Source organism: Pinus tabuliformis, chromosome 5_1 (genome assembly GCF_031772625.1).
Source record: "Pinus tabuliformis cultivar Carrire ecotype Pingquan chromosome 5_1, CPIR1, whole genome shotgun sequence".
NCBI classification, from domain to species: domain Eukaryota; kingdom Viridiplantae; phylum Streptophyta; class Pinopsida; order Pinales; family Pinaceae; genus Pinus; species Pinus tabuliformis.
The window spans coordinates 602269045-602341133 of NC_142305.1; the positions used below are offsets into that span (position 1 = coordinate 602269045).

The following is a 72089-nucleotide window of genomic DNA, read 5'->3' on the forward strand; positions in this document are numbered from 1 at the left end:
CCACCCAGAAGCTCACCGCCGACATTAATGGCATTTGTGCGGGCTAAGGAAACCTCATTCTGGTTCATAAGATGGAAAATTCGGACCGCCTTTCCCCTGTTCCACCTCCTCTGAATTGCATTTGTCTCCCTGTTGCTGCAGAGCTGAGCTCACGCACGTCAATGGGGAGACGATGCCAAATCCTTTGTTGTATTGAGATGGTAGATGATGCCCACTTCTCGCAGAGTCTACTTTGCTGCTTTCGAACTGTTGCTTCGGCCTTGAATCCTGGATCTGAACCACGGATTACCGGTCCTCCTACTTCCACTGGCCATTCAATCCTTGGCACTGCTCCTCCTCGTCCTCGTCAGCCCAATTTCGACCAGGCAAACATGCCTTGTCTGCGTCACAGGATGCGTTGCAAAAGAGGCAGCAGCAGAGGAAGAGAAATTTGCCCCCCCTCGCTGTCCCTCTCTGACTCAACCCCTTCGGACTCTTCCTCCCCCTCGACGACGGCTCATTTCTCAGGTCGTTATCCTGCCACCCGCAGCGGTAGGAGGCGTGCTCAGCCGGCTGGTTCTCGGAGTACTGAAGAGGCTCCCCAGCCTCCTGCTGCTTCTATCCTGACTCTGCAACCCAGTCACTCTGCCCAATTCCAGTTTCGTTGCACGCTGGAGCGCCCGTGCATTATTGCAACCATTTCAGTAGCTTTTAGAGAGGAGCCTCAAAGCTCTAAAGTCTCAGCTCGTAACATTCAGGAGAGGACCAACACCAGCAGAAGAAAAGCCCCTGGCAGCAGCTCAGGGACGCGCAGAAGCCATGAAGAAGCTCCGGACCGCTCAGGCGCAGCTCAGGGATGCAATATTCCAAGCGGCTTCAAGAATGTGGACGCAACGATGAGAGATCAACAAGACGAGGAAGATGACATGGAAGCGTATAGGTGTCTGATTGTGGAAGAACCTCCTCCACCTAATGACACCTAGCTGGCCAAAGTTTTCTTCAGGTGTTGAGTTCCCAGCTACCAACCTTAGGGGTCTTTTCTGCTGTTTCTTTTATGAAAATGTTTTCAATTTTGATGTTTTGTTCAACAAACTCTTCCACTCTGGCGTTACAAGTTGTTACCCCTACGTGGGCAGCAAACACTTCTAGTTTTGCATTGGTTTCCCTGGTGCGAGCAGTCATTTACAGTTATTGGTTGAAAAACATGGCATAATCTAAGACTTGATCTGCAGAGGCCGGTGCCTCCTTGTACCATTTTTTGTTACATTAATAGAATTAGTCATATTTAGAAAGAAAAAATGCTTGTTTAACCTGGTCAAACAATTTCCTAGCTTCGATGTTCCACCTTATTTCAGAATCTTGTTTTAGCACATTTGTGATATTTCTGAGAAGTTTTGCAAGGTTGGGGATAAATCTTCTCAGGAAGTTTATTCTCCCAATAAATAAATGAATTTCTTTAATATTTCTTGGATGATTTATTTTTAGAATAGCTTCAATCCTTTTAGGATCAATTTTGATACCTTCCTTAGATATAATATGACCAAGAAATTTTCCTTCCTTAAGGCCAAAAACCATTTTTTTAAGATTTAATGAGATCCCAAACTTTCTACACTTTTCAAAAACTCTTCTTAGTTGCATGAGATGCTTGCTCTTCATCAAATTTAGAATATATAGTTATGTCATTCAGATACATCACTATAAATCTGTCAATTTCATCTGCAAAAGCATTATCCGTTGCTCTCTAAAGTGTGGCTTCAGCATTCATTAATCCAAAAAGCATCTTCACATACATGAAGGTACCCCATGGAGTGGTAAAGATTGTTTTGTCCCAATCTTCTGGATGAACTAAGACCTGATTATAACCTGAGAATCCATCTAATAAGGAAATCCTAGAAGAGCCAACTACCTTTTTCATAATATGATCCATTTTAGGTAAGGGATAGTTGTTTTTTAGGGAAACTTTGTTTAGGTTTCTGAAATCTATACACAATCTGATTTCACCTGTTTTCTTCCTAGTTAGCACAATGTTGGAAACCCACTTAGAGTACCTAAGAGGAACTATGATTTTGGAATCATACATTCTTTTGATTTCTTTTTCAATTGAGGCCTCAGAATCGGATTTATTCTGCGAAGTTTTTGTTTAAAGGGTTTATGATCTTCCTTTATTGGAATTTTGTGTTGTATAATTTCGATGTCATATGTTTTAAGATCTTTGTAGCTCCAGGCAAAAACATCACTAAATTCCTTTAATAAAGCAATATACTTTTGTTTTTCAGCTGCTGGGATTGATTTAGACAGTTTTATGATTTTTGGGCTTTTTCAGTACCTAAATTACAATCTTCAACAATTGTTCATGAGGGCTCAATCTTAGGCTTTTTAGCCACTTCATTGAAATCAAATAATTCTTATAGTGGAGCTAAACCCCTAGGAAAAATATTATCTTTGAGCTGGAGTGTCTCAATTCTTCTTTTTCTGGTTCTATTTCAAGCAATTCTAGTTTATTTACAACTTTATCTAAGGGAGTATTTACATCTAAATTATCTAGTTGCCTTTCTGAATCAGAATGTTCAACAATTTGACTATCTGCTTCAGATTCCAAATCAATATTGTCATCTTGAAATTCATCTTTGGATTGTGGGAAACTTTCAATATGTTTATTATTTCCAAACACCTACCAATATCTCATGTTATCAGATACAGTTGGTCGATGTTTTGCCTCCAGTGGATATTCTTCATTAGGATAAGGCATTTTGCAAGAGCTGGCTGAAAAAGCCAGATTGTTTGGAATGATGTTTTGTTTTCTAGGAACTGCAAAAACGTCATATTGAAGGAAACTTTCTAGGAAGTCGAGCACAAAATTTTTGTATGCCCTCATCCTAGGATGTTTGACTAAATATTCCCCTTTAATTTGTTTAATAATTAATTTAGCATCCCCTTGTATAGAGATTCTTTTTGCACCTAACTTTTTTAACAAATGCAATCCTAGAATAAGGGCTTTATACTCTGATATGTTATTAGTGCATTGAAAATTAAGTCGGTATGAATGACCCTCGATTATTTCATGTATTAACTACCCAAATTCCTGCTCAAGCACCATCTTTGTTGCAAGAGCCATCAAAACTCATGTTCCAAAGAGGTTCAAGAGGAGTTTTCAGTTGTGTTATTTGTGTTTGGTTTGGGTCTGATTTAGAAATTTTCGTTTCATCATTGATTACTTGATTGTTGATATCCCTATCATTATAAAGAACAAATGAATCTAAGTCTGAATGAACAGAATAAAGTGGATAATTTTGAGGTCTGTCTTGAGTACTCACCATAAATTTCATTAAAGTTTCTCTATATAGACTCCTTTGATGCCCAAAAACTGGTATGGTAGCAAAGGTCATGTCCATTTGTAGGGTTCCTTGTAATTTTGCTCCCCACGAGCGTGACAACAGCATGCCATACTTTGGGGGAATGTTTGCAACCACTATGTCCATTACTAGGCTTTTAGCAGGGATTTGGGCTAAAGTAACACATAAGTCTTTGATAAGACCTAGGCATCTAACTTTGTTGGAATCAAAGGAATACAAGTCTTTGTAGAGTCTAGTAATATCAAGTCCTAATTTCTCCATCACAGCTTTAGACATTAAATTGTGGGATGCACCTAAATATGACATAACATTATGGAGAACCTTGTCATGAATATTCAGGCTAACATAGAATGGAGGAACCCTTCCTTCCTGTGGTTTACCTTCAACCTCTGGTCCAAATAAGAGTTTAGGCTGGTCATCATTCAGATTTACAGAGTAAGTGTTTTCCCCAATGTTTAAGGCTTTCATTACTTGGGGTTTGTACATATTTTTGCTCAATAACTCTGTGAGAGGAGTGGGGATTTTCAATTTTGCCAGTGCATTCTCAATGTTGAACGATGTTTGAATCTTTATTGAATTGGGAAGTTCAAGTTGTTCTGTGATTTGTTTTGTCATAGGATCTTTTTGTTGAATGGTGGTTGGGACATCTGTTTGAGTAGTTTTAGCAACACTGTCAACAACCTTTTTGACAGGGATTTCTACCTTTTTCTTACCCGAATTATCCACAACTTTCTTAGGAACACTGTCTATGGTTTTCCTAAGTTCATTTCCAGATGACTTTTTAGTAAGTTTTTCTACAATTTGGGCATTTAGAGTGTCTGGATTCTTTTTGCTTCAAAGTTTATGTTGTCTATGGACTTCCATTATGGCATTTTCAAACCCTTGTTTGTATTCATCTGACTCTTCAGAATCCAATTCAGTTTGGGCTATAAGAAAAAGTTCCTACTCCTCTTGAGTGAGGAAAATTGTTTCATCATCATTTATCACTAGCAAGTTTATTTGATTATCTCTCAAATCTTCCACACTATTCCCCTCATCAACTGTGTAATTTTCCTAAAAAGGAGGCCGAACTTGATGGTCTAGACCCTTTTGTTCTCTTTGTTTAATTTGGGGAACAGTGCTTCTAAAATTTTGGTTTCTAGTTTGAGGGTCATTTTGGTTTTCTCTTACTTGAGTTTGGTCATTAATGTTCACTCTTTGCATCATTTGATTCACTACTCTTATTAAGTTATCAATCTTATGATCAATGGCAGAAGTAGAAGGTTCTTCTTTTATGGTAACACTGCGTTCAGAGTTCATTTTGATTTTTTTAGCCAGGATGTTAGCTTCAACTTTAATTGCATTTGCTTGCATTTCTTCCAAAGTTGTTGGATCTCTCTTTCTCTAAGTTGATATTCCATGTCTACATTGAAACCATCTGGAAAATCAATCAAATCTAGGCCAGAGTAGTGTTTAATGTCTTGTGGAATGGTGTTGTAAACAATATTAAACCGTACACAATATTCTTCTACACTTTCAATTGGTTTTCTTTTCAATATTTTATATTCATTTAGGAGTTGAAGTGGATTTTTCTTGATCTCCCATCTAGCTAAGAAATTTTGATGGAAAGCATCAAGGTTGGCTGTACTTCCTAAAGGTAAACCCATAAAACCATTTTTTGACATCACCTCCTAAATTTTGGGCAAACAAACTCATTTTAACATCAACTTCATCCACTTCTTGAAGGTCAAACACATCATTCATCCTATCCACATGTTGTTGAGTAGTATAAGCACCAGTGTTATCAAAGGTCACAATTTTAGATTGTTAATCTCCGAGCATAGCATTTAGCTGGCATGGCAACACCAAAGGTGCATATCTGTCTACCATAACTATTCTGCAAGATTGACTTGAAGAGGGACCTAATGGAGGTGTAGTTTTGATAACTACAGGGATAATAGGAATAACAGATTGAGAAACCAAAAGTGAGGTGGTTGATAATATGGAATGAATAGGACTGGAAGGTTGTAGATGAACTACTAGGAGGATTGACTAGACAAAGAGGTTGTTGCAACTGTGAAAGAATAAAATTCAACAGATTGTTGAATAAATGCTTCTTCAATAGTTTGGTCCAACACTAAAACTAGACCTTGTAATTTGTCAAATTGTTGTAAAAATTCAAGATCGGGATCTGTTTCAAGGAGTTAAGGTTGGGGTATGTATGGTTAGAGTATGGCTTTATCTATGGCAGTTTGAACTACAAAAGCCTTAGACTTTGATCCAAACAAACTTTGCTGGAAAGGCAAATCAAACTCTATATCTTGTATAGTTTCAAATTTCTCTGGAAGAGAATTAGACCTTGACAAAAGAATATTCTCAAGAAAACAATTGCATCTAGACAATGGCTATTACTACCTTGACTTTCTGTAAAACTCTTCTTTCTCACTAGCGTCTCAAGGTTATCTACAAATTTAGAAGGGTTGGGATCAGGGTGAGATCTAGTTAAAACTCTTTTGGGAGCCAGGTCTATTAAAAATCATCACACAAATAAAATCAACTCAATGACACAGTAGAATATTTACAAAATAACAACCTCAGTTCATGTATTTCATAATAATGATGTTACAGTGGTTTAATGAAATATTGATTAAAAACCAGGGAATAATAATGTTTCAAAGTAAGAAATACTCTGCCCCAGTATGGTCACCACCATGTTGTCGTTTTGTATTTTTGAGGTTGAGGGAGTAAACACATTGAACAACATCAAAACCACTTTGGAAATTGGAATCTAGCCTTGCCAGCTTCAGAGAGGGATCTCTCTGTTTGATTTAGCTTTGTTTTATAGATAAATTTTAGGCTAGCTATGATTGTACTTGTTTGTTTTGTTTGATTGGTTTAGTTAATTTGAGTGTTATAATTCCATTGGGCTATGGAAATTATAAACTAAATTTGAGTTTTTTATCAATTTTTAGATGAGTTCTCACAGGGCAAGTTAGGTTGCAATAAATGGATCTTTCAGAATTTAAATGGATGGTGGAAAAGCAAAAGTGTAAGGTTTAGTAGAGACCAAAGAGAAATTAAGAATTCATTGTCATGACTTCAATGTAAAACATTAAAATTAACAGCAGCCAAAATAGAGTGCTCTAAATAATGAATCATGTTTATCATTGTTTCTGTTGATTAATTCAGTTATTTAGAGTAACAAAGGAAAGAAACAACAACGTTTAAACAAATCGACAAAAGAAACACATCACCATTTAACAAACCACATGAATCCTGTGAAACGTCCATATATTATTGATGCTCCAGTACTTCAAAATTACAATATGCAGCAAAAAGTACATTGCGAAATGAACACTAATACTTCAAATAGTGATGGTAAAAAAACTGCTCTGGAGGTGATTCAAAATTCTCCTCCCGCGCTTGCTTGGTTCTGCTATCCAGGCCGTGCCTGGCAGGGCTGCCGCCAGCCCGCTGCCTTCCTCTCTCCTGCGCGCTGCGCTATCACCCTCGGGCCTCCTGCCCGGCCCTGCGCTGGGGCCCATCCTCTGCCCTCGTCCCTTTTGAGCTGGCTTCTCAGTCTTGAATGGCTGGGAACGGCCCCCCCCCTCCAGATCCAGAGAACCACGAAGAACTTTTCGCTTCATTGATCCCTGACAATGCTTCTACAAGAACTCGTCCCTCTGTCTCTAAGTTTATCAAGAAACTGGATGAAATCCCCGAGGTTTCTCTCCCTCCATCCTTGCCAAGGAAATCAGCAATCACCCTCGCTGAAAGAGGTCTCGTAGGACAGTTCACTGGCCTTTGGCCTTCTCCAAGATCAGTTCAAAAATGGGTGGAGCGCAACTGGAACGCAATGACCCAAGGGAAAATAGCCATCAGATTTTGTGGAAGGGGCTATTACACATTCATCTTCGAAACAAAAGAGGACAGGAATCTCATATTCAGAAACGACCCCTACTTTATGGATTCAAGAGGCCTCTATCTGAACAGATGGACACCAGACTTCGATCCGGAAATGGACATCCCAAATGCAGTTCCGGTTTGGGTCCGCCTCCCACATCTGTCGCTCCATTGTTGGGGGGATGAATCAGTAAAGGCAATAGGGAACGCAGTCGGCAAATATATCGACAGATCTGAGCCAAGGGAGAACATGCATGCGTGCGCCAGGATTTGCGTAGAAGTAGATCTCGGGAAAGGCCTGCCGGAAGCCATCAAGATCAAGGTCGATCAATGGACGCACATCCAACAGCTGGACTACGAGCAACTACCCTTCAAATGCAAGGTATGTCACGAATATGGACATTTCGCAAATAGATGTAGCAAGTCAAAATTAAATGAATCCACTGAAAATGAAGAATCTCCGGATGGCCACTGGGAACAAGTAAAAAAGAAAAAATCTTCCTCTTATCAAGGGCCTAGCTCTAAGCCCTCCCCGGAAACCCTCCCCCCTCCCCCTCCTCCCCCCTCTAGCTCAGCTCCCTCCTTTCCCTCCACCTCCAACCCCTTTGAATCCCTGGAAGTTGAAGACCCCTCTTCCCCTCCCCCTTCCCCCCGCGACAACTCATTAGCTGTCATCTCCCCGCCCTCGATCCCTCTGTCCTCCCCTCCACCAACAATAGAGAGAATACTCACCAGAAATAAACTGAAAGAAACCAGTCTTCCCTCAGATCCCCCAAGAAAGGCAGGTAGAAAGTCAAATAAAGAACTTAGAGATGAGGCAGCAGCGAAAGAGATGGCTACTGGAGCACAGCAACCAATGGACTCCTATCTAGATAGGCAAAAAGGAAGCGGGGAAAAAACAAAGGAGAGGAGCGGGACTCATCCAAAATCTGGTAAATGATGAATCTGGTCTCTTGGAACTGTAGGGGGATGGGCTCCTCCTCAAAAATAAATGCAGTCCGTGACTTAATAAATCAGGAGCAGCCAGACTTCGTCCTCATCCAGGAGACCAAAATCTCAGACCAAGATTTTCAAAAACAAGTCAAAAGATTCAAAAATTTTGAAGGTTACTCAATAGGTTCAGAAGGTGCCTCAGGAGGCATAGGAACACTCTGGAACAAGAATAAATGGGCTCACATCAACCTCCAATCTTGCAATTGGTGGATAAGAACAGAACTCAGAAACAAAGTCTCTCAAGAAGTCTTCAACATATACAACATCTACGCTCCAAACCATTATCGGGATAAAGCAACCTGCTGGGACTCATTATCCTTAGACTTACAGTCCTCTCACGACAGGAGCATAATTCTGGGAGGAGACTTGAATCTCATAAGAAATGTGGATGAAAAGCTTGGAGGAAACTTTCATTCGGATCCTTCAAGAGAGGCGCTGGAGGCTATAATCCAGACTCATAATCTCATTGACATACCCCCCTTCAACGGGAAATATACATGGAGTAACAAAAGAACAGGCTGCCACAATATCAAAGAGAGGTTAGATAGATTTCTCGTGCAGGAAAGAATCGCAACAAGCTTCTCTTCCATTAAGAGCAAAATTATTCAAGCTTCGGCCTCTGATCACAAACCTGTGGTGATGAATATGGAAAAAGGGAGAAACTTGGGGCCTCTCCCCTTCAAATACAATAAAATCTGGGATTTTAAAGAAGATTTTCGTTCCCTCATACAAAAACAGTGGGCAAAGGAAGTATTGGGATCGCCTCATTACATCTGGGAAACCAAATTAAAATCCCTAAGAGCAGTCATTAAACAGTGGGCTAAGGAAAACGCAGCAACGGAGAAGAGGAAAAAAGCAGATCTGTATACGCAGATGGAGCAGTGGAACAAAGAAAAGGAGAACAGCCAACTCACAAATGAAGATATAATCCATGAAAATGAAATGTACAGGGAGCTATATAGACAAAATAGAGCTGAGGAAGAGGAACAAAGGCAGAAATCGAGGTGCCTATGGTTGAGGGCTGGAGACAAAAATACCTCTTTCTTCCATAACAACATAAAGCTCAGGCGCGCCGGAAATCAGATAGATAAAATAGAGGCAGAAGGGAAAGAGTTCAGTGACCAAGAAGAAATTAAAGAGGCAGCTTTCAATCACTTTAAATCTCTTCTTACAGCAGTCCCTCAGCAGTCGGACAACTCTGACTTTCTCAGCGCAGTAGAGAGTAAAATCTCAGACTCTCAAAACAGAGATCTGGATCAGGATGTCACAGAAGAGGAAATCAGATCGGCAACTTTTAGTATGCAACAGGATAAGGCCCCGGGCCCTGATGGATTTACGGTGGCCTTTTACCGAAATCATTGGGACACAATCAAAAAAGACTTTGTGCGGATGGTTAAAAATGTCTTTAAAAATCACAAGATGGGAGAAAACACAAAATCCTCACACCTTGCTCTCATCCCTAAGGACGTTAACCCTCGTTCCTTTGACCGCTTCCGGCCAATTTCCCTTTGTAATGTCTCCTACAAGATCGTCACCAAAATTCTTGCCAATAGGCTCAAAAAGCTCCTCCCTCATTTAATCTCAGAGAACCAAGGGGGATTTGTTCCCCACAGGAAAATCACAGATAATGTCATACTTATTCAAGAGGCAATCCACAACAGCATCAGCAGGAAGGAACGAGGCATGATAATCAAACTCGACATGGCAAACGCTTTCGATAGTGTTGACCACCACTTCCTAACAGCAATCCTCAAAAAATTCGAGATCTCAAAAAAATTTATAAGCATCATCTCTGGATGCATCTCCAATCCTTGGACTGCTCCCCTGATTAATGGCCGCCCAAGCAGGTGTTTTAGAAGCACCAGGAGATTGAGGCAAGGCTGCCCTCTCTCTCCCTTCTTATACATCATTATGACGGAAACTCTGAGCATTCACTTAGAAAAACTCCGCAAAAAAAAAGAGATCACTGGAATTGGTATAGAAAGAGGGACTAAAGAGATTAATCATTCGCTCTTTGCAGATGATACCCTTCTCATTGGGGGAGCCTCAAGCCTAATGGCAAAAAGATTCAAGAAAGTCTTGGATGCCTTCCTAGTTGCCTCAGGAGGGATGCTGAATAGTAAAAAATGCAAGATCTATACCTGGAATGTCTCTGACCAAATCAGGCAAAGAATCTCCTTGATACTGGACATTCCAGTGCAAAGGAATTGGAGTTACTTCTCTTATCTAGGTCTACCTTTAGCCAAAGAAACGGTCAAGGCTGAGATCTGGGCCAAACATATAGAAAAGATGAGAGGTCTCCTTCAAAGTTGGGGAGTTTCTTGGCTAAATCTGGCTGGTAGAACGACCCTTATAAAGGCTATCCTCTCTGCTCTCCCCATCTACCAGTATGCGGTCACTTTGGCTCCCGCTAGTACACATAAGCACATGGAACTATTAATGAGAAGTTTCCTCTGGCAGGGGGGAAAGCAAGAATCTAAAAAATTTAGCCTTGTCAAATGGGATCAAGTCATTCTTCCCTATGATAAGGGTGGACTAGCCATTAAAATCCCGAGCCTCTCCAACCGTGCTATGGGCTTTAAACTGATTTGGAGAATTCTCATCGGCAAAGGCTCTTGGTGGGTGGAGGTTTTGAAAAGGAAATACCTTAATGGACCAAATTCTAATCTCCTTTCCGAAACAATAGCTGAAAGATCTTGCACCCCTGTTTGGAAGCTCATTAAAAAAGTCCTCCCACAGTTCAGAGAGAACATTTCCAAAGTGCCTGGAAGCGGCAAGGAGGTCAATATTTGGACTGATAGAATCATGGGCGCCAAACCAAGAAACCTCCTCCAAAATCTCAGGCCTCTGCAAATTTGGATGGAAGCAAAAAATTTAACCTCCTTGTACGATATTTCAATATGGGACCAAAACATCTGGCAGGGCTGGAAGGACCTTCAAATTCCCAATGAACTCAGAGATCTATGGCTCAATCTTAAGGTCTCCCTCACAGGCGCTGCTCCCACCAACATAGGGGCTGAAGATAGGTATATCTGGGAGCCAAGCGGAGGGAAATTCACTGTCAAAGATGGTTACAAATTTCTCCAGGCATCCACTTCAACAGCCAAATGGAACCTCTTCACAACTGTATGGAAATCAGAATGCATACCAAAGGTCAAACATTTCAATTGGACTCTCCTCAAAGGAAAGGTGCTTACAGCTGAAAACCTAAGGAAAAGAGGGATCTTGGGGCCATCAATATGTTGCTTCTGTCGCGCTGAGGAGGAGAGTAGTCACCATCTATTCTTCCACTGCCCCCTCGCCCAAAGCTGCTGGACTCAGATTGTCAGACCAATGGAAATTGAAGAGACTTTTGATCAGCTATCCTCTCTTCAAAAAAACTGGGTAAAATGTTACCCTTTTCCTAAGAAAGGTAAAAACAACATCATCCGTTTGTGGAAATGCATCCCAGCTACTCTTAGTTGGCAAATCTGGTTAGCTAGGAATAACTGTATTTTCAATAACAAGAAGCCCAATCCTGCCCGTATACTGGCAAAAACAACAGCGCTCATATCTGAAACAATAAGTGCAAACTTGGTCGCTCCTCCAGATCAATCAAGCTGGCACAAAGAAGAGATGGAATGGTACAACAAATTCTGCATCAACTACAGCAACAACCAACTAGCTCACCCCAAAGCATGCACGAGAAGAATACACTGGAAGCTCAGAGGCACAAAGGAAGAAGTAAGTCAATGGATTCTAGACCAGAATCGCCCCACTTTGCATTTCGACGGTGCCTCCAAAAATAACCCGGGGGAAGCTGGAGCAGGGGGTATCATAAAGGACAGTCAAGGCAAAACTCTTGTAAGCTATGAATGGGGATTGGGCCAAATGTCCAACAATTTGGCAGAAGCTTACAGCCTCTACTTAGGCACCATCATCCTGAACCGGCTGAGAATTAGGAATCCAATCATATTGGGAGACTCGGCCATCGTTATTGCAGCTATGGTGTCGGGGACAGAATTTAAAAAAGAGGCCCTTAATAATGTAAAGCTCAGGATTGCGGATAACATCAAAGAAATGGGGGACACGACCTTCAAACATGTCCTAAGAGACAACAACACAGAAGCGGATCACTATGCCACTAAGGCATCCAACAGACAGATCGGTCAAGTTAGGGAAAATGACTCCATATATGAAAAACCAATCCCGTAGTCGGCTTAGCTGCCTGTCAAACTCTCTGACCAGTCATATCAGCATATTCCCGACCTTTTGTCTAATCATTCCCCACATCTCCTCTTGTGATCTCTGGCCAAACTCAGTCAAGTCGCACGCAGCCTGTCATGTCTTGAACTACGATCCTCCCTTCTCCATGTTTACCACTCATTCATTCTGGACCGATCACAGGATCTCGATCTCCCAGTTTTCTCGTGACTCTCTCACGCAGAATTTAGGTAGGAGTCTTTTCAAAATCTCCATAGACTGCTACAAAGATTTTAAGTCTGATCCTAATCCTGGCCAGACCATCGAGTTCACGTCGTACTCTCTGCTCGCTCACCCTTCCACTCCGCTTTATATATCCATTAACCCTTCTCTCTACGAGCACATCAGAAACACGTTCTTATACTCGCAGGAGAGTAAAGGTCCTATATTTGGCAATCAGCTCAAGAAGTTCTGCAGCAAGCGAGGCCGCCAACAGTTCAACACAGTCGTGAGATCGTCTTCTAAAGCTTCCAGGGGTGTCTTTAGCAGTCTCCAAGCTTGGAAGTTCGCCATCTGCTCGGTTGTTCTTCACCTGCACGATAGTTTGGTAAATCTCAGTGCCTGGTCTTTCCTTTTATGCGTGGTTTCTTCCCTGGTCTGTTCCCTCTTCTTGGCATTTCCCTCATTCTCTTCCGGTCTCCCTCTCCTTCTTTTCTACCCCAGTCCCTTCTCCCTGTTCCTGCACTGCATCCCCTTCCCCAATAGCTCCCCAGATATGGCTGAGATTCCGGAAAACAGAGTGCATGATGAGACTCCGGAAAACAGAGAGCAACCCGAGAATCCTCTGGACAGAGTGATTGCAAACAACAGCTGCACGTTATGTAAAGCCCATTGCTTTATGATAGCAAGGTTCGTCAAACATTTCAATGAGCTCAAAGAGGACTTTCAGGCAGATAGCAGATCAAAGAGAAAGAAGTTGGAAAAACAAAAAGCAGAGATAGAAAGCCTAAAGGAAAAATGTAACCACATGGAGGAGGCAATCGCCCACATCAAATCTATCACTCAGAGTATGCAAGCTGAGACTTCAACCAGAGCAAGTGTTAAGAAAGAACCTCAGATTGATGACTCTGTCAATCAACTTTAGCAATCTGCCTAATGACTAGTAAATTTTGTCTTCTCGCAGGTCTGTTTGTAAGGCTATACAGCCGTTTTCTTTTTCAATCTGTGCTACTCAAGTTTTCCTATAAGAAGTCAGGGTCTGCGAACCCTTTTTGGACTTCTCCTTATCTATTTCTACCTACATATGTAACAGGACTTGGCTCCTAGCAGTTTTTATAATAGATAAGTACCCGATCATGTTAAAAAAAAATACTTCAAATAGTGAAGTATTATAATAAAAATTACAATAGTGCTTTACAAAATTGTTGTCAAACCAACAGTGTATTATTAGCCTAATTACAAACTAATATCATCTAAACTTGACAAAAGAATAGGCCACATAGGCTGTTGAGGAGAATGGTGGCTTTGTTTGGATGGTTTTGGTTGTTGAGTCATCCCAAACCAAAATGCAATTTTGAACTGACTCTCGTGTTCTCTGTTGCGCTGGCAAAATCATTTTACTACTCCAGTGTATTCCTTAATCCAATAAATCAAGTAACTCTTCCCATCTCTTTTCATCTCGCACTGTTAACTTTGTTACCTTGCAGTAAATTTCATCTACCTCTGATATCAGCGGCTGATTTGCACTGTGGAATCTAGGCCTCAAGAAAGGTCATCTGTATTTTACCATGCTCAGTATCAAATACTGACAACAATCTACATTGGGAGCTGGAAGTCTGCTTCCAGAATTGGTTGTCAGTGTTGTTCTTCAAGATTTCATTCTTGAGCTTTATTTTGTCAGTGTTGTTCTTCAAGATTTCATTCCTGAGCTTTATTTCTCTATACCTGTCAAAAACTGTCTTTTCTTTATCTGTTTGGACAGTTTGTGAATCCAGCTCAGTATCCTTATGACCTTGTGAAGATGAAGGTTCAGAAGAAAATGTAGTGAACTTGGTGGTTGCAGGTGGTGAATCTGTGATGATGATAGATGCATGCTCTTCAATCTCTTTGTCTACTTCTGGTTTGTGAGTTACCTTGGGTCTCTTTCTATAATTGATTCTAAATTCTCTAGCTTCACTTCCAGTAGTAAATGATGATCCTTCCTCCCTCTACCTTTTGCTTGATTTCTCCTAAGGGGCATGAGTCTACAAACTGGAAGTAGAAACAAGCTTCTCTTCGACTTCCTGCAAGGTATTTTTTGTCCACTCTAAATGATTGGCATATTACTCTATGTTTGGCCTAGAAGTGTGTATGTAGGGAGTGTTCTTGTTCTCTACTCTGAGCTTCGAAATGGTGCCACAAGTGTCATAAGAACATGTGAAGCTCACGCTCAACTTCATCTCTTTCAATATTTTATCTGCCTCCTCACTGTTGTCCTTGTGTTGCACACAAATGGGCCTGCCTGTGTCTTTATCCTAAATTATGCCTTCTTCTTGGCCACTGCAAAGTGGATATCATCTGAGTTCAACATATGTCTGATATACTCTAGTGCAAAGATCCTCATTGGGAGGTACTTAAAAAGTTTATAGGGGGCCAATTCACATCCATAGGCTCTAATCTCTCTGTAGTTTTCATACAAGTACCAATCTCCAGTGTTTACTTGGTCTGATAGATGCAAAATTCTTTTGATCTCCTCACTGATTCTAGGTTGCGCTGCACTATTGAAAATGTTCATAGCTAGATGAACAAAGTCTTCAATGAATTGTTTGTATGTGAATTCCTTCTGATCTCTCATGACCAGTGAGGTCCAAAAGATCACTGGTCGTTGGTCCTCTACATCATCCAACTTTTGCAATGCAAAATTGAACTTTTCTGCTTGGTAATAAATGAACATGTAAATCAAAACAGAGGTGTAATTGAACACTTGCTTTGTAGAAAATTTAATAAATTTCTCATGGATATTGTCAGCCAAGAATTGATTGAAATTGAAAATCATATAGGGCTTGCTGTCTGTGGAAAATGTGGAGGAATCCTAGAATGGGATCATCTACCCACTGAATAGAATGATAACCTAAGATGTAAGAAATGATTGATATAATCTGTTTGGTCTGATCAGGGAAAATGGAAGAAGGATATGGAGGATTCTTCTTGGGCAATTGGGCATTCTCTAGTAGGAAAATCTCAAAAATTTTAGCTCTGGTGGCAAAATCTAGCTTCTGATAAGGTTGGGTGAGGACTTTTAGGGAGAAAGGGGCAACATTTTCCACACTAGGGGTTAGCATCATTTGATCAATGGATTTCGCTGTAATGGTGAAATGAATGTCACCTACAGAGACAATTATGGCTTTCTGAGCAGAGACATAACAAGCTTGACATCTTCTGGTAAATTCTGGGGCTTGGAATGTCAAGAGAAAGATATAGTGGGGGAGGTTTGACTCCTAGAGTCCTATCTCATCGGTCTTATCTGTGTGTTTATCCTCTAACCAACAATACAACTCCAGGAAATCACAGTCACACAGAGTTTCACTTATTCTGTAATCCTTGTCTGCTAATGGTATATGATCCAAATCTATGGAAGGGGGAATTAAAGGATTAATGGCTTTGTCTTGGGTCTTGGTCTTAGGAGCCATGACTGTAAAAGATTTTTAGAACAGTATGAATAAGCAGAGGAGGGCTTTACCGAACTCAGAAACTAAAACAATGTGTCAGGCGAAAGAAAGGAAGTCAGTGAATGTCGCAGTCTGGTCGTAGGAATGTTCTGATGGAGATTGTTGGAGGGCACTGTAAATAGCAGAAACAGTGAAAAATTGAGAGTGACGGGCATCAAATTTACTTAAACAGGGAAGTAAAGTCCCGTTGGAAATGGCACAGGAGTTATAGGCGAAGGATACATGGCGGGATAGGAGTGTCGGAGGTTTCAAATAAAGACAATGGTAAAGGGACGAGGGGGAAGCAGTTTTCAAAGGGGGTAGGGCGCAGTTGGTGGTATACACTAGGGGTTGCGGAATGTGGGCAAGTCGCCACGTAAGGATGGGGTCTTGCAGAAGAAACCACCTTCCAGACCGCGCCACACTCCCCCCCCGGGTGGTAAAGGGAGAATGTGAAGTGGTGCCGAAAAAGAACAAGGGTCGTGGATGGAGCGGGTGATCACATACCGAGGTGCTAAATGCGACCGAGTGTTAATCACAAACGACAAAAAATATTTGTCCACTTACGCTTTTTAATATTTGTTATCCAAACTTAGGATAAAGACGGGTAATGAAAGTGTGAAATATTTTATCCACAGCGTGCACTGAGATTTCAAACTTAGGGTAAAGTAAATATAATGAAACATTTTGAAATACATTATCCATAGCATGCACATTTGCCTCTTGCTATATTCTCAAACTTATGATAAAATTTTAATAGGGAGATATTCACCCAATCACCTAACTTACCTACCGATAGCTAAACTAACATTTTTATTTATGTCTCCAGGGTGCACTTAGACTAGCAAACCCATTTTTATTTTCTTTTGTGCAGAATGAAAAACTATCTAACATATTTCTTATTTCTTTTATTGACTCAGATTAAGCAGTTTGATCAATGTCATTTTCTATCTAATTAATGATTTACCCAAATTACGCTGTTAGATAAACCCTTATTCTCTATCTAATTCACAAAAATTTAAAGAAACCTAATCATGATTAAACAGTATGATTAAATTAAAATTAGTGATTGTAGCATTTTGAACAAGCTGCGCACAACTTTATTTTACATAAATGAAGCAAAAACTATATATGAGTAGTGGCATTTAGACTTAACACTTTCATTATTATTCTTTTTTTATTTTCTTCTTTTGGTGGAGTTCAGTTTTTCCTTTTTTTTCAATATTTTGTTCTCTTTATTTTTCATCTTTATACCCTTTTTTCATTTTTATTCTATATTTCTTTTATTTGAAAATCATTGGCTTTTTCAATATTTTGTTTTCTCTTTATTTTTCTTCTTTATACCATCTTTTCATTTTTATTCTATATTTTTTTAATTTGGAAATCATTGGCGGATTAGTGGCATTTTGAAAAAGCTGCACAAAACTTTATTTTACAAAAATTAAGCAAACTTTATTTTACTGTTCTTTTTTGATTTTCTTCTTTTGGTGGTGTTCAATTTTTCCTCTTTTTTAATATTTTGTTTTTTCTTTATCCCCTCTTTTCATTTAGACTTAACACTTTCAGTATTATTCTTTTTTTATTTTCTTCTTTTGGTGGTGTTCGATTTTTCCTCTTTTTCAATATTTTGTTTTTTCTTTGTCGCCTCTTTTCATTTTTATTCTATATTTTTTTATTTGGAAATCATTGGCAGATTTGTGGCATTTTGAAAAAGTTGCACACAACTTTATTTTACAGAAATGAAGCAAAAAAGTTGCACACAACTTTATTTTACAGAAATGAAGCAAAAACTATGTATAAGTAGTGGCATTTAGACTTGCAACAACTATGTTATTCTTTTTTTATTTTCTTCTTTTGATGGAATTCAATTTTTCCTCTTTTCAATATTTTGTTTTTTTTTCTTTATTTTTCTTCTTTATACCCATTTTTTCACTTTTATTCTATATTTTTTAATTTAAAAATTATTGGCAGATTGACAAATATTTACAAAATGAAATTGTTGAGATACATCACTCAATTACCTTGAGATCCTATAAATTATAAGACCCTAACAGATCCATCTTAATTTTGAATCTACAAAGCACCAAGAAAAATCAAATCTTGTATACATCTTAAAATATTCACATCTCAAGAGATTTGATCGTTAAGATGTGGATTGAATCTAAGTTGATTTAATTCCCCTTTAAATAAGACAATATTCCCTATGAATACCATGGGTAACACCACAAGTTCTTGTAAACTTGGAGCTCATTAACTTAACCAAAGAAAATTTATATTAACTACCAACAAAAATTAAATAATAAAAAAAGGGTCAAATCACACTCACCACTAAGCTAGACAACAAAGTTTTGTAAATTTAATACACTAACTTTGCATCTGTAATCAAAATTTGAAAACTCGGATTGATAATTGTCAAGCACATTTATTTCCTAGCAAGAAAATTGATGTGATTTTGTATCATCTGCAGTATTGATATGAATTGGTGAATTTCATGGTTATTACCTGAAACATGCATTGCGTAATCCAGTTCTAAAATAAATTGGTAGCATGAATGAAATTTCAGCCGTTAGAATTGTGAATCCTTCTTTCTATGAAATTTCCCAATATAATTAACCGCCATTTGAAATTTGTGTCACCAAATGCTTAAACTTGGGCTTTCATCTTATATGTTGCATTTCGAGAATTGTGAATCTTTCTATGAAGTTTCGCAATGTAATTAACCGCCATCTGGAATTTGTGTCATGAAATGCCTAAACTTGGGCTTCATCTTATTTTTTCAAAAGGGGGCCAAGTCCCCTGGAATAAGCTTTTATTATTAGGTTCGATTTGCACAATATTTTACATATACATCAAACATCACATTAAACACATTTTTAACTAAGATAAAGCATTTTTAACTTCGATAAAGCTGCATTATGATAGCCTACGCAGCGCTACATCAAGCCACGTCAACTGGGATCGATCAAGGATGGGTGCGAGAAAGCCGACAGCCCCCACCGCGCGAACCATGCACTCAAGCACAAACTTGGGCTTCATCTTATATGTTGCATTTCGAGATTATAAACTTGGGCTTCATCTTATATGTTGCATTTCGAGATTATTTGATAATTAACCGCCATTCGAAAATTGGGTCATGAAATGCTTAAACTTGAGCCTCATCTTATATGTTGCATTTCGAGATCATTTGATGCTTCCACGGTAGCAAGTGAATGAGATAAAACATGGATAATGATTTTAATGCGAATCTTGGTATAAGCTTGGTGCATAAATTGATTGCATTACACAGGAAGGATTTATGATTTTCCTTTGATGGGTGGTTCTTTACATCAATGGTATAATAGCTTTTGGGTGTGTGACATTTGAACAACCTTTACATTCTATTCCTGACAAATAAGCCTATGATATTAAAAGTTGGCCCTGCTAGATGTTGATTTATGAAATTTTCGTGGTATGAAACTTAATTTCATTTTCTCAAATGCGCGCTTTGAATTCTCCTAAATTTCTGTGAAGGCTCCTAAATTGGCATGGTCACGGTATCATTTCTTTCATCAAGTCACTTGCACATTTGAAGGAATCAAACATTTAGTCCTTTACTATTTTCGCTATTCACCAATACCAACAACAGGTTTAGAATTAAATAGGGAAGCCCTCCTCATGTTTGAAGAACTAACCTAGAAGTGAGAAGCAAAATTGCCAAAGTGACAATGTCCAATTTTGCTTGTTTGTGTCTATCGTTCTTCTCCTCGATAGGTCTGGACTTTGCTTTTAGGGAGAACCTGTGAGATAACAAATTGTACATTCTTTCAATTTTGCTTGTTTGTGTCTGTAGTTCTTCTCCTAGATAGGTCTGGACTTTGCTTTTAGGAAGAACTTGTGAGATAACACTCTACATTCCTTCATTTGCATTTAAAAACACACTATCTGAAAATCCAAGCCATGGAAAATCACCATTTGCAACTCCAAATATTGGGAAAATCACCATTAGCAACTCCAAATATTGGGCAAATCACCATTAGCAGCACGTTATTACATTGAAACGTGCACCCTACATTCCTGATTGTAGAATGAATAGCAGTGTATACTCTTCCATTTGTGGCCATCAAAAGAGAACAAACACCAATGATAACAGTGAAACAAAAATGTTAACAAGACCAGCACGAAACCACTGGTATTTAAAAAGATAAAAAGACTCCAAAACAGGAAAAGCTTAGGTAAGCATTCAATTGTTCCATTGAGAAGTGATAGGAAGATCAAGTAGTTACTCCTATTCAAAAATCGAGTAGATAGTAGTAGAATATTATTGTGCCCAAGTCAAAAACCAATATTTCCATTGAAATGCAATGGCAATTCCAAGTAGGTTCTTATTGAATATCAAGGACTTGGAACCCATCTGCAACTTCAATCATTGATTTGATATTATCATGAGCCACTACGCAATACCTATGAAAAATATAGGTGGGGCAAGATGAAAATGGAGCATTAGTAATTTAGTCATAAAAGAAATCATTGTCAGATCATTCATCACCCCAAGATAAGCATTGCAAAACAATCTAATTGTTAGAAATAGACAAAATACATCATATATTCTTCTAATTGTGGCAAAAGAGGGCAAAAAATGATAACAGCAAAAAAGAAATGTTATCACTACCCTAAGGATCAGAGCAGAGTAATCGTCCATCAGGAAACCGTTCGTATTTAAAGAGAAAACAAAGAATCCGAAAATAAAAGCCTAAGTAAGCATTCAATGGTTTCATTGACATGCGATGGCAAGATCAAATAGGTACTCCACTTCAAAAATCTAGTAGATAGTAGAATATTATTGGTCGTTGGTAAAGAACCAATATTGCCATTGAAATGCAGCGGCAACTCCAAGTAGGTTCTCCTTGAATATCAAGGACTTGATCCATCTGCAACTCCAATCCTTGGTTTGATATCATCATGAGCCACTAACCAACACCTAAAACTATAGGTGGGCAAGATGAAAATCGACCATTAGTAATCTACTTATAGAGCATGCGCATAAAAATAAGATATAGGATTAAACACGATAGTTAGCAGAGCATTAAATACGATGATTGTCTCTCCGTATAATCCTACTTTTGTAACATAATTCTGTAATGTATAAAAGAAAAACAGACATAGCTTTAAAATGCTACAAGAAGCCCTTCTATTACAGTTACAATCAACTCAACTTCGAGAATAGAAGATAGACATGGATTCAAGGATTCATCTAGAATGGTTGAGAGAAATTGTTAAGAGGTTTTAATGTTTGATTCAATATATATATAATAAAAGGGGGTTACTTATGGGAATCATGATTGCTGTTAGACCAAAAACCCACAGTTTTTAGTCAATGATCGCATCACCAGAGATAGGAAGGATCCACGAGAGGTGGGAGTGTTGGATTATCCAATATCCAACAATCTCCCCCCAACGAGCCAGGTGTGTATCGAACTCGTGACCTACACTCTGATACCACTTGTTGGGAATCACGATTCCCAGTGTGATACCACTTGTTGGGAATCACGACTGTTATTAAACCAAATGATCACATCACCAGTCTGATGCCACTTGTTGGGGATCACGACTGTTATTAAAACAAATGATCACATCACCAGTCTGATATCACTGGTTGGGAATCGCGATTGTCATTAAACCAAATGATCGAACGATCGCATCGCCAGAGATAAGGACACACTGGGAAAGTTGGTTTATCCAATGTCCAACAGCCACCTGCCCTAAGTAAATTAACATATATTGAAGACATTAAGATATATTGATGAACTAATAAACACATTAAGATATATTGATAAACTAATGAACACATGTCAGACGGTGGTAAGGATAGGATAGGACCGTAAGACTCCTGGATGGAAATGAGAAGTAACAGCAACATCATTTCCCTTAATGATATGACATCAAATGGGTGCCAACCCAGTATAATTATTCAGAACCTAACCTTATTTTACAGGGACTACAAAATGCAGGGAGGTGGAAGAGTGCATACAGATGTCATCTGGCATTGGTCAAGAGGGTTGCCGGGCTAGTGTTGTTACTCATAATATCCTCTTCAGAAACATTTGACAAGAGAGTGTTGAACTGACGCAACTGATGGTTTGAAAAAGAATCTAAAGTGCCATACACAGCACCAGAACAATATGATAAGGCACGACTACATTCTACGGGATGACAATGGTGGTGGGATGCAGATAAAGGCAGTGTTTCCTAGAGGCAATTGATATTTAGCAAGAAATTACTGCGAAGGGAATATGAAGCAATTGATATTTTGCAAGAGATTATTGCACAGAGGGTACAGTTCAGACCACCTACTTTTTCCCGCCAACCAATTTATGGGTTTCACAACGACAAAAGGACAGACACGGAGCAATTAAATATACACTGATAACAGTTCACTGCAGAATGGGAAAGTGAGGCCTATATACTTTCTGACATGTTTTAATTCTGTACCACAGGCAAGGAAAGCAATTTGTAATATGCACTCCCTATAATAGGGTCTGTAATTTCTATTATAAAACTATATGCTCAAAAAGTACATTAGCTAAAACTATCAAGATCAAATGTATATTTGGAAAAGAGTTATTAAAGAGTAAGCTAGTGTGTTCTTAAAGATTCGGAACAAAAATACCCTGATGTTGAAAACCCTCAAGGCAATGCACCAAATTCATGTGGAAGCTTTGAAAGCTTTTTAATATTTACTTGATCACGGGGCAGCAAGCGCGAAAAAATGTTGCAAATACACTGAAGTATGTAATAATAAACCAGATAAGATCACCTTCAACTAGATCAACAAAATATTTGAAAGTACCCTCTTTTAAATAAATAGAAAGCATCCCCAAATTCAAAAGCCTCAGTAATGTCCAATGCTGTCATTGAGATGCAAAGGCCCGCCAAGTAGGTTCTCCTTGATTATATCAAGGACTTGGCACCATCTGCAACTCCAGATATTGAACAAATCATCATTAGCAGGTAATTACCAAAATTAGCCATCTCAACACCAGTGAATAGGAGAATTTTATGGGCATCTGCGAAAGCCAGTATTGCCATTGAAATGCAGAGGTAACTCCAAGTAGGTTCTCCTTCAATATCAAGGACTTGGGACCATCTACAACTCCAGATATTGAACAAATCATCATTAGCAGGTAATTACCAAAAATAGCCATCTCAACACTAGTGCATAGGAGAATTTTATAGGCCTCAGCGAAAGCCAGCCATTGAAATGCAGAGGTGAAGCCTATATACTTCGTGACATGTTTTAATTCTGCACCATGGGCAAGGAAAGCAATTTGTAATATGCACTCCCTATAATAGGGTCTGTAATTTCTATTATAAAACTATACGCTCAAAAAGTCAAAAAGTACATCAGCTAAAACTATCAAGATCACATGGATGTTTGGAAAAGAGTTATTAAAGAGTAAACTAGTGTGTTCTTAAAGATTCGGAACAACATTACCCTAATGTTGAAAACCCTCAAGGCAATGCACCAAATTCATTTTGAAGCTTTGAAAGCTTTTTAATATTTATTTGATCAAGAGGCAGCAAGCGCGAAAAAAAGTTGCAAATACACTGAAGCATATAATAATAAACCTGATAAGATCAACTTCAACTAGATCAACAAAATATCTGAAAGTACCCTCTTTTAAATAAATAGAAAGCATCCCCAAATTCCAAAGCCTCAGTAATGTCCAATGGTGTCATTGAGATGCAAAGGCCCGCCAAGTAGGTTCTCCTTGATTAGATCAAGGACTTGGCACCATTTGCAACTCCAGATATTGAACAAATCATCATTAGCAGGTAATTACCAAAAATAGCCCTTTGCAACTCCAGATATTGAACAAATCATCATTAGCAGGTAATAAACAAAAATAGCCATCTCAACACTAGTGCATACTAGAATTTTATGGGCCTCAGCGAAAGCCAGTATTGCCATTGAAATGCAGAGGTAACTCCAAGTAGGTTCTCCTTGAATATCAAGGACTTGGAACCATCTGCAACTCCATTCATTGGCCTTCTATCATCATCAGCTATTGACAATATCTAAAGTTGAAGGAATGATAAAAACCCTAATCGGCACGACCCCACCAACACGGAACCCAGACTATAAATTGGTAAGACCCCAGGAACATATTGGCGCATATCAGGAAATTCAAGCATCTATTAATTTGCTTCATTGCACGAATCATCATAAGATTACTAGTTGTCTTTTATAATACGAACATGGGTAACATAAACGACTAACAAATGCATGTACCGTTAAAAAGGCTCAGGAAAAATCCAGCATTTCACTCACTTAATAATCAGAAGCAGAACTGGCATTATAAAGCTGAAAGATCCTCATCATCGCCAACCAATGACCAAAAAAAGAAAAACCCGAGACATCAAAAACCCCCAACGAGCTTAAAAGATTTCTGAGCAAACCCATAACGGGTGTGACATGCCATCCACAAGTACATTTGCCACAGCTTCAGCATCCCGCAGTTCTACAGGGCAGTTTGTTCCTTCCCCTGCTCCGTCGTATGCTTATATGGTTTCATCTTAACCCCCAGCTCGACTTTTAATAAATCAGGGCGTACCCTTTTAAACCCTAACTGTTTAATTGTAGGATAGGTTATAGTTACAAATTTGAACACTATTGACATTTGCAGAAAAGCAGGGTCTCGTTTTTTACCATCTCAGGCTAAACTATCTCTATGCTTTTTGGATGGTGTTATATATTGTTTCTAAAGATGGAATATTTGTAAGCTATCTGGACAGTCATATTTTTTGTGGAAGTATCTCTATAATCCGCTGTTTCCGACTTTTTCTGAATTTGTTCTAGGATAGGTCTATGTACTCAGAACTTTATATTCTCTTAATATAATCCATGATGATTTTCTCTAAAAAAAAATCCTAGGCTAAACTATGTGTTGCGATTTTGAATATTTTACTTTATAAATTAATTATCTATAAAATTTTAAGGTGGGCGTTGGTTGGTTTTTTGGGTTTTTTTTTTAATTGAAAAGATGTGTAGTGAAATTTATTGCAGTGTTTTTTCACATTAAATCTCAGTGAATATTAATATTTTGCAAATTAATATTAATTAAATAACTTGTGTTTCTTCACAATAAATCTTAGTTAATATTAATATTTTGCAAATTAATATTAATTAGATAATTTATGGTTTAACAAGGATTATTGGAATTTTTATTTATTTAATTTTATTATAAGAGTTAATCTCCAGTGAGAGTATTAATTTTATGAGGAGGGGTTGAGGATGGAAATTATTTTGTGGAAATTAAACTATCCCAAGGTTAGTCCAAGTTTGATCAAGTTTGACCAAGTTTTCCACAATTTTGGTGATAGTCCAAGTTTGACCAAGTTTTCCACAATTTTGCACACAGCAGTCGGCTGCTACGCACCCCACTAGCGATCAAGTCCCGATTGAGGTGCTGCGCTGCAGCATATAAAAAGTTTCATTGAAGATTGCAATGAGATGTGATGTCAGCTTTGACCGATATGTAATATATGTACAAAAAAGAGGGTCCGTAAATGCTTCCACCGGGAACTAGCCCCTCCCATTTAAAAAAAATAATGAAGATTGTAATGAGATGTGATGTCAGCTTTGACCGATATGTAATACATGTACAAAAAAGAGGGCCCATAAATCCTTCTTCTGGGAACTAGCCCCTCCCATTTAAAAAAAAAAAAAAATTCCACAATTCGGTGATAGCATCCCATTATGGGTTGAGTGTTCTTTTTCCATCCAATAAATGGGTTGGCCTCATCCTAGTCACAAAAAACTAAAAAAAATGATAACATACATGGGTTGATTGTTCTTCTTCCATCCAATAAATGAATTGGTCCCGTTGTAATCACAAATATAAATAATAATTAAATTTGTATATGTCTATTAATTAAATTTAAATATGAAGTTTTTTAAAAATCACGAATAGTCGTTTTTTAAATTTATTTTAATACAATATAACGAAAACATCATAATACAATATAACGAAAACATCATCATTATTGAATATAAAGAAAACAAAAAATAAAGTGATGACACAAAAGCAACCCATGGGGCTTTGGATTGATGGTGTTTGGGTGCATTGTTAAGGGACTCCTTGCAATAGGTCATTAGTTCAAATCCCTTGTGAGTACTTTCATACAAAAAAAATAAAAATAAAGATAACAATAAATAAAATATTTATTTAAATTATTCTTCTATCTTTTATTAAAGATGTATTGGTATGCTAAATTATTTTTTAATTATTAATTAATTGTTTAAATTTATTTTGAAATTAATATTTAATTATATTCCTCTCTTTTAATCCTCTTTATGGAATATAATGACAACATCCTCATTATTGAATATAATGAAAACAATAGCATAAAAGCAAAAAAAGTTATCCCTTCCTATCTATCTTGGGATGAGTCATCACACTGATGAATAATGTTTTCAAGAACGCTCTAAAATGAAAGTGTAGTACATGTAAAACCCTAATCAATATATTAATACCTTCACATTTACACAATCATCTTGATAGGCTAATCAAATCAGGAATGTGCAACATTTATGATTTTAATACATTAACATTGCAGTTCATTTCTTATTAAATTAACAATTTGCCCATAATTCTTGCAATAACAACTAGCATATACCACCATTGGGAACACCCAATTTATTTTAACAATTCTAGATGTTTCATCCTCGAAAACGATACTCCCACTTCCATTTGCAGTGGTCAACCATGAATTTACATTTTCCGATGATTTACTCAATACAGATTTTGAATGTTTAATATCATGTTTCCATAATTTTACAATTGAAAGATTCGCACTTCCACTTCCATTTACATTGTCTCACCATACACACACACATTTCCGATGGTTTCCTAATCTAGATTAGTAATATTCAGACCCTGAGAATTAAAGATAATTTTTAGGATTTTTCCATTCACATCGCATAATATAACTGGATTTAGATGGTTTCAAACTTTCTTTGCCAATTTCCCATAAATCAAACCATGGGTTAGTAGCTTTCTATATGCCCTTAATAGTTATGGTTTGTATTGTATATTAGGCCTAAGAGAGATGACATTTTTCACAATTGGACTATGCCTTGTTGTAAATTATAATCACATTATACATTTGTTGAATCTAGGACATGATGCACTTATTTGGGATTTCCTGGTCATGGCCTTATAATTTTGCTCTAAATATAAATATTAAAGTAATACACTAGATAAAGGCACTATTGGACCTTTGCCCATTTATCAGGTTGTGAAAGCCCAAAATTTTCCAAAAAGTCATATTCAACCTTTTTACGATCTGAACCATAGTCTAATATTTTGAAAAATGATAGAGATGCGTAAAATTGGTTTTATTCTAGAAAAGGAATGTAGGACATACGTCAATAGGAAAATTTTAAGGTTGGATCAGAGTAGGAGCATATCTAATTGTCGACAAAAAAAAATTATTGACCTAACATAAGTTTAGAATAGCTCTCTAGCTCAAGGAATTTTATGCCTGTAAATAAGGTACATTAGAGAAAATTTTCATTGGCAAAACCATGGGTTATGAAAACCTGCACCCCAAAAATGCAAATGTTAAATTGACTATTTTGCCTCAATTTTATTTTATTTATTAATTTTATTTTCTTACTTTATTTTGTTTTTTTAATTTATTTTCATTTTACCTTTATTTGTATTTCTATGTAATTTGACCAAGTCAAAATGTTTAGATAACATAACATAAGAAGATAGGACATGACAAAATCTCTTCCATAGTTGTGCCTCTCGGTGCAACAAATTGAATTGAATCGGCTTCTTATTTTTATTATTACATTTTATTACTTTTTACCTTTTATTACTTTTTTAATTGAGACAACATTATGTTTTGTTATTATTATTTTTTTATCTAACATATCATTACAACATCTCATCTAAAGCATCATTACATCTCTCTTATATTGAGTTGTGGAGTGCCCCTTGGCATAATAATGGAGAGCACTCTCTTAGGGTTTAAGATATACTTTCACAAGGGATTATTAAAATTTATGGTTAAATTTAAGTGTTGTCTCTTCACATTTACGCTTTTTTGAGTGAGATAGATATATAGATGATAGATGGATGGATTTATCTTTATTAAATTTTCCACAAGACCATAGGTTCTATGGGACCAAGAAATAGTTAAGCAAGAAGGAACTTGTGATGTCCAGTTCCCGACTATAATATGAAACTATCATAAAATTAAGGATCATTTATTTTCCATCTTAGACTCTTCTTTGATAACCCTTTCCTTAATTGTATATGTCTCTTTACCAATCTTGTTATGTCCCCTATTTTTTCCTTTTGAAATGACACTTCCCAACCCTCATTGTGTGTGTTTTGGCCCTTTGCTATGCATGAGTATACAATGCAATGAAGAATGAAGTGTCATCATGTTTCCGCTTTAGCATTCCCACATATCCTACACAACCTTTCCTCTCATAGTTCCTTACATTTCTCCCATCTTCCCATTTCTTAGTTAAGCCATAACATGTTGTTTGACAACATGATGTGTTTAGTTTCAAATAGTCTTGAATTTGTATTTAACCCCATTGGTTGAAGTTTTCTATGTAGTATAGTTATCTCCTACTCAAATGTTTCTTCCATTTCCCCTTGTTGTAATATTTTTGGATATAGCATTTGAACTCTTTTCTATCTGTTGAGATAAATTCCTCTTCTATGCCCCAATCCTTAAGCTGAATTCTACACTAGGGGTCCCCTAATTTCTTCTGTCCTTTTTAATTCCCCTTAGGCAATTTTGGCTGGAAACCTCTTATTGTTCATCATTGTCATTTTTTCCCTATATAAAATTAATTTTCCAAAAGCTTCAAACTCTATTGGGTACAAACCCCACTTTGCAAGGATTATATAATATGGGTGTTGTGTTTTATAATTAAGTTGCTTAATATGGTGTTTTTGTACTCATTCTAACTACCTCCACTTACTTTTGGGTAGACTTGGCCCCAAATTTCACAACCATATAATAGCACTAGAGTAATTATGGTTTGGAGGAGGGAACGCCACATCTTTGAGTCCCATGTCTCCACTAAGCTAAATTTATTTTGGAGTATAAAGAGAGGGCCCCTGGAGTTCTTTTTGTGTTCATTTATCCCAACTCAAATTTTCATTGAAATGAAACCCCAAGAGTTTGTATTCTTGGGTTACTTTCAATAGAGCTACACCATAATTAATTTGGGGCTACATTTTTCTTTTTTTAAATCAAGATATGTCACTAACTTGGTTTTTCCCATGTTCATGCATATTCTAGCCTCTATGAAAAAGGTTTATAAGGCTTTACAATGAAATTGCAAGTTGTGTACTTCTTTAACCATGAGTTTTATGTCATCCGCATAAATCAAGAACTTGACAATAATTCATGGAATATTCACAAGCCCCCAATTTTCATGTTTATCTAATATTTTTGCTTTTTTATGTAGAGGCTAAAAAGTGTGGGGGAGAAAGAAAAACATTGCTTTACCCCAATGTCACGATTGAAAGTTTTGGGTAGCCCTTCATTGGTCTAGATTTTTTCATTTGCGTCTTCGTAAAGTTAGTGTATTGCTACCTTCCAACAATTTGGGACCCCTAATCTCTCAATATAGTGTCAAAGAATCTCTTGAAATCAACAAAAAATATCATAAATATTTTCCTTTTTTATCACTAGTTGTCTCTATTATATGCCTGAGTGTGATGCAATGACCTATGAAGGGGTGCTTCAAATTAGAAATTGTTGAGTGCGAAATCCCACTTATTAACTTTCTTTCCATAGCCCCACCCATCAATTTAGCAAACATTGAGTTGATCATGATAACCATGTGATTCCTTAGGTTGTTTTTGTATTCCCCTTTAAGAATGGGAAAAATTAAGCGTGTTTCCTAGTTGTTTGGAAATCCTTCATTAACCATTTGGTTGAGGATGCTTGTAATGTTCAGACCCCACTTTAGGAATTCCACTTGCAACCCATTGATGTCCATTGCTTTCCTAGTTGCCATATTTTAATGTGTGTCCATACATCCTCCTTGACGAAAACATCCTTAATTATGCTAATTTGTTGTGGTTGTTGTCTCGTTGTCAAGATTTTGTAAGGTTTTTGACATGGGACAACCACTATGTAACACCCTCCTCCCACATTTACCCAAGCTAACTAGTCCACTAGGGTAAACATGTGACGAGATGATACTATGATGTGATTCTACTCCCCAAGTATAGTTAAGGACGTAGAACTAAAAAACACAACCAAACTGACCTTCCCCATGAGCTACAAACCCTTCAGGAGGTAACCAACCCTTCTAGGTGCTTAACCCTAGAGACAACTTATCTTTTTACTGTCCTAGAGCCTTAGTCCCTCCCAAGACAAGGCATGCATGTGACCAAAGCCTTCCATTTTCTCCCGTAACAAGGCATGCTGGCGATTGTGGAATTTTCCATGACATTTTGAGCCAGTGACCCTGGATTTTGTGCCACTTTTTCAAGCCCAGGATTTAGGCCACTACCCAAAACTTCATGAAACTTCCAGAAATGATAAATGACATTGAAGCAAAGGTACTAATTCTAGAGTGCTCCAAGAATGCTCTAAGTGTCCAAGAGTGAGAGAGAGAGAGAATAGAGAGAGAGCTCCAAAACTGAACTAACAAAAGGTACCAATTAATCCTCATAAGCCTTTTTATTAATGAGGCCTCTATTTTCTTCAATTTTCCATTATTTTCCTTCATTTTTCTCCTCACATGCAACCTGTGACCTTTCACCTTCCTTTTCTCCTAATTTCCTTTATTTTCATAAATAAAATGCTAATTAATATCTCATGCCTTTGTCAATTTCCTTAGCCATAATAAACAAAATGAACACTCACACTAGGATGTTTTTTTTCCAACATTCAACTTGGAATATGTGTCCCATGACCTTGGTTATTATTTTTCTTTTATTAACTTTATTTACATGGAATTTTTACCAGGGTTGTCACAGAACCCTTGCCCTTGGGGGAACATTCTCCTCAGTGTTCAATGACACCTACAACCAACAAGACTGTTGAGAAGCAAAACATACTGCCCATGGAGTGTTATAACTTAGTTCGATGCAATATTTATAATGATCAACCTACTGAGAAGCAAACCAACATGACAACATAACAACATGACAATCATGACGACATGACACCCATACCACTTATTGGAGCTTTATAACACAACTCATTGCAGTATTTACCTCCTATACATATGTACATATACAAAATACATCACACCAAAACATATACCAAAAATATTCGCTCAACCAACGAATAAAGAAGGATACATAACCCACATCTAATCCGCCATCTCCCATGTAGCTTCATCGGGCTCAAAGTGCTTCCACTACACTTTAACCTGCTTGATTGCTTGGTTTCATAGCATGAGCATATTTTTTTCAATACACTAAGGTTTCGGCTGGAATTCTCCATCTGGCTCCACCTACAATATAGATCAATCAATCACGTGATCAACATCTTTAACATAATTCTTAAGCAATGACACATCATGGACTTTCATTATCGGAGGCAATGCAAGTTGATATGCTATTGGTTCAATCCTTTCAAGAATCTTGAAATGTCCACAAAACCGAGGTGCTAGGTCGGCACATGATCCAATCCTCAAGGAGATATTCTTGGGCTTGATGCGCAAATACACATGTTCCCCAACCTGAAACTCCATAAACGACCTATTATGATCTGCATAACTTTTTCTTCCTATCTTGTGTTGCCTTTAGATTCTTTTTTATTACCTGCATTTCTTGTTCCATCTGTGCCAACATATCTGGTCCAATCGACCACCTGTTAACTGGATCACTCCGACTGATGAGAGTATTACAATTCTGCCCATATAGTGCCTCGAACAAACTCATCCTTAGTGGCTCTTGATATCCATTGTTGTAAGCAAACTAAATGAATGGAAGGTACTCTTCCCATATCCTCTGGTGATGCATCACATACATCCTCAACATGTCCTCTAATATCCTGTTGACCCTCTAATCCAAAATGGATTCAGTTTTGCCTCCATATCAAAGTCTTCAAATGTAGATGAAAGTGGTATTAGAGCAGCGAAACACAGTCGTCGGATCAATCAGATCAATGAACGAGAGTGAGGGAGATAGACGGCTAGGATTAAGTCGCACAAAATAAAGTTAAGAAATGAAAAGATCAGATTAAGCATGTGGGTAGTATTTGGCAAGTGGTAAACAGTTTCTCGTTCGCCCTAAAGGCTAGAAATGGTATTTCTAAAATTCACCGCGATTAACCTTAGCGTGTGACACATAGCACAAGAAAACCACTTTTCTCACGTGCTCTTGATCTGATATCGGTCGTGCAAGAATCTGCGGGAGATTGCGTGATAACCGTTCGATTGGATGGGTCACATCGATGGTGGATTTCGTCTGGGCTAGTTGGCGAGTGGACGATGTGATAGACTTTGAATCACGTGGGATTGATCGACGGTGAAGATTGGCCAAGATAGTTGGCGAACGGGTGACGCGTGTTTGGTCAATTTAGAGTGTTCTAAATTGCTATATTAATTGTCAATCCGGGAGTCGTAAACTGTTGAAGTGCGGCGCACTATATGTGCAAGATAACCTATTTCTTACTTTTTGTCGTTTTTGGTTTTTATTTTGTTTTTGGGTTTATCTTCGTTGATTTCCTAATGTGAGATGGAAATTCTAAAGACAAGTATGGATACAAATGTTCAAGGCAATGATGTCCTTTAAAATGATTTCCAAAACTTCAAACTTTTCAAAAAGGCTTTAAAACATGCAATGATGGAATTAATTCCTAAAAGAGAATGAAAATGTGCCACTATTCTAATTAAACAAACAGTGAACTATTGATCATGAAACCATTATCCTTGTTGCTGTATAAATACAAAAGAAACTGTACTCAAATAAATCAAAAAATTGCAAGCAAAGTAAAGCTAAAATCAAATTACATCAACTCATATTCTGACCCCTCACCATTAGTCTCGCTATGGCTTTCGGAGGTAATCATAAACAACTTGAGCAATCTGATATCTAATTTGCAGAAAATAAAACTAATATCAAATTACACACTCATACTTCAATCCCTCACCATTAGTCTCGCTATGGCTTTCGGAGGTAACTGATAATGACATGAGCAATTCAATAACTAACTTGCAGAAAAATAAACTAATATCAAATTACACACTCATACTTCAATCCCTCACCATTAGTCTCGCTATGGCTTTCGGAGGTAACTGATAATGACATGAGCAATTCAATATCTAATTTGCAGAAAAATAAACTAATATCAAACTACACACTCATATTTCAATCCCTCACCATTAGTCTCGCTATGGCTTTTGGAGGTAACTGATAATGACATGAGCAATTTAATATTTAATCTAACTAATAAAGCAAATGAACAAAACTGAAATAAATAAGACAGTGCTGGAATTAAAAAAAAACTAAGAAAAATAAATCAGCAGAAAGATAAGACTGATTCCATGTCATTAGTCATTGTGAAACTATGTGCAAATGCCCGGGCTGCCTACTGTAATCTAGAACAAACACATTGATCAGTTAACAGCAATATAAAGCATGTAAAATTATGGACAAAAATAACACGTTAATACCATAAGAAATGCAATATATACAAGTGAATAATTATGGCATAATGAACGTAAAGAAACACAGCATGAAAATGTACAGCAGTATGAAACAAAACCTCGGTGTGTACAGGGGCCCTCTGCACAACCTCGGGCAACAGCTATCAACCACGAATTATGCTTATGAACAGAGTCTTCTCATGTATTCAAAACGCAGTCATAACAAAGAAATAATGTCACGGCACAGTGGGCTTTCTTAACAGCAAAATTACATTACCAAGACTAACTACTATGCATATGGAAATGCATTATTTATAGCAAACGTTTACATAACTGATTTCCTAAGAACTGCACTGACAGAGGACACGTGAACAACGACGTCCAGGGATCTAGCATCATGGCTGCCGTGGTGATTAAATCTATTGAGGGTGGCTGTTGGATTCGCCTTATGGAGTAGTCCACAGGTGTTGATATGTCCCCAGAGATCTAGGAACGGCCACGCAATGTCTTCACGTGTTGAAAAGTGGAGTCTTGTTACCATATGACTCTTCTGTTGACCACCGCTTGACCCCTGTTGACTACGGCCTCCTTTGATGAATTCGACTGAGCCAATAGGACTCGGTCCATGTCCACGTCATTTCCAACTTGCCCATGTGGCTCGATTTGCCTGAAGACACCTGCAATATAGACTTTAACAAAAAGGCTGCAGAAAGTTGAACTGGCTGCGGAAAGTGACAAGATTCTGCAGCTCAATGAGAAAAAATCTAATTCAAACAACAGACACAAAACATAGTTAGGAAACCACTTTATGTGCTCTTTTAACTCAATATGCAATGATGTTGACAGCTTAGGAGGTCCAAGTAAATGGAAAAAGTCTAGAAAGGTGTATAGGAAAGATGCAATTTTGGGGCTCAACAACGCGATAGCCGTTGGATCGGTATGATAAACTTGTATTTATTTTGGTGTCGGGATCTCTGCCTCAAAAAGGTCAGACGGTCAGGGTCAACCTGACGGCCACCAATCCTTTGATTTTATGTTATCGCATTATTCCACATTCACCGTAAATTACAACTATATATGGGATATCAATACCATATCACAAAACAAAACCGATATGCCAAAGGGTGGGACTTGGTTAACCAAGCCACCAATTTAATAAACCATTGCAAGTGTCGAACCTGCCCTACCACCAGCGCGCAGACCGAGGTGGTTTTATGCAGGCAAAAGGTTGTTTTTCCAAACAGAGGGTGGTTTTGCAGGGACAAAGGTGGTTTTGGACCATTCTAGGGGGTCTGGAGGTCATAGTGGCCAAATATGGTCGAGTTTATACTTGTTTGACTCGAAATCTCGAGCTGAATGTAGTGGTTATGTTAATTTTCTTATTTGAGACTCTGTTTTCAAGCTCATACCTGTAACAACAATTTGAAGACAAAATAAAGAGGTCAGCACTGGAAGCAAAAGGACCAGGAGACGTAGCTAGAAAGTTTGGTGAACTCATTTATTAAATTTGGATGTGTTGATGTGCTTGAATGTGTTTTCAAGTTGTTTATGTGTTTATGTTATTTGCAATATTTTCGATCCGTTGCACTAAGTAACATAAGCGAATTCACACATAGTCTATAATACCTTTTTCATTAACGGATCAAGTGGTATCAGAGCATCAAGGTTTTTAAGGTTTGACAAGTTTGTGTGGAGATTTGAATGCTTACTAGGTTGAGGCTCGGACGAGGTGAAGGTGAACTTGTTGAGGTGAATCCAGAGATTGGAAGGGTATTTTCACAAAGAAGGATGGCAAATGAAACTCCACTTGGGTTAGAATCTCAATTCTTGGATAGTTTCATGACAATACGTGCAATGGTGGAAGAGATGTATCGCGAGTTTAAGAAGAACAAAGATGAAGGCACTTCATCACCTAAAGATCAAGAAGATAAGGGAAAGGGAGGAATGCTTCCTCCACCATCTCCTCCATCATCACCATCATCGTCATCATCCTCTTCTTCTCATAAATCTAGTCCTTCTAAGAAGAAGAAGAAGAAGAAGAAATCCTCTTTGATCAAATTAGATGTAAAATTTGATTTGCCAATTTATGATGGAGAACTTAACGCTGAAAATCTTGATAATTGGATAAGACAAATTGAAGTGTATTGTAGGGTACAGAAAGTTGTTTCAGAAAGGAAGAAGATCCAGCTTGCTAGCCTTCGACTTGGAGGAACCGCACTTGTATGGTGGGAAGGAAAGACACAAGCAGATCTCCAAAAGTATGGCAAAATCATTTCAACTTGGAATGAATTTGTTTCTGCTATTAAAAAACAATTTTATCCTTTGGCTTATATGGAACAAGCAATGATGAGTTGGAAAACACTACGTCAATCAAAAGGTCAAAGTGTTCAAAGTTATACTCAGGAATTCCGTACATTAGGCATATCATTGGACTCACCAGAGACATTGTTGAAATACATAGGTTGTCTTCATAGTTATTTGAGGCATACCATACTTATGTTTAATCCAACTAGCTTAGATGATGTATTGGTTCAAGCAACTCATCTAGAAGCTAGAGGCAAAGATGTAACCCAAGATGTTGGAAAATCATCCAAACCTATTGAAAGCAAGAATAAAGGCAAAAAGAAACTTAAATGGAAAGACAAGAAAACAAACATTGTGAAGAAGGATAAAACTTCATGCACTCATTATAAGAAGCAAGGAAACGATGAGGCACATTGCTGGTCATTGCATCTGGAATTAAAGCCTAAGAAGTTTGGGAGTAAAGAGCGAAAGAATGTTGCTATTATTCAAAAGGACTTGGGATTAGATTCACATGATGAGACAATGGTTACAACTACAGGTATAAAAGGTAAATATTCTAAAGCATCTACAAGTACTTCTTCGCATTCTATTAATAATGATAATGATGAGAAGAAAAGAAATGAGCTATTTCATATTAGAGTCATTTCCAAGCATATTAAAATTGATACATTATTTGATAGTGGGTCACAAGTTAATTTGATTTCTGAAGCGATTGTAAAGAAGTTGGGTCTAGAAACAAAACCTCATAAAAAGCCATATCCATTAGGTTGGGTGTGTGATAAAACTAAGCTACAAGTTACGAAACAATGTAAACTTCATTTTGCTATTGGGTCAAAGTTTGTAGATGAGGTTGAGTTAGACATAGTCCCATTGGACATATGTGGAATTGTATTAGGAAGTCCATACTTGTACGATAGAAATGTTATCTTCTATCGAACTGAAAATAAGTATCAACTCACTAAGGATGGAACTAAATATATTGTAAGGGCTTATAAACTCAAAGATAACTTCTCTCTCATAAATTCAGGACAGATGAAAAGAATTGTAAATTCAAGTAAACAATTTTTACTTATGATTGTAAAAGCAAAGGATATTGATAAATATGATGCATTCCAAGGCTGTAATCCTATACAGAAAGCAAATCTAGTTAAAGTTGTTTCTGATTATGATATTCTATTTCAAGATCCCAAAGGGCTTCCACCCAAGCAAGAGATAGAACATGAGATTTATTTGCAGCAAGATGCTCCACTACCTAACATTGGAATGTACAGGTTATCAGATCTAGAGAATGCAGAGATAAAGAAGCAGGTATAGGAGTTGCTCGATCAAGGGTTTATTCGACCAAGCACATCACCGTGCGGATCACCTATTGTGTTAGTGCGAAAAAAAGACGGTTTGTGGCGAATGTGTATTGATTTTAGAGCATTAAATAAAATCACAATAAAGAATCGTTATCTTCTTCCTCGTATTGATGATTTGTTAGATCAGTTAAAAGATGCAGTTTACTTCTCTAAATTGGACTTGCGGAGTGGCTACCATCAGATCAAAGCTGCAGAACAGGATGTATGGAAGACTGCTTTCAAAAGAAGCAAGGACTCTATGAATGGATGGTTATGGCTTTTGGCTTAACTAATGCTCTAGCTACATTCAAGCGAGTCATGAATGATGTATTTAGGCCATTCATTGATGATTTTGTAATAGTCTATTTAGATGATATTCTTGTTTTCAATAGAACATAGGATGAACATGTAAAGCATGTAAAGCAGATTTTAGATGTTTTGAAAAGAGAAAATCTCTATGTAAAACTGTCAAAATGTGAATTTGGAAGAACATATTTGAATTATTTGGGTTATATTGTAGGGGGTGGTGAATTGAAGATAGATCTCTCTAAGGTAGAAGTCATTATAAATTGGCCTAAGCCCAATATTGCTACAGAAGTTGGAAGTTTCTTAGGGGCAGTGCAATATTGGAGAAAGTTTATTGCTAGCTTTTTTTTATTGCAGCTCCTTTACATGATTTGACAAGTGTGAAACAGGTGTTTCAGTGGGGAGGCAAATAACAGAAATCCTTCGACACATTGAAAGAAAGGATCAGTACAACGCCAATACTAGCACTGCCAGATCTTCAGCATCCATTTGAGATTGAGACAGATGCAAGTGAATATGCCATGGGGGTAGTGTTGATGCAGCACAAAAAGCCTATATGGTTTCATTCCGAGACATTCATATCAACAGTAGTTAACTATCCTACATATGATAAAGAAATGTATGCATTAGTTCAGAGTGTTAAAAAGTGGAAACACTAGATAATGGGTAAAGAAACAATCATACACACAGATCATCAACCACTTCAATATTTACTCTTACAAACTAAATTGCAACAATCACGACATTACAGGTGGATGGGTTTTCTACATCAATTTAATCTTGTTATCAAATATAAGAAGGGCATACATAATAAGGTTGCAGATATGTTATCAAGACCAATTATAAATGCATCCACAATACTCAAGCATAATTCGGTAATTCATGAAAGTTACATTGAACAATATGCTCAAGACACAAATTTTAAGGATGTATATGCAACTTTAAGTCATGGCAAATAGGTAGAAGAATTGGATTATTACATACAGAACAAACTCTTATATCATTTGGTAAAGTTATGCATCCCACAAACTGAAAGAGTTAATATAATTCAAGAAGCACATACTCCTCTCATATCAGGTCATTTTGGTGTAAGTAAAACAGTTGCACAATTACAAAGATTCTGCTATTGGCCACGAATGAATGAGACAGTTTCTAGATATATTAAAGGATGTACTATGTGTCCTACAAGCAAGCCAAGTAATAGAAAATTAGGCTTGTATACTCCACTTCCAATTCCTTCTCGTCCTTGGGAAATTGTTTCCATGGATTTTGTTGGGGGATTGCCAAAGTCTAGAAAGAGTCATGATTATTTGTATGTAGTTGTGGATAGGTTTAGTAAGATGTGTATTTTGACACCATATAATAAATAGGTCACAGTTGAACAAACTGCAAAGTTGTTCTTTCAAAATGTATGGGTTCATTTTGGGTTACCCACTTCTATTGTATCCAATCGAGATTCTCAATTTGTCAAGAAATTTTGGTCAAGTCTATGGGAGTTAATGGACACAAATTTAAAGAAGAGCATGACATTTCATCCGCAAAACAGATGGTCAGACAGAAGTGGTCAATAGGACAGTAATATAGTTGCTTCGAGGATATTGCAGCAAGCATCCCAAACTTTGGGATGAGCATTTGTGTTATGTGCAACATGCTTACAACCATGCAAAACATTCTTCTACTCAGAGATCTCCTTTTGAGACTTGTTTTGGTTTTATACCAAAGACCCCTTGGATTTTGTCTTTGGTAAAGACATAGCAGTTGATGGATACAATGACGTGGACAAAGCAACCAAGTTAATTGAACAAATCCAGGAAATTCCCCAGGTAGTACAGGAACAACTGGAAAGAAGCCAAGCAAAGTATAAGGCGCGACATGACAAGCATCAAGTTGAGCATAGTTTTCAAGTTGGTGATCAAGTTTGGTTGTACATCAGTAAAGAAAGACTGCAAGGGGAAGGTAAAAAGTTGAAACCAATTAGATATGGTCCTTTCAAAATACTTGACAAAATTGGTGAAAATGTTTTCTACAAATCTACCAGCTTATATGAAAATATGTTCCGTCGTAAATGTTGAAAACTTGCGATTGTATGAGCCTTCATTGATTGAAGATCCCGAAGAGCAAGGTCAGCTACCTTCCATTGAAGATCTTTTGCCCGAGTATCTCAATGAGTTACAGGAGGACACAGTTCTTGACAGGAGGATAAGGACTTCGCGACGGGGAAATGTTGAGTATCTTCGAGTTGGACTCAAAGGTACAAATTCGAGTAAAGCACGATGGATAGATATTGGAAAAGTGAGGGAACTTTATCCTCACTTACTCGACAACTAAAAACAACTTTTGGTGGACCAAAAGCTTCAAGTGGGGAGGAGTGATCCAAAAATGGATTCAGTTTTGCCTACGGATCAAAGTCTTCAAATGCAGATGAAAGTGGTATTAAAGCAGCGAAACACAGTCATCAGATTAGTCAGAACAACGAATGAGAGTGAGGGAGATAGACGGCTAGGATTAAGTCGCGTAAAATGAAGTTAAAAAATGAAAAGATCAGATTAAGGATGTGGGTAGTATTTGGCAAGTGGTAAACGGTTTCTCGCGCACCCTAAAGGTGGAAATGGTATTTCTAAAATTCACGTGATTAACCTTAGCATGCAACACGTAGCACGAGAAAACCACTTTTCTCGCGTGCTCTCGATTTGATATCGGTCATGCAAGAATCTGCGCGAGATTGCGCAATAGTCATTCAATTGGACGGGTCACATCGACGGTGGAGATCGTCCGGGCTAGTTGGTGAGCAGATGATGCAATAGCCGTTGGATCATGTGGGATTGATTGACAATGGATATCGGTCAAGAGAGTTGGTGAACGGGTGTCGCGATAGCCATTGGATCGGTATGCTAAAGTTGTATTTATTTTGGTGTTAGGATCTCTGCCAGAAAAAGGTCAGACGGTCGGGGTTAGCCCCACGACCACCGATCCTTTGATTTTATGTTATCACATTATTCCACATTCACCATAGATTACAACTATATATGGGATATCAATATCATATCACAAAACATAACCAATATGCCAAAGGGTGGGACTTGGTTAACCAAGTCACCAATTTCATAAACCATTACAGGTATCGAACCTGCCCTACCACCAACGTGTAGACCGAGGTGGTTTTATGCAGGTAGAAGGTGGATTTTTCCAAATGGAGGGTGGTTTTGCAGGGACAAAGGTGGTTTTGGACCATTCCAGGGGGTCTGGAGGTCACAGTGGCCAAATATGGTCGAGTTTATACTTGTTTGACTCGAAATCTCGAGCTGAACACAGTGGTGATGTTCATTTTCTTATTTGAGACTCTGTTTTCGATCTCATACATGTAACAACAATTTGAAGACAAAATAAATAGGTCAGCATTGGAAGCGAAAGGACCAGGAGACGTACTGAGAAAGTCTAGCGAACTCCTTTATTAAATTTGGTTGTGTTGATGTGTTTGAATGTGTTTTCAAGTTGTTTATGTGTTTATGTTATTCGCAATCTTTTCAATCTGTTGCACTAAGTAACATAAGTGAATTCACACATAGTCTATAATACCTTTTTCATTAATGGATCACCCTCTATGTCTATCCATCTGTCTATGGATGATAAGTTGTGCTGAAGACCAACTTTGTGCCCAAACCTGCAAACAACTCCTTCCAAAACTTGGAAGTAAACTTATAATCCCTTTCTGACACAATATTCAGCGAAACACCATGCAACCTCACTACATCTTTGATGAATACCTATGCCACATCACTAGTTGAATAAGTAGACTTCACTGGAATGAAGTGCGCTACCTTTGTCAACTTTTCAACCACAACCATGATGGAATGATGTTGTCTAGATGTCCTTGGAAAACCTGTGATGAAATCCATGGAAATGGCCTCCCACTTCCACTCTGGAATCAGAATCAGTTGTAGTAGTCCACTTGGATGCTTACATTTGACTTTCACTTGCCGATAGTCCAAACATCTAGCCACAAACTCTGCCACTTCCTTCTTCAGATTCAGCCAATGATAAAACTTCTTCATTGTTACCAATGTCTTATGGTATTTTGGGTGACCTGAATATGATATTGCATGAAACTCTTGCAAGATAGTCTTCTTGAGCTCATTGTCATTTGGCACATATATCATGTCCCTAAATATGATCAAACCATTTTTTGTAAGAAGATATTCAACATCCTAACCACTTGTACTCTGTTGTAACCTATGCATAAGCTCTATGTAATTATCATCTTATTGTCCTACCTGTAAAATCCGATCATGTAAGTTTGTCCCATAAGAGCTCATAGCTTCTATGTGGTTCACCAGTAGTCTCCTACTAAGAGCATCTGCAACCCTATTCTCCCTAGTCTTGATGTACCTAATCTCGAAGTCAAACTCCCTAATCATGGCCAACCATATAGCTTGTCTGGCATTCAGATTCATTTGGTCAAATATATAATTCAATCCACTGTGATCGCTCATCAAGACAAACCCCCTGCCAAGAAGATAGTGCCTCCACCTCTTCAATGCATGAATGATCGTTGCCAACTCAAGATTATGTGTAAGATAATTATGCTCATGCTCATTTAGTTTTTGTGACTCGTGGCATACTACATGTCCTTCCTACATAAGGACTCCACCAAGTCCTCTCTTCTAAGCATCCATGTACACCACAAATTCTTTGTTTGGATTTGCAATCTTTAATACTAGAGCATTTGTCAACAACTACTTCAATCGTTCAAAATTGGCTACACATTCCTTTTTCCATTCAAATTTATTACCTTGCCTTCATAGTCACGTAATAGGATATGAAATGCGTGAGAAGTTCCTAATGAACCTCCTATAGTAACCTGATAACCCCATGAATGACCTTACTCATCCACATTCCTAGGAGTTTCCCATTCCATAATAGCTTTTATCTTTTCCGGACCCATTGATATACCTTCCTTGGAAACAACATGTCCCAAGTAATGTACCTATGTCTGAAAGAAACTACATTTACTAAAATTAGCATACAACTGGTGTTCTCTTAGCAATCTCAACACTGCTGCTAAGTGCTTGGCATGCTCTTCCTCATTTTTAGAATATATCAAGATGTCATCAATGAATACAATAACAAACTTGTCCAGATAAGGACGCAATACATTATTCATAAAGCACATAAATGTAGTTGGAGCATTAGTCAAACCAAATGGAACTACAACAAACTCATAGTGCCCATACCTGAACCTAAAAGCAACCTTGTATATGTCCTCTTCCTTGATGTGTACCTGATGATATCCTAATCTCAAATCAATCTTCAAAAATATTGTTGCTCCCTTAAAATGATCAAACAAGTCATCAATACTCAACAACAAATACCTGTTCTTGATGGTTACCTTTTCCAACTACCTATAATCAATGCATAACCTAAGAGTACCATCCTTCTTCTTTACAAACAACACTAGTGCACCCCACAGTGATGCACTTGGCCTAATGTATCCCTTGTCAAGCATTTCCTTCAACTGCAACTTCAGCTCTACTAACTCTAGAGTGTTCATCCTGTATGGTGCCTTCGATGTTGGTGCTACCCCTAGTACCAACTCAATGGAAAAGTCCACTTCTCTGTGAGGCGACAACTCTAAAATGTCTACTAGAAACACATATTGAAACTTTTGCAAGAGCGGGTACCTACTCAATACCTTCGCATCCTCAACATCCTTACCTTTATCACTAGAAATATGCACTGCAAATAACACACACCCTTTTCTGCGACTACGCTTTGCCTGCATAACTATCACCATTCTAATTGATGTTACCTTCTTCTTACCCTGCAAGATTCATTGTTCTCCACTGTCATCCAAACACTCAATGGACTTGTCATAAAAATTCACTTTGGTCTTATGAAGATACAACCAGTCCATACCCAAAAGAATATTATATGATCTCAACGATATACATTCAGATGTGCTAAGGTAGCAATACCATTCAACTCAAATGCACAAGATCTTACCCAATGATACTCTCTCTTCTTTGTACCTGTAGCCAACTACACTAACCAGGATTCTACAAGCACTTCTTTATTCAAACCACATTATCCATCAACTCAAGACTAACATAACTATAATTAGATCCAGGGTCAATCAAAATGGAAACAACTTGATCACAAATCTTACCATCTATCTTGATTACGGTTGTCTGATGATCTTCCTACTTGTTATCTAGCATTGCACAAATCCATGGAATGCTCTGCCTAACATTCCCAATTGTCTGCGCTTCCTGTGCACTGTAGATTTGAGGCCTACCACCTTGATTCTGTAGACAAACCCTCTTAAGATGTTTCTTACCACATGTACAACACTGCAACCATACTATACCATCACCTTTATTATGTTTCCCTCCTTGTTGTGACCCATTAACTTCTTGTAAGGTGCAACATTTTCTTTCTCACATGCATCCTAAGGCCTTGTTCTTTTCAGCTACCATTTACCTTTAGTTTTGTCTTTCCCTTTCCAACCTTGTTGAGATTCTATTTTTCACTTTGAATGCTCATAAAAATGCTTCAATTTCCTAATAACTTCCTCAAGTGACTGAGGCTCATCATACTCAATCCGATCTCTAAAGGCTAATGGCAATCCACTGATAAATCTCTAAACTTTGGCCTTCTCATCCTTAAGGTGTAGTACATACCTCAATAACTCCAAGAACTTAGTTGTGTACTCCTCATGTATAATCGATCCCATATTTAGCTCATATAATTCCTTGGCTTTGTTGTCGTAGTACCTCTTTGACAAGTTCTTCTTGCTAGAAAGTCTCTTAAATTCATCCCAACTCAACTCCTTTGTCCTGATGTCTCTAACCCGCTTCACATCTTCCCACCAAATGTTTGCTTTCCCTTTGAGGCTGAAGATAACTATTATGGCCTTCATATTCTCTGTGTATTCATGAAACTCAAAGCTATGCTTCTGCATCCTCTGACTTCTTCAAATCTCCATCAAGGGTAGGTGGCTTAACTTTCTTGAACTCATCTGGAAAATATTCCCTATCATTTCTCCTGTAAGGATAATAACAATGATGACCATAGCCGATCAAAACCAAAATTAGAATAGAACCTATGTACATCACCTCTCTTGTCCGGATTATCTAAGAGTCTGCCATCTTGAATCATTTCATCTCTATCGGACTTGTGCCCACCATGAGATCTACTTCCATATGTCCCATTTTTCATGTCCTCCTTCCCATGGCTAACCCGAAGTGGTCCCTATCTCTGCAATTCTGACAACCTATAAAGAATTAATGCATTGAATTCTACTTGTGTCTCCTGTGCCTGAATGATCCTATCATTATTTGCCTTGCAACTCCTTATTTATGCCTTCAAACTTCTCAATGTGTCTGCTAAGTTAGAAGAGTGCCCAACACCACATTGCTATATGATCCATAGGGAGAGTCTCTGTTACACTAAAATTTGTCACCATGACTATTTGCAGTCAGTATGGCTCCATCAATAACCATACTGTCCTCCTTGGCAAGTCTTATACCTCTGCTCCTCATGTCAAACTCCAAAAAAGAGAGAAAGCCTTTAAAAATCAATATAACTCTGGTTACGCACTTTCTCCTACTCTTACCTGCGTGTACGCACCTCAAGTACATAATACCTGCGTACTTGTACGCTCTGTCTGTAAAGGGGTGGGTGCGTACCCCTGTAAAAGTCAAAAGGCGCAAGTTTTACTTCAAAAAACTTACTTGTGGTCGATTCTAGAGCATTCTAGAAGATGGTTTGACGTGGATTGAGCGCCTCCAGATGGTTCATGCATCCCAATGAAAGAGGAACTTATCCCATGAAGGGGGGAGCTATCCCTTTGAAAGAGGGACTTATCCCATTGATGGTGGACCTGTTTAACTTCCTCCAAAGCATTATAAATACAGGCATTGGGCCAGAGGGAGGGGAGGTTGAAAGCTGAACATTCCTAAGGGTAGATGCTGCTGAAATTAGGACTCCTTTATAGAGCTTGAGAGGAGAGATCCCAATCCTTTCTTAGCTTCATTTGGAAGTGGGTGAGCTGATCAAAGTAGAGGAGAACTCTTGCTGGACCCTGGGAGGGACCTGCACAACACCAAGGCACTAGTTGTAAGGTTTCTTTTGTTTCCAATTAATACAATTAAGTTCATTTTTCTCAACAAGTTGTTATATATAATTTGTTTCATAAACTCCTTGGTCTTTATGATGAATATGTTTTATTATATGAGTTATTCAGGTGCTATGTAATCGTTTGCTTGTTAGTGAATGCAGGCTTCAAGGAGAAGGAGCTCATCTGGATCGAAGAGGCTTGGCTGCTACAAACAGCGTTGGACTAGAGGTAAGCCTCAAACACCTGGTTGTTTTTATTTTAAATGCATATTTAGGGAAAGATAGTGCTTGATTGTTTTGTTTGTCACTAGAAAAGCCTTGTTTTCTAGGGAGGTCGGTTTTGTCCGCAAAATTGACTCTTTCCACATGACAGTCTCATGAACTGTAGTCTACCATCTTGCTAGTCATCTTTGATCTTCTTCCTACAAGTATACCATGTAAGCTAAATCGAAAACATAACATAATCAACATATCTCAGAATAGTTCAGGGAGGATATCTCATCTACAAGATCAACCAGATTAGCATGATACATGTATAATCATAATCACGTCATCATATAACATCAGTTTAACCACTATCTAGTTATCAATTCCTGATCATACTAGCCACATACCATGACCTCGTGCATGAAAACTACAACCATATCAATGTATGAATAACAATATATAAGCACTGACATGCATAACCAATTGATAATTGACATACACTCATGATGACCACATCTAACAACACACCATCCACTTTCACATGGCGACACCATTGCAACCATGACCACCACCATGCATACACAACAAGTACATAGACCACAAGCAAGAAGAATACATATATGCAACCAACATGAAAGCATGACCAATACACTGCCCATCAAGTCCAAGGGGTGAACCATGCTCTGGTACCACTCTATAACAACCTCCTCTCACATTTACCCAAGCTAACTGGTCCACTAGGGTAAACATATGAAGAGAGGCTACTATTATGTGATTCAACTCCCCAAGTGCAGTTAAGGAAGTGGAACTGATAAAACACAACCAAACTGACCTTCCCTAGGAGTTATAGACCCTTTAGGAGGTAACCAACCCTTCCAAGCACTTAACCCGTGAGAAAACTTATAATTTTACTGGATTAGAGCCTTAGCCACTCCCATGACAAGGCATGAATATGACCAAAGCCTTCTAGTCGCTCCCACAGAAAGGCATGCCAGCAACTGTGGACTTTTCCAGGCAATTCTGAGCCAACGACCACGAATTTTGTGCCACTTTTTCAAGGCTAGGACTCACGCCACTGCCCAAAACTTCATGAAACTTCCAGAAATGATAAATGACATGGAAATAAAGGTACTAATGCAAACATTTGAGTAAGAACTTGAACAAACCCCTACTAGACATTATAGGAATTTCGCCAAACATGTCACAAATATGTAAGCTAAAGGTCATAACAACATATATGAGCATAGAGGTCTCATACTTATCTAAGATTCGTAAAGAAGCATTGTTGTTATATCACAATAGCTGCATAATCATATATTATGTAATATATTCATTGTACTTTCAGTTACTAATCAAAACATGATGAGATCCATACATCAAGTCTGTCATAAAACATACTCATAACCAACATATAACCAATAGAAATAACAAGGATATAACAACCATAAAATCCACATATAAGCTAGTACATTTACACATGAAATACCAAGGAGAAATAACTCTTATCAATGAATGCAAAAGCCAACCAGGTATGGGACTTCCACGAACCAACTGACCATAGATTAGTTGAACCAAATCTTTCTTTCAGCCAATCACCCCTGTGCCATATTCCAAGCATGAAGGTGGTACTAAAAACCAAACCAAACTAGGTTTCCTCAGGCTTTACAACAATCCCAAATGGATCATTAGGCCCTAAAAAAGCATGGATGCCACCATATTTCTCCACCTACACCGTGAGGAATTTTCCTGTCTCGTAGTCTCTAGGATTTAACATATATCCCGCCATACAACGGTCAAGGATTCCTAGCCTAATCAAGACTCCACCCTTTGTGATTTATCATATATCCTGTCATTCACAGGTTAAGGATTCCTAGGCTTGATTGAGGGCACACACCTCTAAGATTTACTGTATATTCCACCATTCACCAGTCGAGGATTCCTAGGCCCATTGAGGCACAAAAAATACAACTTTATTGTAATCCCACCTTTTCCGGTCCAGGGATTCCTAGGCTTGTGTTCTTTCTTTCAAGACCACCTCACTTAGTTTCGAAACCATCCAACAATCTAACTCAACTAAATACAATAAAACTCATCACACCATGGCTATTTGTAAATGGCAAGGCAAGGTTGAAGAACATTGTCATACCTATAAAAACCCATGCCAACAAGAGAACCAAATACACACATGCATGTACCATGCATGCCAAAACTAGAAAGGAAATCACACATGCAAATTGATACCTGAAAATAATCCCACTGTAGCTGCTAGATGTTGCTCTTCCTTGCTTAATCTTTGATTTCCTTTTCCTTCTTTGTCCCTCCTTTGCTTTCCTTGATCCAACGCTAGAGTGCTCCAAGAATGCTCTAAGTGTCCAAGAGTGAGAGAGAGCTCCAAAACTAAACTAACAAAAGGTACCAATTGATCCTCAGAATCCTTTTCATTAATGAGGCCTCTACTTTCTTCAATTTTCCATTATCTTCCTTTATTTTCCTACTCACATGCAACCTGTGACCTTTCACCTTCCTTTTCTCCTAATTTCCATTATTTTCATAAATAAAATGCCAATTAATGCCTCGTGCCTTTCCAAATCCTTTGCCTTTGCCAATTTCCTTAGCCATAATAAACCAAATGAACATCCACACTAGGATTTCTTGCCCAACATTCAAATTGGAATATGTGTCCCATAACCTTGGTTATTATTTTGCCTTTATTAACTTTATTTACATGGAATTTTTACCGAGGTTGTTACACACTACTTAGTTGTAATTTCATTTACTTAAACTTTTTTACAAGTATGTAGCTATTTCCAAAAATGTTTTTGGATTTTCATTGAACATTTTCATCATCCCTTATTGTCCCATTCTTACAAAAATTCATTCTTTTTATGTTTTACAACCATCTTGCATTGGTTGAGCTTCCCCTTGTTGTCATCTCTCTTGGATCTAGCCCTTTCCCTTTTTCACTTTTCATTGAATGACAAATTCATTAGGAAGTTGTTAGCTTCCCATCTCCCTTATCCTAGGTACCTAAGTTTACACTTTCCTAATGTTGTTTGGATTGTCACCCATCATCTCTTCACATTTGGGTATTTACATGTGTCTTTTCTCATGATCCCTGACTAGGAGGTGATACTCAATTTCCATGCTAATTTTTTGGGTTTTTCTTTAGTAACTCCTGCTTCATTTTATGTTGATTTTGTGTTGCTTTATCCACCAGTCTCTCCCTTTTTTCTACCTCATTCTACAAAGAGTAGATCATCATATCATGACATAAATTCATGAAAATGATTGATCATGAAGGCTATTATTATGTATGTACCACTTTACAAGACCAACAGCTAATTGACCATGCACTTTATATTGTGTGTGTGACATGTGGCCTCACCTAATCCTTTCGACCTCTTGAGTCTATTACATATAACAATGTTGTGAACATTTCATAGATGTAAGAAATCTCCTGTAAAGTGTGTAAATTATTTGTTCCCATCTATTGAGCTTCTACTTCATTGTCCTTCATGTTCGACTAGCCATATTGGTTGTGCACACTTCACAAAAATTGTTATCTAGTACAAACTCCATGTTCCCTTATTAAAATATCTTACCAATGCTAACCTGCACACCCCCCTCTTGCTTTATATTTAGTTATGTGTCCCACTAGTGGTGGTATGGTCCTTCATTGTCTAATCCCTACTTCTTGTAGAAATATAATGATTTGGGGGTCAAAAAGTATGTGCCCAAGAAGGAGGAGTTCCACCCTCTTGTAGTTCAAGAAAAATATAATTGTTTTTCTGTCTACTTTCTTCATGATTATATTTTCTTGAAGCTCTTGTTTTATAAAGCAAGCCATTCCCCCCCATCTTTATGGTTTTTGTTTCCTTATTTTGGGCAATCTAAAGTTTGTATCCTTAAATCTCTTGGATCCTACAACTTTTGTGTTCATGAATCTCAACTAGGATGATGATGTCATGTCCTTCTATAGAGGCCCCAAACATGAATTTCCTCCACAAATCTCCACTACAATTTCATACCAATAGTTTTAATTTGCTTCGGGTCACAAGGGCTATGTCTCCCTATTTATGATTTGTGCCTCTTAACTCTTTGATCTTGGCCTTACCATTCCAATAGACAACCCACTACCCTAATTTCTTATTTCGTTTCCCAAAGCCCATTCCTTCTCTCTTTTTGTTGGATAGTTCTAAGGTTCTCATCAATATATTTTATCCCCTTCAAATACTTCCATTCTCTTAGGATGTATGTTATGTCCCTACCACTCCAAAGTGTAATCGTCAGTGGTCTATCATTTATTTCATATCCTTCATTTTCACCTATTGTTTTTACAAAATGTATAGGGATTTCCCATCCTAAAGTCACATTTAAGAACCATCTTACTATTCTAGTTAAGGCTTCATCTTTGTTTATGTCCATATTTTTCTGTAAAAGGGAACTTGATACATATTTAATTGATGTTGTCAAACCTAATCAAATTTGACATTATTAACAATACACCTTATAAGAAGGCAATAGGACAAGAGTGAAGGTCGAGAAGCAGAGGTACCAAAATTTGACTCATTGCATGTAATGGTTCTTCTTAATTGAATCATCGTTGTCCAACTCTCTCTCTCTCTCTCTCTCTCTCTCTCCCCCCCTCTCTCTTCATATTTTTTTGGTGTACTTAGTTCATGCATTTTCATCAAAGTTCATGTGATTAGTTTCATAGAAAAATTGTGTGTTTTCTCTCCTCTTCTCACAACATTCAAGCCTTTTGGATCTTAGCCCCCAAGATCATGACCATTGGTATAAAGTCAGTTTGTTGCTCCATGGGAGCCTCATCTGGTATCCACATGATGCAACATTTTGAAGCTTGGGTGACCTCATTTCATCTCTTTCTCAACTTATCCATAGTTGTATGACCATCATTGAAGCATGACAATGGATAAAATGCAGGGAAACCATCTTAAATTTTTTTATACAAGTACCACTATTTATATAGATAATTTCAAAGGGTGTACGATAGCCCATTTTAAAGGAATTTTTTTTGGATCAAATGGGTTTTTAATGGAATTTCATTTTATTTCCTTCGTTAAAATATTAAATTGATTGAAGTCACATGGGTTTGTAAAGTAGTGGGATTGTGCATACCTTGAGTTTTAGGAAGGAATTTCTCACTCCATAAGCTACAACAATGCAAGTATCTTATATCAATGGAAATATCTCATTGATACCTTAAATGGATCTTCAATAGAATCTTTTTCCATTAGTTGTAATAAAAGCTACTAACAAAATTGTAGCTAGAGGTTCACTACCTAAAAATAGGAACGAGGGTTACAGGTCATTCACAAACCTGTGGTTATGGGTTACCAACACAAAACCTGTCTCTTCGCTAGCTCTCAACACATTGTAATCATGAGGGTATAATGAACATAATGGGGTCCCAATTTTTTTAGCATGGGTGAAATGATTAGGACCATATTCTTCTAGGGGGGAGAACTTATCTGAATCTTAGGGTGCATATAGTCTAAATTTGAATGTATAAGTCATAAACTCATATTTTTATGTAAAAGGGAATTGTAGATATATAATTGACAAAGTCAAACCTAAGTTAACTTCATAAAAAAGACACCTTATAAGAAGGCAATAGGAAGAGAGTGAAAGTAGAGAAGGAGAGGTCCTAAAATTGTCCTCATTACATGTAAAGGTTTTTCTTAATGGAATCCTTCTTCTTCAACTCTCTCACTAAAACAACCCCAGGTTAAATTCCATGTAATAAATAATCTATGGAAATTATAAAATAAAAAATAAAACCAAGGTCATGGGACATGTATTCCAAGTTGAATGAGGGGAAAAACATTACATTGGGATCCACATGTAGTTAATTATTTATTGGCTATGGAAATTGGCATTGGCAAGAGGTAAAAGGCAATAAATGGCAATTATTTATTATAGGCTAGTAAGGACATGAGGAAAAAAGCAAAAGGAATAAAGGAAAATGAAATAAATTCCAATTCAGTAGGTGGGAAAGAGGAAGAGACAAGGAGAAAAATAGTAAACGAATATGCATGCAAGGAAAATAAAGAAAAATGAATAGAAAAAGAAAAAGAAATTGGAGAGACAACATGTTAGCATTCTCTTTGAGGAAAAAGCAAGGAAAAAGGAGAGAAAATACTACAACAAGAAGAGCACTTGGGAGCACAAGGAACAAGTAAGGAAAGCAAGCAGTGAAAGAAGAATTCATGTGACAACCAAGAGAATATTTAGACAACAAGAAGCAAGCGCAAAAAATAGTTGAGGATTTGCAGGTAACAATGTGCATGTTTGATTATCTTGTTGTGATTTGAATGGATGGTTCATGCATTGGTTTATTTGGTCAATTTTGATGTCATTGGCATGATATTTTCTTGGATTGGCATTCATGTACAACCTTTCCTTATACCATTTCCTGGATAGCCATGATGTAGTGGGTTCCCTATTTGGTTGAGCTTTGAATTGCCAATGGATCTTGGTTGAGGTGATCTTAGGAAAATCCCAAGGTTTGAAAGTGGAGATGGTTTTCTCCGAGAAGCTCTTGATAAGTGGGTTGATACAGGAAAATTCTTTTGGGTATGGTGAAGAAAGTCTGAGGCATCAAAGATTGTATTGGTTTTGGTGATTTCTAGACTCGGTGTTGGGTGAAATCACTATGGCTTGAGGGTGGAGGTGGTTTCCTCTAGATTCCCTGTTTGGTTATGTTTTGGTTTATCCCATGTAATCCCAAATCTAGGCTTGGAATATGACACAAGGGTGATTGGTCTGGAAGAGAGGATTAGTTCAACCCCAGTTTATGGTCAAGTGGTACGTGGAAGTCCCTGACCTGGTTGGCATTATGCATATGTTAATATGTGTTATTCTTTAATGAGATCAATGAGCACAAGTTTTGGTTTAATGTGTTGATTATGTGACTGGTTTTTCATGGCTTCATTATGGTTAAATGCTTGTTACATGCATGGTATATTTATTGCTATATGATGTTCTCTTGTTATTGGTATATTTCATGATTCAATAGGCTCTTGGATACTTTATATGAATGTGTGAACTAATATGTGTATTTGTAGCTAGTATGAGAGGGCAACAAGCCTTTCCAAGGAACATCTTATAAACTAATGAAAAATTGATCAACCCATGTATCCAAACCTTCAAATACCATAGTCACAAAGTGTTTGTATAAATGATTCACATGTGTTGGACAAGTTTGAGAAAGAATAGAGCCTGGAATAGAGTATGTAGATATGTAGACATTGTTGATAGAGTTTTAGAGAATTCTAGGAAATTGCCCTGTAGGCCAGCCCTAAAATTCTGGAACAAAGTTTGTGGGCACAATGTCTAAACAAGGAAGTTTTGGCTGTGGCCACATTGAGGATGGGTTGTGCATGTGGTTGGAGGCATATGGCCGCACCGGTAGGCCTCCATGTGTGCGGCTAGGGTGTAAACTAGGTCAAGGGGCGGTCTAGGCTCAGGAAAATGATCACTTCACAAATTTTGGCAGATAGAAGTGTGATCATGTGCCTTGGGTGTTGGAGAAAGTTTTGACGAGTGGACCCCATTTCCATTACTGAATCTTGAAAGTTGGGTCATGCATAGTAACTCTCGGCTCAGGTTTACCATAGTAAGTTTGTAAAAGTGGGTAAATGTGGGGTGGGGTGTTACGGAGTTGTGCCAAAGAAGGTTCACAACTCTAGACCTCGAGGTAAATGCAGATTATTCTATTGATCTATATGTTTCTCATGCTGTCATTATTTTGATTAATGTATGAACTGATATTCTTATGATATTATTATGTATCATGCTAATTGGGATTAATCTGTGTAGATGCAATAACATCACCAGATGTAAATTGAGGTAATGCTTTTGATTACACCTTTTATTTGATTTATCTAACAATGTTATGATGTAGGAAAATACAAGGCCAAGAGATGAAGAGTAGAATGGTTGAGTACAGTTCATATGATTCCGAAGAGAAATCAGTAGGATGGGAGAAATCAATTGGGCAGCAAGGAGAGGGAGACTCTCTTGATCTAGCAAACACATTGAGAAGTTTGAGGGAAGAGATCATAAATTGTAAAGCTAATAATGAGTGGTTTATTGAAGCCCAGGAAAGGCTTGCAAAAGCTCAAGAAAAACAAGTCAAGGTTCATGCAATTATTCTTTATAGCCTTTAAGATTTACAGAAGCATGGACATTTGGGGACCAATCATGGAGACAGATAGGAAGAAAAGACTAACGGGGCAGAAGGAAGCCGGTCTCAAAAAAGGTACAGGATGGACAAACATGATATAATAAAGAGTGGCAGACTCTTGGGTACACCTAAGTAGAGGGCTAGTAAGTGTGGATTTTATTCTAGCTCTACTTCTAGGAGACATCATCACTATCACCACCGACATCATCATAGGAGGAGTAGGAAGGAGTATTTTCTAGAGGAATTCAAGAAAGCCAAACCTCCTACTTTTGATGGTGAGATGATCAAATCAAAAGATGCAAAAGCATGGTTGCTTTGAATGAGAATTTGTTTCAAACTTCATGATTACTCAAAGAACATGAAGGCCAAGATGGCTACTTTCAGTCTCAGAGGAAAAGCAGATATTTGGTGGGAAGATGTCAAGCATGTCAGGGGCATCAGGGAGGAAAATTTGACTTGAGAAGAATTTGAAAGAATTTTCATAAAGAAGTACCTATCTGAAAGGACAAGGAATTCTTTGATCTCGAGGTGGGTTACATGAAAAATGAAGAATATACAACCATATTTCTAGATATATTGAGATATGTTCCATATCTCAAGGATGACACAACAGAGATCCAAAGGTTCATCAGTGGATTTCCAGTATCATTCAAAGACCAAATTGAGTTTGATGAGCCTTAGTCATTGGAGGAAGCCATCAGAAATTTGAATCGTTGTTATGAGTAGTCAAAGCGTAAGCCTAAGCTCGAGGAAGATCTCAAGATGAAGGTGAGAAGGAAAATATGGCTCCTCATATGAATTCCAATGCAGCTGAGAAAGGATGTGGGTCTCTTCCTGTGTAGAAACAAAATAAAGGCAGTGGCAGAGAACCATTGAAGTGTTGGACTTGTGGCGGAGACCATCGAAAGAGAGATTTCCCATCATACTAGGGTGGAAGACCTCAGATCTATAGTGATAAAGAGGCGTAGATAGTTTGGGATGTAGGTCAAAGCATTCCTCAGATCTATGCAGTAGTTGATAACAGGCAGGAAAACCACCAGGCATCTATCATCAAGATGGAAGGTAAGATTTGCAATCAAGTTGTTTCTATTTTGATTGACCTAGGATCAAATTATAGCTATATTAATCCTGAATCGGTGGACCAGTGTCGTTTGAACAAGGAAGTACATGCAAAATCTTGGTTGGTGCAGTTAGCTACATGGACCAAGATATGAGTTCACCATTGGGTGAAATATTGTGCATTTGAGCTTAATGGCATGCCTACATTAACAAACATGAATTTGCTTCCTTTGGGTACATATAACGTGCTTTGGAGCATGGATTGGTTATTTATTCACAGGACCAACATAGATTTACATGAGAAGGCCATTGAGTGCCTGGATGATGATGGAGAAAGGGGAGTTTTGCATGGAAAGAAGAAGCCTACATCAATGAGAATGGTTACATCCATGCAAGCTAAGCGCAACCATGAGAAAATATGTTTATTGTTTGCAGTTCATGTCTCCAATGACAAAGGGTTAGATGATGAGGATGGTGAAGTCCCGAGGAGCTATCCTATCTTATATTAGTTTCATGATGTGTTTCCAACAAAGATTATAGAGTTTCCTCCTCATAGGGAGGTGGACTTCTCTATTGAGTTGATGCTTGGAGTAGCACCAACATCTAAGGCACCATACAGGATGAGCACTCTTGAGTTGGTGGAATTGAATTTGTAGCTTAAAGAGATGCTTGATAAGGGATACATAAGGACAAGTGTATCTCCTTGGGAAGCACCAATGTTGTTCATAAAGAAGAAGGATGATACTCTTAGATTGTGCATTGATTACAGGAAGCTAGAAAAGGTGACCATCAAGAACATGTATCCATTGTCTCAAATTAATGATTTGTTTGATCAACTAAAGGGAGTTGGAGTGTTTTCAAAGATTGATGTGAGATTAGGATATCATCAGGTGCACATCAAAGAAGAAGACATCTATAAGACTATATTTTGTACAAGATATGGGCACTACGAGTTTGTGGTGGTTCCTTTTGGTCTTACCAATGCTTCAAACTCCATGTCTATGATGAATAGTTTTTTGTGCCCTTACCTGGATAAGTTTTTGATAGTCTTTGTTGATGATATATTAGTATCGAAGAATGAGGAAGAACATGTAGAGCACGTGGCAACAATGTTGAGATTGTTGAGAGAGAATAAGTTGTATGTCAAGCTCAACAAGTGTAGCTTCTTTCAAGCTTAGATTAATTGCTTGGACGTGTTGTTTCCAAGGAGAGGATAAAAGTGGATCCATAAAATATTAAGGCTATCTTGGAGTGGTCAGCTATGAAGAATGTGAACGAGGTCAGATCATTTATGGGAGTAGAAGGTTATTATTGGAGGTTTATTAGGAACTTATGCAAGATTGGCTATCCTATTACATATTTGTAGAGGAAAGGAAAGAAGTTTGAATGGACTGCCGAGTGTGCAGCTAGTTTTGAGAAGTTGAAGAAATTTCTTACTAATGCTCCATTTTTTAGGATTTTCGATCCTGATAAGGACTTTGTGGGTTGCAAAGATGCCTACAAGGAGGGACTTGATGGAGTCATGATGCAGGAAGGGTAGGTAGTTTGCTATGAATCATGGAATATGAATGAGCATGAGCAGAATTATGTGACTCGTGATCTTGAGCTGATAGTTATCATTGATGCATTGAATATGTGGCGACATTATCTCCTTGGTTAGTGATCATAGTGAACTGAGGTATTTGTTTGACTAACCACATTTAAATGAAAGGCAAGCTAGATGGTTTTCTAACCTCAGTGAGTTTGGCTTTGAAATCAAGTATGTCAAAAGCAAAGAGAACCGAGTTGTGGATTCTCTCAGTAGGAGAGTACAGGTGAATCATATTCAACTGTGAATTCTTTTGGGATAGATTTGAAGGAGCAGATATTACATGCAGGGCAACATGATGAGAGGTACCAACAATGAAAGTAGAGATTGCAGGAGCAGGGTGAGAGTGATAAGGATGAAGAGCATCATCTCACAATACCTGGCTTGATTAGATTCATGAGCAAGATCTATGTGCCTGATAATAGTGAATTGAAGAAGCTTATTTTGAGAGAGTTTCATGTCAAGCCATATTCAAGCCATCTAGGATACTAGAAGACTTTGACAACTATTAAGAAGTTCTACTATTGGCCTAATTTGAAGAAAGAGGTGGTTGAGTTTGTTGCTAAGTGCTTGGATTGTCAACAAGTGAAAGTTGAATGCAAGCATCCAGTTGGTTTGTTGCAGCCTATTCCGATTCCAGAATGGAAATGGGAGGTCATTTCCATGGATTTCATTACAATATTTTCAAGGACATCAAGGCAGCATGACTCCATCATGGTTATGGTTGACATGTTGAGCAAGGTAGCTCACTTTGTTGCAGTAAAATCTACTAATTCAGCTAGTGAAGTGGCTCAAATCTTCATTAAGGAGATAGTGAGGTTGCATGGACTTCCTAAGAGGATTATATTAGACAAAGATGCCAAGTTCACTTCCAAGTTTTGGAAGGAATTGTTTGTAGGCTTGGGGATAGAGCTATCCTTGAAGACAACATATCATCCATAGGAAAATGGGTAGACAGAGAGAATCAATAGGATCTTTGAGGATATGTTGAGGGTGTATGTCATGCAACAATGGAGGAAGTGGGAGAAGTATTTTCCATTGGTGGAGTTTTCTTATAATGATGGGTATCAAGAATTCTTAAAGATGAGTCCTTTTGAGGTTCTCTATGAGAGGAGTTGTAATACTTCTATTAGCTATAATGATCCAATGAGTAAGGTGTTGATTGGACCTGATATGTTGAGAGAGATGGAGCAAGAGATGCAGGTTATCAAAAAGAATTTTGAGGTAGGACTATGGAAACATGACATACATAGAAGTGTCTCAAGGTAGTCCTCAAAGTACATGAATGATACATAACTCTAGTGTAGCCTAGGAAGGATGCCATATAAGAGTGAGATGTCCCTAACCTAGGGTCTTTGACATAACCTTGATGGTACGAATCTACATCATGCAAATATATGTGCTAAAGTCGAGCATGGTAGAAACTGCCTGATTACCATCCAATGAGGTAAACCAATAACAAATGCGAGGGAATCCACTAATGAGGAAAATGGACCCCAAGGTATAGGAGCATCTGGTATGTGGTGTTGAATTTTCGATCACTCTTTTAAAGATGTGGTGATTCTAAAGTCTCGTGTCCATAAGAGTCGAGCATAGTGGTTAGCACCATGATTGACGGTCGGCTGAGGCTGTTTGCAAAATTATTGGTGATTCCTTTCTAGTCCTTAATGTTCAAAAGGAAGGACCAACTAACAGATAAAAGATAGGCAGAAGAGTTATCTGAATCAATGTAGAGTATTCAAGGAGTTTAAGGTTGGAGAGCATATGTACTTGCATATCAAGCCCAAGAAGATCTCCTTCAAGATTAGATCATGTGCCAAGTTGGCACCTCATCATTGTGGGCATTTTAAGATCCTCGATAGGATTGGATCAATTGCATACAAAATTGCTTTGCCTCCATCAATGAAAATCCATGATGTTTTCCATGTTTCTATATATATATATATATATGGGATGTTGATCATGTGATTGATTGGTTTATATTGCAGGTGGAACTAGAAGGATAGTTACAGCCAAAACCTTGATGCATCCTACTGTGGAAGAAGATCATGCTCCAAAACCGAGCAATGGAGCAAGTTAAAGTGCAATGGAAACACTTTGGCCCAATGAAGCTACATAGGAGAAAAATGATCGAATGTAAGCATTATATCCTTCTAATTTATTTGCTAGTTGAAGAAAATGTGCTTATATATCTATATATCTATATATCTATATATATGTGTGTGTGTGTGTGTGTGTGTGTGTGTGTGTGTGCGTGCGTGTGGCGTTGTCAATATTATATCAAGCTGTGTTTATAAAGCTCCAATAAGCAGTATGTTTGTCATGTTTTCAATAGTTTTGTCTTTTCATAAGTGTCATAGAACACTGAGGACAATGTTTCCCCAAGGGGGAGGGGTCTGTAATATTCTCAGGTTAAATTCCATGTAAATAAATAATGTATGGACATTATTAAAGAAAAAATAAAAACCAAGGTCATGGGACACATATTCCAAGCTAAACGGGGGGAAAAATATTACATTGGGATCCACTTGTTGTTAATTATTTATTGGCTATGGAAATTGGCATTGGCAAGAGGAGAAAGGAAATACATGAATATTATTTATTACAGGCTAGCAAGGACATGAGGTAGAATGCAAAAGGAATAAAGGAAAATGAAATAAATTCCACTTCAGCAGGTGGGGAAGAGGAAGAGACAAGAAAAGGAGAAAAATAGTAAAAGAATATGCATGCAAGGAAAATGAAGAAAAATGAAAAGAAAAAGAAAAAGAAAATGGAGAGAAAACATTCTAGCATTCTCTTTGAGGAAAAAGCAAGGAAAAAGGAGAGAGAACACTACAACAAGAAGAGCACAAGGAATAAGCAAGGAAAGAAAGCAATGAAAGAAGAATTTGTGTGGCAGCCAAGAGAAGATTTGGACAACAACCAACAAGGGAAAAAAATAGACGAGGATTTGTAGGTAATGGTGTGCATGTTTTATTATCTTGTTGGGATTAGAATGCATGGTTCATGCATTTGTTTATTTAGTCATTTTTGTTGTCATTGGCATGGGATTTACCTATATCGATAGTCATGTACAACCTTGCCTTATGTGATTTCTTGGATAGCCATGATGTAGTGGGTTCCCTTTTTGGTTGAGCTTTGGATTACCAATAGATTTTGGATCTTGGTTGAGGTGGTCTTAGGAAAATCCCAAGGGTTGAGAGTGGAGATGGTTTTCTCCGAGAAGCTCTTGACAGGTGGGTGGAGATAGGAAAATTCCTATGGGTATGGTGAAGAAAGTTTGAGGCATCCAAGCTTGTAATGGTTTTTGCTGATTTTTGGACCCAGTTTTGGATGGAATCACTATGGCTTGAGGGTGGAGATGATTTCTTCTGGATTCCCTTTTTGGTTATGCTTTGGTTTATCCCATGTAATCCCAAATTTAGGCTTAGAATATGGCACAGGGGTGATTGAACTGGAAGAGAGGATTGGTTCACCCTAATCTATGGTTGGGTGGTATGTAGAAGTCCCTGACCTAGTTGGCATTATGTATATGTTAATATGTTTTATTATTTAATGAGATCAATGAGCATAAGTTTTGGTTTAAATGTGTTGATTATGTGATTGGTTTGTCATGGCTTCATTATGGTTAAATGCTTGTCACATGCATGGTATATTTCTTGTTATATGATGTGCTCATGTTATTGGTATGTTTCATGATTCAAAAAGCTTTTGGTTAATTTATATGAATGCGTGAGCTAATATGTGTATTTGTAGCTAGTATGAGAGGGAAACTAGCCTTCGTGATGAACATCTAATAAACTAATGAAACAATGATCAACCCATGTATCCAAACCTATAGGTACCATAGTCTCAAAGTGTTTGTATACATTATTCACATGTGTTAGACAAGTTTGAGAAAGAATAGAGCCTGGAACAAAGTATGTAGATACATAAACATTGTTTGGTAGAATTTTGGGTAGTTGGCCTATAGGTCAGCCCTAAAATTTTGCAACAAAGTTCGTGGTTGCACTATCTGAACAAGGAAATTTTGGCTCTAGATGCACTGAGGATGGGTTGTGCATGCGTCTAGAGGCCTCTGGTTGCACTGGAAGGCCTACATGCTTGTGAATGGGTTGTAAACTAGGTCAAATGTTGGTTTGGGCTTTGGGAAATGATCACCAGGTAAATTTTTGTAGATAACAGTGTGATCATCTGCCTTGGGTGTTGGAGAAATTTTTGATAAGTGGACCCCTTTTCCATAACTAAATTTTGGAAGTTGGGCCATGCACAATACCTCTCAGCTCATGTTTACCCTAGTATGTTTGTAAAAGTGGGTAAGTGTGGGGTGGGGTGTTACACTCACTTTTTCCATGTTTTTGTGGTGCACTCAGTTCATGCATTTTCATCAATACTTTTGTAGTTTCATGGAAGATTTGTATGCTTTCTCTCCTCTTATCTCGACATTTAAGACTTATGTACTTTATCCCCTAAGACATGGATCATTCTTGGCCCTATTTTGTCTCTCATGGTCCCCCAATACAATTGTTTTGACATCCATAAGTGTCACCACCTTGATTGTTCCATCATCTCCTAGTTGTTTGTCTAATATTCTTGCCTACATTCTAATGTTTTTCATTTTCTCCTCAGGGTTAGTTTCAAATTCTTTAGCTCTAATTAACAACATCTTCATCTCCTCAAGTGCCATTGTTTCTTGGCTTATCTCTCCCTCCTTTAGAGACGAAGTCTCTTTTTCAAGGCATTTCCCTTCAAGTTGTTAATGTATTTTTCATTATATAGGTTTTTCAACTCTAACGACACAATTCAAATGATTGTATAGTTTCTTATTCACTTTGGACTTGTGTTTTAAGTTACTAGTTCCATTGTTTGGTCTTCTATAGCCTAACTTTTATGCATAATATGATATCTTGGTTGCTATGGCCACTTCTTAGTTTCTTTATTTCCTACTAATGAATCAAGAGTTCCACCTCGATATGGTCCTACCCTATTATGAGATTCATCATGTATTCTATGATTTTCCCTACTCCCTATTCATTCTATTGGTTTTATATTGTTATTAGCTCAAAAAAACTAAAAATATCATCTTGACCTAATCCTTCTTGGATGTTCAAGTTATTCTCCAACCACTTGACTAGCATGTGTTTACCCTTGGTGATGAGTTATGTATTGCATCAAGGATGTTGCAACTCCTAGGGCTCTCAACTTAAATTATCAACCCGTGGTTCGTAAAATCTTAGAGGTGACATTTCTATATGCATAATAGGTTAAGTTCTACCCATGCCACGCTTAGTCATTGGATCAAATCAATGTATGCAGAGACCACTCCTTCAGATAACTACAAAGAGAATTTATATGACAACATATCATAATTGCAAGGAAATGAAAATTGCTCTAATTACATAAATTAAAATATCATTCATTAGATGTAGAGGCTACTTGTAACTATAAGAAAGGAAAAGGCTACACTAGTTACATAAATAAACCATGATACTTTATTTTCAGATTAATCAAATAAATGTTCTACTTGCATGAATCATTAATCTAATTGCAAATTGCTTGAGAATAAGAAATTCAGTCTACAACACATGACTAAGGGATTCAAAAAACTAAGTCTAATATACTTGTTATTTTGTTCTTACAAAGGATGAAGGATAGGTTTGGATTGGTCCTGGATTCTCCCTAATCATGGAATCAAATCATCAGGGCCATTATTCAACTTCAGAATGAAAAAATTCAAGATCCTAGGACAAGTTTGGATGAATTCAGATAGTGCTGCAAGAGTGTTGTAGGTTGCTACATGAGGCTCTGTTTTGCTACAGGAGTTTCATGTTCTGCTATAGGAGTGAGTTTGAGAGATTTCTAAGGGAAAATAAGGTGTTTTGAAGGTGAACAAAGGTGGATGAGGATGAATGAAGGACGTGTGAGGTATTTTTCCAAGCTTAGCACCCCTTATAGTCCTATCTTACACAAAGGTTCATGCCCACGATGTCCTTCACTGGCCTTGAAAATAATATCTCAGTGGCAGAGCTTGAAAGTAGTATGAGGTGTCCACAGGGAGGATGGAGATGTATAAATGGATGTGGAGGAGTGTGCAAACCCCTACAAGTCATTGAAAACTCCTGCAAACTAGTAATCAAGGACATACATCAATTTTACAGTGAAATTAATCAAAGTGAAAAGAATGAGTTGAATTTCTTCAAGAGCTATTATGCCCTACAACATGCATCTATTCTATTTTCCAAATCATGTTGTTAACTCCTAATTTGCAGAAACCAAGCATGCAAAAGAATTTCAATCCAAAGCCTAGCAATTTCCAAGAAATCATAAACACATATTTTTGGCTTATTGTTGTAGACTCTCCAACAACACTTCCCACAAGAGAGGCGGTGATCCAGTCCTGCAACTAAAATTTTTACATAAGAATGCCTACTTAAACAAGGAAATAAATGCAATGACTTGAACAAGAACAAAAGAAATATACATGAGAGGGACTAAAGCCTCTGGGTTGGGCCCTAACCCAAGGGTTCCAGCCCTCTTAAGCTACTTTAGATGTAGATCAACAAAGGACCTTTCATTAAAAGAAAATTGAGTGAAAATATATAGTCTCAAATTGAAGATAATAGTCTGAAGTACTTGACCTTCAATGGCTAGTTATAGCTCAAATATTTCGAATCCTAATGAGTCGTTAGGCTTGTTTATTTATACAAAAAGTGACTGAGGGGCAGCTCCCATGAGAGGAGGATTGCTTCCCTCCAAAATATTGAAATTAGTGGATCTAGCTCCCTTGAATCTTCACATGCACTTGAGTTCCTCGACTGCCAGTGGACTATGAGCTGTTGGTGAGGAATATTGGGACTCAAGTTGAGTTGAAGAGTTAATGTAGTGGAAAAGCCTCCTATATTCTCTCTGAATGCCTCCAATGTTACCCTGCATAGTAAATATCTCCAAAAATGCTTCTTTTTCTTGCATATTAACCACAGTAGGCCATGAAGTATGATAATCACCCTTTAGTATGCCTACTAAGCACATTACAGCTACAAAATGTAAATTAATATGAGCAAAAGAGAGTTTAAGGGTTGGATGATAGCACAATGGCCTCAGAATATACCTATTGATGGGACCCATGATCACCCCCCTGTTGAAGGTGTTTCTCACTCTCTGAGAAACTCACTCACTGATATGAAGTTCATTCATGGCCCTAGTGGCTTCTCTGACATCCCAAGGCACCTCAGATGGTGTCACTTCATGTGGATGGAACCCTAAAATTGCTTCTATGTCTGCCCACTCTTTTCTTTCTCTGGCTTGGTCTCTACTTTCCTGTAGGCCCAATAGTATGTTATGCAACCAACTCAAAAAATGGAAGAAGAGATAGATCAACGACTTCAAAATTAGCCACTTTGAGGGGGCAACCTCCTTTACATTACACAAATGAATAATTCTTGGATGATACAAATGAAAAGACCTCCTTTCTATATATAGGAGTCTAAGGGGTCACAATAGAATTAGAGCCTACATAACAATAATATTGTAAGGACACAAAAATAACAATAGTGGGTCAATGGGCATAACAATACAATAAGGGGGCTGCACTAATAACAATAAGGGGATACACTAGTAGTATAGGGACCTAACATGCCCCTCTCCTTCAAAAAAAGTGTTGTCCTCAACACTTGAGTAGTTTTGGATGCTTCTATATAAAATTCTCATCCTCCCATGTGGAATCTTTTGCGGGTAATTTCTTCCACTTGATGAGATACTCTGAAATTGATCGATTTCGCAGTTGTCGGGTTCATATTTCCGTGACTACTTCAGGTTCCAATATAATTTTTCCTTCCTAGTCAAGTTTTGACAATATTGTTTGAACTAGGAGCTTGTCATCTATAACCTTGTTTAAGCATGAAACATGGAGAACTGGGTGCACTCAGGAAGATGCATGAAGCTCTAATTTGTATGCCATAGTACCAATCTTTTTCAACACCTTGCAAGGACCATAGTACTTTGTTGATAATTTATTATGCTTCTTAGCTTGCTTGAGGGACATTTGTTTGTATGGTTGTAGTCGTAAAAATACCCAGTCTCCTACATCAAAACTTCTTTCCTTGCAATGTTGATCTTCCAGTTGTTTCTTTCCATTCTGCGCCAAAGTCAGGTTATCCTTTAAAAGTTGGAGAACTTGTTGTCGATGCTTGATGTGATCTTCCACTACTTGAACCTTAGAATGATTGTCCAAGACTTTTTGGAGGTCAGGAGAAATAGATGATTTCACTGTTTGAACCTCTAGTGAACATGATTATGCAATTACATCCCTTTGTTATTTATTTAGAAGCTTTGTAATTCCATTAGAGATGATTATTTTTCTTGGTTTCCATGCGATACCCTTTAATTAAAATTCCTTTCCTTCCCAAAATTGTTTCAAGAAAATTTCTTGAAAATTGAAAATTATCATCCCCAAAGATTGTAAAAATTAGACTCCTAGTACAACATCAACACCACCCATTGGAATGGAAAGCATTGGACTATTCAAGACATATTCTCCCATGGATAGCCTAATATTATGACACTTTCTAGAGAAATTTATGGTTCCTCCATTTGCAACCATTACTTGAAACTCTGGTGCTGGATATAGGAAGCAATTCAATGTTGGAAATAATACTGAGACAGGGGGTGAATCAGTATTATTAAGTCAATAAAACTTTTTCATTTCCATACTCTAATTCATATATGTTGCTTCAGTTAAGAATACCCGCGTATATTCAGTAAACATATGATTCAGTTAATTGATCTTCAATGAGTGCATTAGAACATTATTAACCATATTAACAGTAAACAGGTGCAGTAAAATAGAATAGATCGTCACACATAAGCCACACACATGAACACCATGATATAAGGTGGAAACCCAATGTGGGAGAAAACCGCCTGCTGCAAGTCATCTCAATCTTCTTCTTAATAAGAAAATCTTGTTACAATATTTCTGTACTGGTGCAGTCTTGTACCAGTACGAGGGCTTCTACCTGCAGAGAGCTACAACCCTCTCTCGTTCTCCAGTCTCTCCTGGAAGGGAGCTACAACCCCTATAGTTCTTGTACTAGTCGATCCATTTACTAATACGCAGGCTACTACCTGCTACAATGCTCCAAAGTTTTCAACTGATACTGGAAGGGAGCTACCACCCCCTTAGCTCTTGTACTAGCTAAGATACTAGTACGTAGGCGCCGACCTACAATCTTCTCTCCTCCAGGTACCACGTTTCATACATTTTCATACTGGATACTCCTGAAGCACAACACATAATCTGAAAGGCCACGTTTCATCCAATTTTCATACTGGACCCATTAATATCATTGAAGCACATAATCAATCAATCTTCTGAATCACCCAAACACCACATCAATACATATACAAGGATAATATATGAGTTAGCAACTAGATCTAGTCCATCAGATCACATAAAGATAAGTCATTAAGAACTTGATCCATTCAACCATCAATACTGAAGCTAAACATAATCATGCTGTTATTAGAACTCAATACCAGTAACCAGACATCAATTATGCACCCAGAACCCTGCAGAATAGTCAAAGGCAGTTAAAGCAAATTTCAAGCAGGGTCCGCAACTTCACCATAAGACAATTGCAAACATCCGCGCCTGTGCTGCTTTCTGATATGCGGGCATCCGCACCTGCACAATCTTTTTATCTGCGAGTGTCTGCACCTGCGCACTCTTCTGCTCTGCGGGTATCTGCACCTGCACCGTGTCGCACCTGCGGTCCTGCGGCTACATCTGTACCTGCGCACTCTTTTGCTCTGCGGGTATCCGCACCTGCACCGTGTCGCTCTTGCGGTCCTGCGCTTAGATCTGCATCTGCACACTCTTCTGCTCTGCGGGTATTCGCACTTGCACTGCGTCGCACTTGCAGTCCTGTGGGTATAGATAGTTTTTCAGTCTTCAAGCATACCCCAGACTATCATATCTACAAATCTGATCTTGTGCCGTGGAGATCTCGACCATTCAGATCTAGCTATCACTCACCAACTGATCACAAGTATTTTAGATCTAGCTCACCTTAAGATATTCAACCCATAAGTGTGCAGCCAAATGATCTCCTTTCCTTTTTATAGCCTTAGGCCTTTCACAATACCACGAACCAAAAACCATAACAATTCAATACCATGGACCCAATACTTGGGATCAACACTTTTGGATGCAATACCACGGACCAAAACCATAGGATCAAAAACTATCGGACTAATACCATGAACCAATCATGAAAATGCGTGATCTTTTCTCTACATGAAAGAAACTTTTCTCTGCACGAAAGTGCGTGAACTTTTCTCTACATGAAAGAAACTTTTCTCTGCATGAAAGTGCGTGAACTTTTCACCATATGAAAGAAACTTTTCTCTGCATGAAAGTGTGTGAACTTGAAAATAACTTTGCTGCACTATAATTTATCATCTGTGTGATTTGCCATCAAGGAAAACACTTGTCTCATAATGCCAACAATCTCCCCCTTTGGACTTAATGGCAAAGCTAACCTGAGAACTGTCATCTGATTCCTTTGAGTTGTCCGGCATTCCATGCACTTTGTCACATTTGATATCTCTTCCGTAGATTCATCTAGATATATATAAGTGAGTTGATCTTCTACGAGTTGGTTGCCATCAAGTACAACACATGCATCATAATGTCAACATTCAATTCCTTGGCTATCTTATAATGAATAAAATTATGGGTACTACCCAAATCAATCAACATTATTACCTTTTTCTTCTTGATATGTCCTTTTATCTTGAGAGTTTGAGGAGTGGTAATTATTGTCAATGCATTACAAGATATGGTCAGATTCATTTCTTATTTCTCTGGGGTTGGTTCATGATGTATATCTTGTTCTTTTGACGTTTCTTGTTCCTTTTCTTCCTCCTCTTCCCCATCTATGTAAATTAATTTCTTCTCAGCACACTTATGACCTTTAGAGTAGTTTCTATCACAACTGTAACAAATCCCTTTTTCTCCTTTTTATTCTAATTGTTGTGGTGTCAACCTTGTAGGTTTTGGAAGGCTAGGAGCAAGAACACTTCCATCTTTATAGTTATGAGTGGTAGGCTTCCTTGTTGCCATAATTTTGCCTTCAAATTTTCTTGCCAACCTGAATGCCTTCTCCAATGAATCAGGTTCCCAACGGCAAACCTCATGTTGGATGTTATCCTTTAAAGTCCCAATGAAGACTTCAATCATATGCTTCTCTGGAATATCATTTATCCTTATATTCAATTTTTGGAAGTCCTGAATGTGCTCTGCCATTGAACCCTTTTGTTTGAGATTTATCAATTGGATAAAGAAGGTTTTGCTCTTTGTATCCTCATAATGCTATCATTTCCTCCGTGAATATTGACCAGGTGACAAGTGGTTTATGAGATCAAATCCCTCCATACCATACAAACTGATTTGGTTCTAAATATAAATATGAAATACATACCTTTTGTGATGGTTGCACATTATGTAGATCAAAATATTGCTCCATTTGTAGTATCCAAGTTACCGAATCTTTACCATCAAACTTTCTCATATCTATATTTGGAATATGGTGGGTCTTCAATCCAATGTTAGATTATATGAAATCATGATTAACATTTTTTTTTTCTCATCATGAGTTTCCTTTACTACCTTTTCGTCGTTAAGAAGACATTCTTGTAGCAACTTTGTCCAACCTTCGTTCAAACCTTCCTTGTCTTTCTTCAAATCTTCCATGTTTCCTTTTAATTTTGATTCTATACCATAGATATTAGCTTCCAAGTCATATATAAAACCATTTATATTAGCTTCGATCACATTCTTCAAATCCTCCATCCAATTTTTCTTACTAGGTATTTCTATTTTCTTGATTCGAGTCATTCTTTTTATTTCTTTTAGGAGCTCGATATTGAAACGAATGTAACTCTGTAATTCTGGATCTCCAAATTCTGAAATTTCATCTTATGGTATCCCTCTAAGTCCTCTTTCCAACCCCACAAGTATTATTGAGATTGGATTCTCCAAGAAAGAGTTATGCCCAATCTCCCACGATGGCCTGATTATAGACTGGTTCAATAGAGCAAACTTGTACGAAGTGCCACGTGTCACTCTTTTGACCTTCAACCCTGAAAACGATACCCAACAAACTTAAGTCCGTCCTATTTCTGTCACTTTTTACAAAATTTGAATCTGATTCTCATAGAGAAAGTTATGACGATTTTCCCAAGGTCACCTGTTTGATATCGAATTCTGGAGCCTACCAAATCTCTAACTTCCTCAGATCATATCTCCAAAAATATAGTAGTAACAGATCTGAAATTCATACACAAGGTTCACCAAGATTTCAGCTCAAATGGGTTTTAATTTAAGCTTTTGAAGCTTCGTAGAAAAAATATTATAACGAAAATTCCATGATGACCTGTTTGAAGCAGCGAAACCCTAGAATCCAAAGCTCTGATTCCAAATGTTATACAACCAGCTCACAAAATAGAAGAAGAGATAGATCAATGACTTCAAAATTAGCCTCTTTGAGGGGGAAACCTCCTTTAAATTACACAAATGAACAATTATTAGATGATGCAAATGATAAGACCTCCTCTCTATATATAGGAGTCTAAGGGGTCATAATATAATCGGAGCTTACATAACAATAATATAATAAGGACACAACAATAACAATAGTGTGTTGGACACCTAATCCTCTATGGGTTGGTGTGGAATGTGAACAACAACCGGATTCCAAGAGACATTGGAAGATGAATCCAACAATCATGTACAATGTATTATAAATGAACATCTTGTGAATAGTAAAGGCAATCTAATGCTTATCTTTCATATGCGTTGTTTACATTCCATGTATGTTTAACATGGTATAAGAGGGAGTTTGTATTTGCTCAATCTTGTGTTTGTGTCTTGTGTAAACTTGAGCTTATATGTCTCAATGAAGCTTGTGGGTTTGTATCTTATTTAAGAATTTTCCAGGACAAAGAGGGACTGCTACAAGATTTTGATTACTTACAATGCTTAGAATCGCTCTCGTTCGAATGACTGTGCATTGAATTTCGCCAAGCTGTTGAAGAAATCTTGAATATGTTGCGTTTGGTGAAGTTATTGGTTTATTTAAGGTGCACTTCTGTTCATTTCAAAGCATGTGGTGTTCATTATAATTTCTCAGAAATTCTTTTGAGACCAATATCATCATCTTAGCATCATTATAATTGTTTCTCATCTCACTACCACCATTTATCAAGCCTTCGAAAGAGGTAGTATTCATTGATTCAGTATCTGTCTCAACAGCTTCCTTGGTCATACCTCCACAATCCATAGACAAAGTTCTTGTAGCGATTGGAAAAGGTTTTGGCATTCTATCTATTTGGATATGTTACACGTCTGGGCGTAAATGCCACAAGGCAGGTCACCTCAAGGCTCATGATCAAGTGGTTACAGATCTTGCATGGGCATTTGATAGACATTTCCTATACAGCTGCAGCCAGGACAATTTTGTCCGCAATTAGATCATACATGATCCTCCTCTGGCATACGACCCACCAAAACTGTTGCGGTATCTCCCATACCATGGTTGGTCCTCTCGAACACCACTTTCACCAATACCACGTTGTTATATAATGCTCCTACTCACCGTGGTATCACTGTTAGCCTCCGTTATACAACGCTCCTTTGAAACCACCCTTCATGGATCCGTTAACAATCACCCTCCTTTACATCGTAACTAGAATACCTATGCTCCACTTGGTTAACGCCTCCCAAATATACCACTACATACTATCATATATACACTCCTTCGGTGATCGTTTGCCTTCTCTTCTGACAAAAAAAAAGGTAGAGGTTCTTTTTAGCAAATAGAGTGCTATCTATTTCAGTGATAATACTCCCTGCACATGTTTGCGGCATTTCAAATCTCTTTGTGCATGTCTGCGACATATTGAGAGATGAGCTCTGCACACCCATTTCATCTAAGTGACATTCTAAGAGAGGAGCTTTGCATAATCCTAATTTAGGTTTGCATAGTCATTGCCAGTGTTGGGAGATTTCCCAATGGCACGACACTAGGAGACCTATCTTCGTAGGCACAATTAATATCATTTTTCCTAGCACTTTCTGTGCTTTTATTTTGTTGACCTTTAACGGTGATGAAACAACATTGGGAAAAGTAGCAACGAAGAAGGAAGAAGGGGAACTTGGCATATCTGGGAAATTTCATTCATATCCCATTATCAGAAAGAGATATCTTAATGTATTATCGGTTGCGCTCTGATTTCACAATTCAAACAATGGTTCTGGAGCTAAATACGACCCAGGTTCCATGCTCATTGTGATTATGTCTGATTTGAAGTCTTTGGTTTGAAGTCTATGGATTTCTTGGTTTTCCAAAACTGCATGATTTTGTTGGGTTAAGCCGTTGATAGATAGAAACAAACCTGGTTTTTGAAGCCGACTTGTGAAAGTCATGGAAGAGCGTTAAAAAATGCGTAAAGTCAAGGCCATAAAGGAATGTTGAGAAATGCATTAAAGCATGGAGTTTATAAGTTCACAGTGTTCATGTGTCATTCCTGGTATGAGCATTGAATGTTCATATATGCAGTTTACTTTAAAGTATATGCTTGTGGAACATGCATTGAACCATGTGAATTAAATACTGTAAATTTGGTTTGGTGTCGACTGAATGGTACATGGTACATGTCATATTGGAGTTTGGTACATAGTTATATAGTAGAGTGGCCAAGGTTTACAGAATAGAGTGATTCTTTATAGAGGTGATGTATTCATATTGTGCGCATACAACAATTTTTTTGTGGTTTATTATCCATGTCAAGGTGTTGTATTCCTTCTGATGGTTTCAGTCTTGCATTAAATTGGTAATTTCTCCTAAAATATCTTCATTAAAGAATGAGTTTAAGCAACGTCAATTATGACTTCGAGTTCGGTGAATTAGTCGATGATGTTTCCATTCTTGACTGAATTCTATAGTCCATAGTTAAACACAGAACAAGTTCTCCGACTGTAATCTCTAGTGAAGTTCGACTCTCCTTTTTCGCAACGTGAAGGAATTTGAATATGTTGAAGTTGTGATAGGTAAAGAGAAAAAAAAAAAGGTTCTTGTGTTTCCCTATTGTTTCCTTGATATCTATAGTGAACACTTTTGGACTCTTTCACATTCAAGTTCAAAAGTTGGCAAATTAATTTTCTAAAACCATACATTTTTGGTCATTTGTTGACTTGAATT

General features: G+C 37.7%; 1 long non-coding RNA gene, 5 other non-coding genes and 1 pseudogene across 6 annotated transcripts; all 7 read right to left on the minus strand.

Moving 5' to 3' along the window:
- Positions 1 to 20607: 20607 nt before the first annotated feature.
- LOC149166320 (uncharacterized) lies at positions 20608 to 24760 on the minus strand. The gene is made up of 2 exons (XR_016260839.1): positions 24384 to 24760; positions 20608 to 23198 (listed from the first exon to the last, which is right to left on the minus strand). It is a non-coding gene; the product is annotated as an uncharacterized LOC149166320 (long non-coding RNA).
- LOC149166321 (small nucleolar RNA Z278) lies at positions 20912 to 21019 on the minus strand (annotated as a pseudogene).
- Positions 22941 to 23060, minus strand: LOC149166322 (small nucleolar RNA Z278). Its single transcript, XR_016261015.1, has one exon. It is a non-coding gene; the product is annotated as a small nucleolar RNA Z278 (small nucleolar RNA).
- LOC149166323 (small nucleolar RNA Z278) lies at positions 23115 to 23233 on the minus strand. Its single transcript, XR_016261018.1, has one exon. It is a non-coding gene; the product is annotated as a small nucleolar RNA Z278 (small nucleolar RNA).
- LOC149166324 (small nucleolar RNA Z278) lies at positions 23766 to 23885 on the minus strand. Its single transcript, XR_016261017.1, has one exon. It is a non-coding gene; the product is annotated as a small nucleolar RNA Z278 (small nucleolar RNA).
- LOC149166325 (small nucleolar RNA Z278) lies at positions 23998 to 24118 on the minus strand. The gene has a single exon (XR_016261011.1). It is a non-coding gene; the product is annotated as a small nucleolar RNA Z278 (small nucleolar RNA).
- On the minus strand, positions 24350 to 24442 carry LOC149166326 (small nucleolar RNA Z223). The gene has a single exon (XR_016260998.1). It is a non-coding gene; the product is annotated as a small nucleolar RNA Z223 (small nucleolar RNA).
- Positions 24761 to 72089: the final 47329 nt, after the last annotated feature.